Source organism: Phyllobates terribilis, unplaced genomic scaffold, assembly GCF_046119375.1.
Source record: "Phyllobates terribilis strain yellow unplaced genomic scaffold, ASM4611937v1 Scaffold_1__5_contigs__length_1240528914, whole genome shotgun sequence".
NCBI classification, from domain to species: Eukaryota; Metazoa; Chordata; class Amphibia; order Anura; family Dendrobatidae; genus Phyllobates; species Phyllobates terribilis.
In genome coordinates, this window is record NW_027362761.1 from 234,274,430 (window position 1) to 234,346,518 (window position 72,089).

The 72,089-nt window shown below is 44.0% G+C and overlaps 1 protein-coding gene across 3 annotated transcripts; it reads right to left on the bottom strand.

Annotated features, from left to right (window-relative positions):
• Positions 1 to 9,848: 9,848 nt before the first annotated feature.
• On the bottom strand, positions 9,849 to 38,168 carry HOMEZ (homeobox and leucine zipper encoding). 3 transcript variants are annotated; one of them, XM_073671052.1, is made up of 4 exons: positions 37,914 to 38,168; positions 26,913 to 27,100; positions 16,646 to 16,724; positions 9,849 to 12,995 (listed from the first exon to the last, which is right to left on the bottom strand). In XM_073671052.1, the coding sequence occupies exon 4, from the start codon at positions 12,906 to 12,908 to the stop codon at positions 11,289 to 11,291; it is 1,620 nt and encodes a 539-aa protein (XP_073527153.1). In that variant the 5' UTR covers positions 12,909 to 12,995; positions 16,646 to 16,724; positions 26,913 to 27,100; positions 37,914 to 38,168; the 3' UTR covers positions 9,849 to 11,288. The 3 variants fall into 3 exon arrangements, with proteins under 3 accessions (XP_073527153.1, XP_073527152.1, XP_073527154.1); XM_073671051.1 differs by lacking the exon at positions 26,913 to 27,100; XM_073671053.1 differs by lacking the exons at positions 16,646 to 16,724; positions 26,913 to 27,100.
• Positions 38,169 to 72,089: the final 33,921 nt, after the last annotated feature.

Below are 72,089 nucleotides of genomic sequence, written 5' to 3' on the forward strand. Positions count from 1 at the left end.
AAATACTTTTTTTCCCCACTGTGTATATATAGCACAAATTAGAGAACCAGCCAAGGAGGCCCATGGTAGCTTAGGAGGAGCTTCACACATACTCACCTACCTAAAACCTTTACACAGTAGTGTGTATATAATATTATATACATATATATATATATATATATATATATATATATATATATATATATATATATATACATATACATATATATATATATACACACACACACATATACATATATATATATATATATATATATATATATATATATATATACATACAGTACAGACCAAAAGTTTGGACACACATTCTCATTTAAAGATTTTTCTGTATTTTCATGACTTGGAAAATTGTACATTCACACTGAAGGCATCAAAACTATGAATTAATACATGTGGAATTATATACTTAACAAAAAACTGTGAAACAGCTGAAAATATGTCTTATATTCTAGGTTCTTCAAAGTAGCCACCTTTTGCTTTGATGACTGCTTTGCACACTCTTGGCATTCTCTTGATGAGCTTCAAGAGGTAGTCACCGGAAATGGTCTTCACTTCACAGGTGTGCCCTGTCAGGTTTAATAAGTGGGATTTCTTGCCTTATAAATGGGGTTGGGACCATCAGTTGTGTTGTGCAGAAGTCTGGTGGATACACAGCTGATAGTCCTACTGAATAGACTGTTAGAATTTGTATTATGGCAAGAAAAAAGCAGCTAAGTAAAGAAAAATGAGTGGCCATCATTATTTTAAGAAATGCAGGTCAGTCAGTCCAAAAATTGGGCAAACTTTGTAAGTGTCCCCAAGTGCAGTTGCAAAAACCATCAAGCGCTACAAAGAAACTGGCTCACATGAGGACCGATCCAGAAAAGGAAGACCAAGAGTCACCTCTGCTTCTGAGGATAAGTTTATCCGAGTCACCAGCCTCAGAAATCGCAGGTTAACAGCAGCTCAGATTAGAGACCAGGTCAATGCCACACAGAGTTCTAGCAGCAGACACATCTCTTCAGCAACTGTTAAGAGGAGACTTTGGCAGCAGGCCTTCATGGTAAAATAGCTGCTAGGAAACCACTGCTAAGGACAGGCAACAAGCAGAAGAGACTTGTTTGGGCTAAAGAACACAAGGAATGGACATTAGACCAGTGGAAATCTGTGCTTTGGTCTGACGAGTCCAAATTTGAGATCTTTGGTTCCAACCACCGTGTCTTTGTACGATGCAGAAAAGGTGAACGGATGGACTCTACATGCCTGGTTCCCATCGTGAAGCATAGAGGAGGAGGTGTGATGGTGTGGGGGTGCTTTGCTGGTGACACTGTTGAGGATTCATTCAAAATTGAAGGCATACTGAACCAGCATGGCTTCCACAGCATCTTGCAGCGGCATGCTATTCCATCTGGTTTGCGTTTAGTTGGACCATCATTTATTTTTCAACAGGACAATGACCCCAAACACACCTCCAGGCTGTGTAAGGTCTATTTGACCAAGAAGGAGAGTGATGGGGTGCTACGCCAGATGACCTGGCCTCCACAGTCACCAGACCTGAACCCAATCGAGATGGTTTGGGGTGAGCTGGACAGCAAAGTGAAGGCAAAAGGGCCAACAAGTGCTAAGCATCACTGGGAACTCCTTCAAGATTGTTGGAAGACCATTTCCGGTGACTACCTCTTGAAGCTCATCAAGACAATGCCAAGAGTGTGCAAAGCAGTCATCAAAGCACAAGGTGGCTACTTTGAAGAACCTAGAATATAAGACATATTTTCAGTCGTTTCACACTTTTTTGTTAAGTATATAATTCCACATGTGGTAATTCATAGTTTTGATGCCTTCAGTGTGAATGTACAATTTTCATAGTCATGAAAATACAGAAAAATCTTTAAATGAGAAGGTGTGTCCAAACTTTTGGTCTGTACTGTATATATATATATACATACATACACATATACACATACACATACACACACACATTTTATATACAGATAATTTATGGACATCTATAGTTTGATTTTCTTGCCTGTGTGGATTGGGTGGTTGTCATCGACATCTGGTGAGAATTTCCTGTCAATAGCAGTGTTATTTACTTAAAAAACTGGTGACGACTTTAAGGCTGAGTTCACACGATGCGTATTTCATGCGTTTCCGCTGCGTTTTTGCAATTGCGTAAACGCTGCGGAAACGCATGAAAAACGCATGGTAGAAGGGCAGCAATGTTCCCCAATGGAAATCCGCATGTGCTGTGCCCATGATGCGGATTTTTCCGCAGCGTGAACGCTGCGGTCAAAAATCCGCAGCATGTCAATTAATTTTGCGGAAACGCGGCGATTTCGCCGCCATTGACTTGCATTAGAACGCGCCAATTCCGCAAGACAGCATCTGTACTTGTGCTATTGGCGCGTTCTAATGTGCGGATGGTACCTGAGTGTGGAGGAGAGGAGAGTCTCATCCACACCCAGGTACCATTAAAAAAGCTGTAAAAACAAGAATAAAATAAAAAATAAATGTATTCTTACCTTCTGTCGGCCCGCGCAGCGCTCCCGCTTGGTTCCCGGCACTTGCAGTGAGTTGTAGGACCTACGCTGACGTCAGAGTCATGTGACGGGTCACGTGACGCTGACGTCGGCAGGTCTTTCAATTCAAAGTTGCTGGCAGCCGGGAACTTTGTAAAGCAGGACAGCGCGGGCCATCGGAGGTAAGTATATACACACTCTCGGGTCACACTATATAAATCCATGCTGTTTGCATGGATTTATATAGTGTGACCTAGTTGTCAAGCACTTTTCAGGTGATGCTAAAATCGCCTGGAAAGCGCTTGTCAATCTGCATGCGGAAACGCATGTGAATCCGCATGTATTCTGCAGGAAAAACGCATGCACAATCTGCATGCGTTTTTTCTGCCAGGGAGATGCAGAAATGATGCAGAAATTTTCTGCTTCATTTCTGCATCGTGTGCACATACCCTAATACTTATTTCACCCGCTGTATATACAAACACACAAAACATAGCAGTATCCTTTTTCTTGTTACCAGGTGCATTACTTTATGTACATGTTATAAACGGTTTAATAATATAGCCATGACACCAAGTAACAAACTCTTTAGTGTTGGATGTTGGACTGTGGGTATTAACATGAATGTGTACTTATATTGACAATGTTAGCAGCTTATTAAGAAAAAAAATCAGTTAGAAATTTACATGAAATTTTACTAAGTTTTTCTTTACAACAGTGAGCAGGACATTGTAAAACCAGCCTAATTTCTTCTAGATTATATTTTCACTTTTTCATTTAATGTGAGTATACATATTTAATAAAAATCTAAAAATTGTAATCAGTTAAAATGCAAATTCTAAGGTTTTTTTTTTTTTTATAGCAAGTGTCAAAGCTGCCATATAATTAGAACAAAGGAAACCATCATTTAAAGAAAAATTAAAGTAATTTGCGATTAGAAATGTTACAGTACAGAAAACTGGTCAACTTCTGCTGCAAATCTCTGAATAAAGTCTACTATAAACTGTCTAATGTCTATGCAATGTCTAATCAGAGAAGGCAGACATGAGAATTTGTAATCCCTGTAGCTGCCAGCTCTTTGCTATCGGATAGCAGTGTTACTATCTGGTCAACTACATGCATTATGGTAACAAATTTCAGTACAATGCATATTCTAAAACGTAGTGAAATGTATAGTTTCATGATAGACTCAATAGTTAAGAAATGTCATTTTACTGATACGAGCTAGAAAGTATAAAGGCGTTGTCCACGAATATTATGATTGAAAGGGTCTACAGAAAATGTTATAAAGTAAACTAAATTGCTCAAGTATCAACTAAAGCAATAGCCTTGCTGTCCACACCATTCTGTGTATAGTTGCTCTGGCCTTGCATCATTCCATGCTAGTGTCACCATTCAGCTCAGTAATTAGCTGCATTGGTGAATTTATGGCATGTTCAGGAAAAGAAAACCAATCTGACCACTGATGCACAGCTCGATTTCATACAACCAGTAATGGCTGGATTATTTTATTTATTCTGCAGGTACTTTCATTTATTACTCTTGGACAACCAACTCTGGTTATCCTGAATCTTTTTTTTTATTTTTTATTTTTTAAAGAAACCGAATTAAAGAAGTGATCCTTTGTATACACCAAGCTGTCTCTCAAAATAACCCTCTGCATTGTAGTACTAGAGTTTATTATCCTTTGGTTTACCATTACTGAATACTATAATACATCGTAAAGCGGTACCCCGTGGAGACCATTTTTTTTTGTACTGTTCCTGAACTCATACACTATAAAGATGTGATGGTCAGTGCAGTTTAATTATCTTTATAACCCTTGCAATTCCATGTCTCCCTTCTGTTTCATTACATCATACACAAGTGTTCATCTCCCGAACAGCCAACCTGAGGATAGCAGGAGGCATGGCTGCTCCAGGCTGTTCAGAAGCTCCAGCCCCCTGATACCTGTCTATTTAGTCCAAGAACAGATAGGTAGATAGATGTAGCTATGAGATAGAGAATATAGATGATATGTGATAGATATTTTATAAGCCCATATGTGGTGCACAGTATAAGGAACAGAGCAGTGGGACCTGGGGGGGGGGTTTATACCATGTCTGACAGAAGCCGCAGCAGAAGGCTGGATTCTTTCCTCAGGCTGAGAAGACACCTGACAATCCAGAGTGATAAAGTTGCAGGGGTCAGGGCTCTACCAAAAGTTGATATGGGGGAGGGGGATTGACCATGGCAGAACTTGAATAAACCACTGCAGTGCTCAGCCTCTGCATGAGACATAGCAGGACACATTATGCACTGTTATGGGTCATTCAGCAGAGGATCGCAGCGTGTTTTGGCATCTTGTTGACATGGCTGCTGCTAGAATAGATATCTGGGGGGCTGGAGCTTCTGAACAGCCATGCCCCATGCTATCCTCAGGCTGGCTCTTCCTTATAGGTGGGCGATGAACACTTGTGTATGATGTAATGACACACCCCGGAGGGGTGAGGAGCAGATTCTGTCACATGGAATTGTAAGGGTTATAAAGATAATTAAACTGCACCAACCATCACATCTTTATAGCCTATGAGTGCAGGAACAGCACACTATTTTTTTTCTTTTTAATCTCCCCCTAGCACCCATTTAAGGCTACATTCCCATGATCAGCTCTTGATGTTGCAGATTTTCTGCATATATTAAGTAAATTAGGTTACTTGCATTTTTTAGTACATATCTTACATGCGTTTTTATTGTGATGTTGATGCTCCGATTTTTAGCTCTTGTTGGTATTTCATGTTTTAAACAAAACTGCTTCATTTTTGATACTTCCTCGTATTTGGCTTTGACAAAATGTTGATACAGTCATGTGTGGCTAGATTTTAGTGCGTTTCTGCGGCGAAAACGCATGTAAACGTGCGTTTTTACCTATGGATTTTCCATATCTAATGCAATCCTATAGAAAAAATCTGCACATAATCTCTCTTCCGGGTATGCTGAGTATTGACATGTTGCAGATTTGAAACACGCAGTGCAGCTCCGTTTACACAGAGTTAAAAAAAAGAAGCACAATGGACATAAGATTTGTATAAATCCCATCCACTGTGCTGGAACTGTAAGACGCTGCGTTTTTGAAACAGCGAAAATACACATTGTTAAAAACTCACCGTGAGCATACAACTTAAATGGATATTTAAATCATATACATTTATAGCAATATCCCCAGGATCACTAATACATTGAGCAGAAGGAATCTGTTAAGGCCTCTGTGATTTTGATATCATAAATAATGCTTTATGAGGAGCTGTTCTTGTAATCAAGAGACTCCCCAATGAGACTGCCAAAAGTATGAATGGCATTTCCACCCTACACATTTATAGAATATTCTCAGGACAAATGACTGATAGCTGAAAACAGCATTCTTTCTGTAAACCTTACAGATTTCAATGAAGAGTTGCAAACATAACCACCTCTGTTAAATTCAATGGGGAAAGCTGATGGACTCCTCCGCGCTAGATGGGAAAGGTCCCTTAGGCATTGGAAATACCTCTTCGCCATGAGAACTGGTCAAATAATGGTCAACTGCTCTGACTAGCCTGTCGCCCGATATCACTTCTCCCCTATGCCTCAAAACTCCTGGAACAAGATGTCCATTTTGAACTGTCCTCCCACCTCTCCTCCTGCTCCCTCTTTGACTGCTTACAATCTGTCTTCCGACCGCATCACTCCATTGAAACAGCACTGACTAAAGTCACGAACGACCTACTAACTGCCAAATCCAAGCGACACTACTCTGTCCCCTCCTCCTTCTGGACCTGTCATCTGCCTTTGACACAGTGGACCATTCCCTCTTACTACAGACTCTCTCTTTTCTTGGCATCAAAGACTTGGCCCTATCCTGGATCTCCTCATACCTAACAGACCGGGCATTCAGTGTCTCCCACTCACACACAACCTCCTCATCTCGCCCCATGTCTGTGTCCCCTAAGGTTCAGTTCTAGAACCCCTGCTTTTCTCCATCTACATCTTGGGCCTGGGACAGATCAGAGTCCCACGGCTTTCAGTATCACCTCTATGCTGATGACACACAGATCTAGCTCTCTGGATCTTAGATCACCTCCTTACTAACCAGAATCCCACAATGTCTGTCCACTATTTCATCCTTCTATCTTTCCACCATCTCACTGAACCACCCCCCCCCCATCTGACCTATCCATCATAGTCAATGGCTGCCCACTCTCCCCAGTCCCGCAAGCTCGCTGCCTCGGGATAACCCTGGACTCTAATCTCTCATTCAAACCACATTTCCAAGCCCTTTCCACTTTCTGCTGACTCCAACTCAAAAATCTCTCATGGATCCGCACATTCCTCAACCATGAATCTGCAAAAACACTAGTGCACGCCTTCATCTCCCGCCTCGACTACTGCAACCTCCTGCTTTGTGGCCTCCCCTCTAACACACCTCCAATCTATCCTAAACTGCTGCCCGACTAATCCACCTATCCCACTGCTATTCCCCGGCCTCTCCTCTCTGTCAATCCCTTCACTGGCTCCCCATTACCCAGAGACTCCAGTTCAAAACCATAACCATGGCATACAAAGCCATTCACAAACTGTCTCCTCCATACATCTGTGACCAATTCTCCTGGTACTTACCTGCATGCAACCTGAAGACCTACCTCTTCCGACAAGCCTACAACCTGCAGTAACCACCGCTCCACCATACCGCTGCACGACCAACTCTACCTTCACCTACTGTATCCTCACCCATCCCTTGTAGACTGTGAGCCCTCACAGGCAGGGTCCTCTCTCCTCCTGTACCAGTCACTGACTTGTATTGTTCAAGATTATTGTAATTGTAATTATTTTTGCTATGTATACCCCTTTCACATGTAAAGCACCATGGAATAAATGGCGCTATAATAAATTATAAAAATAATAAATACAATATTTAAAGTTGTACCTTCTAAGTAGCATAGAAAAGCTATGTTTAGTGTACAAAAGAACTAACAAGTAGTGAGGGAGTATACATTGTTGTAGCACATTTTGTTCGGTCATATTACGTTGAACCTCACTAGCTACATTTCCATTTGCAAATTATTAAATCACATTACAAACTTTGCTGTGCAGCTATCCATTAAGTGTTTGCAGCAAGTTTTAAAGTTATAACCTATGCACAAGTTAGGCGATTACTTGCCGATTGCTGGTGGTCCCATTGCTGTCCTCAGCCATCTTCGGCAATCCAATAGACAATGAACATAGTGGTCATGTACAGTACAGACCAAAAGTTTGGACACGCCTTCTCATTTAAAGATTTTTCTGTATTTTCATGACTTTGAAAGTTGTACATTCACACTGAAGGCATCAAAACTATGAATTAACACATGTGGAATTATATACTTAACAAAGAAGTGTGAAACAACTGAAAAGGTCTTATATTCTAGGTTCTTCAAAGTAGCCACCTTTTGCTTTGATGACTGCTTTGCACACTCTTGGCATTCTCTTGATGAGCTTCAAGAGGTAGTCACCGGAAATGGTTTTCACTTCACAGGTGTGCCCTGTCAGGTTTAATAAGTGGGATTTCTTGCCTTATAAATGGGGTTGGGACCATCAGTTGTGTTGTGCAGAAGTCTGCTGGATACACAGCTTATAGTCCTACTGAATAGACTGCTAGAATTTGTATTATGGCAAGAAAAAAGCAGCTAAGTAAAGAAAAACGAGTGGCCATCATTACTTTAAGAAATGAAGGTCAGTCAGTCCGAAAAATTGGGCAAACTTTGGAAGTGTCCCCAAGTGCAGTTGAAAAAACCATCAAGCGCTACAAAGAAACTGGCTCACATGAGGACTGGCCCAGGAAAGGAAGACCAAGAGTCACCTCTACTTCTGACGATTAGTTTATCCAAGTCACAAGACTCAGAAATCGCAGGTTAACAGCATCTCAGATTAGAGACCAGGTCAATGCCACACAGAATTATAGCAGCAGACACATCTCTACAACAACTGTTAAGAGGAGACTTTGTGCAGCAGGCCTTCATGGTAAAATAGCTGCTAGGAAAACACTGCTAAGGACAGGCAACAAGCAGCAGAGACTTGTTTGGGCTAAAGAACACAAGGAATGGACATTAGACCAGTGGAAATCTGTGCTTTGGTCTGATGAGTCCAAATTTGAGATCTTTGGTTCCAACCACCGTGTCTTTGTGCGATGCAGAAAAGGTGAACGGATGGACTCTACATGCCTGGTTCCCACCGTGAAGCATGGAGGAGGAGGTGTGATGGTGTGGGGGTGCTTTGCTGGTGACACTGTTGGGGATTTATTCAAAATTGAAGGCATACTGAACCAGCATGGCTACCACAGCATCTTGCAGCGGCATGCTATTCCATCCGGTTTGCGTTTAGTTGGACCATCATTTATTTTTCAACATGACAATGACCCCAAACACACCTCCAGGCTGTGTAAGGGCTATTTGACCAAGAAGGAGAGTGATGGGGTGCTACGCCAGATGACCTGGCCTCCAGTGTCAGCAAACCTGAACCCAAATAGAGATGTTTTGGGGTGAGCTGGACCGCAGAGTGAAGGCAAAAGAGCCAACAAGTGCTAAGCATCTCTGGGAACTCCTTCAAGATTGTTGGAAGACCAGTTCCGGTGACTACCTCTTGAAGCTCATCAAGAGAATGCCAAGCAGTCATCAAAGCAAAAGATGGCTACTTTGAAGAACCTAGAATATAAGACATATTTTCAGTTGTTTCACACTTTTTTGTTAAGGATATAATTCCACATGTGTTAATTCATAGTTTTGATGCCTTCAGTGTGAATGTACAATTTTCATAGTCATGAAAATACTGAAAAATCTTTAAATGAGAAGGTGTGTCCAAACTTTTGGTCTGTACTGTATAAGCTTGATCAGTGCTCCACTCAGGGTTTTGCAGAAATCTTGTTCTTAGTTTCGGTGGAGGTTCCAGAAATGGACAACCAGCAAGCCAGTGGGTAGATGAAAACTTAAGCTGGCTAAAAACTAGCATTATACATCATAGATTTTATTGCCAAAATACTTTCTACATATGCCTAGGCCTAATACATACTAATGTTACAGATGTGTTGTTTTCCCCCCTCGTCTACCTGGCTCTTTACCATTTTACAATATCTACTATTTTTAAACATTACAATAAGTGTCTATTCACATATGGCAAACTTGATGCAGAAATTTCTGCGACTGAACCATTCATCTAAAAAAAAGAATATGCAGAAATTATGCAGAAAACAACCCCATTAAGATTCATAGAACGGATTTTCAATCTAGCATGTGTATACACTTCGCTTGCCTTCACATGAATTTTTTCAGCCAAACACATTAGTAGATACAAAGTAAAGTATAAGAGGCAGGACATATATTCTTTTTTTTTTTTTCCACATTTTTTTTTTTTTTTTTTAAAATGCACTAGAATTGAAAGGTGTTGTCATCAATTTGTGTTAGTATCTATATCGGCCAACTACTCACCTCGATGCTATTAAAAACAAATAACAGAAATAATTAAAGAGGCTGTCCAATACTTTAGCATTCATGACCTATCCTTAGAATAGGTCATCAGTGTCTGATCAGTCAGAGTCCAATACCCAGCACCCCCGCCGGTCAGCTGTTATCAGTGGACACCGGCCGTTAGTCCTCACTTGCGGAGCTGGCAGTCTTCTGATAGTGGCCACCACAGGACACTGCACATCCGCCTCTAATTGATTTGAAAAGGAGGAAGAATGTGTGGTACCCTGCCTCGGCCGACTAGCTCCGCAAGCAAGCATGTCTGGCTGGCAGCTGCCGCCAACACCGATAACAGCTGAACGGTGGGGGTGTCGGACACCGACCTTTCAGACATTGAGGACCTATCCTAAGGTTGGTCATTAATGCTAAAGTAGTGGACAACCTGTTTAAGACTCATGCACTTTGACATGTTGACATCTGCTGTGACCATTTTCTATCCTTTACCAAAAACATACTACGATTGATGGATTTTCTAACTTACTAACTCTTGCTGATGAGCCCAAGGTGCCACAAACAAACATAGCGGCTCGATTTTACAGGAGGTTGTACACAGTATTGCTGCTCCTTCCATTCAACTGAATAATACCGAGCTGTGTTACCAGGCATAGCCACACTTGTAAGTACGGTACTGTTGTTGTGTAAATAATAAAAGAGACAATTTGCAAAAGTACCGCTGCCCTTTATTTGCTGGTTTTCTACACACCACTAATCAAACATTGATAGCTTATTAATGTTTATGTCCAAAAGGAACACTTTGGCCCCGATTCATCAAGACTGGCGATTTTCTCATCAATCTTGATGAGGGGACATGGTGGCGTCAGATGCTCCCGATTCATGAAGAGATGCAGAACTTTTCATGAATCTGAAATGTTTGATAAGTGGCGTGCTCCACGCCAGAAATCTTATTCCAGTCATGGGCTGGAATGAGATTTCTGGCTTAGGGAGCGCCACATTTCGTCATGAATTGGACAAGCTGTGGTGTTTTGGCAGAACTGGGAGAAACTAGCATGAAAAACGCTAACGTTGCAACATTATCAAAGCAATTAAAGCGAGAGTTCTGGTGAAATTACTTTGATGAATCGGGGCCTGTAACTTTTGGGGAGAGTAAAGACAATTTATGTGCAATAGTCCTAAGTAAGCAGAAAAAAAAACTAAAATTACATGTAAATAATAAATACAAAAAGGTGTACCAAAGTACATTATAGGTAGAACATCATTTTCTGTTTTTTTTATTCAAATAGACCATTCCTCAGAAAAATATATGTTTGTAATCATTGCACTAGTCCTGAATTATAACAACTTCATCCTCATCCTCCTCCGGATCATCTTCCTCTTCATCCAGACATACTTCCACTTCAAAAGGTTCTTTAGATTTGTAACAAAACCAATCCATTATTTCCTTTCGACTTAAACCAGATTTTCTTATAAGTGAATTTAAGTCTTCCTCTTGTACACAATGATGAGTATCCCAGTATCTCTCTAGTATTTCATAGTTATTTTGGGGAGCAGACACAGTATGGTCCTGATAAAATTGCTCTGAATGTGGAGAAGCTAGCGTTGTAGAATTTGATTTTAATTTGCTATGTGTAGATTTTGGTGTCCCTGAAGGAGTTGCATATATATTAGCATGTATTTCTGGAACTTTTTGCATAGTTTTTCCTGAGCATGGGTCTGTTAATTGTATTACTGGCCTACCAGCCATAGAGTGTTCTGGTGATTTTAATAACACTTTAATTGCAGGCTGATTTTCTGATTCCAGGGCCCCCAATGCAGGAGCCAACGTTACAACTCCAGCATGTTCTCCAGAGTTATGTTCACTCAATCTTCCATTCTGATTTACACAATACTGTGGTTCATCCAACCATTTGGGGCGTTCTTGGGTACTATCACGGAACCACCTCAGCTGTCCATGTTTAAGTGCATAACGTGTATCTCCAAACCACTGGATGATGTCTGCCCTTGGCAATCCAGTTATTTCCTCCAGTTGTTTGTAGTCTTCACGACGAGCCCACTGACACTGTAAAAAAAAGGATTTTAGTATTGTCAATTGTTCTTTGGTTTTTCGCTGTCGTCGTATAACTCGCGTGTAATAGTCTTCTCTGAGACACCCGCCACTGTTCTCATTAGACCCATGAGCTTGCACTCCATGGCCATCATAAATATTCCAAGATGAAGACAACATTTTACGGCCGTCTTCATCAGTGAGAGGAGAAGACAAAGATGAGTTCATTTCAGGCTCATGCTTGACTTGGTTTTTAAGTAAAAGTTTTGGTTTAGGAGACATGTCAGTAGCTGTTTTACAATGTTTATAAGTGCCTGGTGACTCATAACTTGAGCTTTCCTTTATTTGTTCATTGGTGAGCTCTGGGGTCTTTTGTTCATGTCTCTCAGGTGTCTTATCATTTAATCTCGGTTTCTTAGTTTCTGGAGCCACATCACCTGAGGATGAACAAGGAGAGTGTGGAAATATCGCTTTCATTGCATCACGCTTTGGTGAAGGAACTGAAGATTTTTCTAAATTCCTGAACACAGATTTCTTGGCTACTGCAATCAGAGGCTTGAAATGTAGCTGATCCTGGTTGTAGACCAAACGTGAACGTGTCTCTTCAATTTCCTCTGAGGACCAGCTGATACCACAACGAATACGTTGTACCATAAACCAGGCTTTCACTTTTTCCATTTGTAGTCCATATCGTAAGCAAAGCAATGCAATTTCTGGCATTGTAGGATAAGGAAAGTAACTAAAAGTATGGATAAGCTGTGGATGATCATCCAACTCATTGGTGAGCTCTGCCTGTGTCCAAATCAACTGAAGTTCATCAGAAATAGGAGGCAAGCACACAAGTCCTGGAGTGTCTTCTGGGTACACACCAGAGGCATTGGTGGCTGTGGGAGACATGGTCCAATTAGATGGGTGGAATCATAAGGCAGGTTGTGATTTTCATTAGAACTGAATCTTGACCAATTTGCTTGTTCTTTGGATTTTCTACATAAGAAGAAAAAAGTATGTTAGATTGTAAAAAAGCAAAATTACCAACAGACTATTTTATATTTTCCAACCAATACATTATATTCATCTATTTGATAAGTTGTAGTTAATTCTTAGGATTTCATTACTGAAATCCAATAAAATAGTGACAAATATGAATCTAAGTACTGTTAATGTGGCTGAGGTCTGGAAATTTAAAGAGAACCTGTCATGTCAGATAATGCTATTAATCTGAAGGTTAATAGCATTAGAAAGGTGCCCGGGAGAAAACAAACTTTATTTCTTACAGGAGCTGCTGGCTTTCAGTCATTCAGGTGTGCCGCCTCGGCTGTACGACTGCAAGCCGTTAGCTCCCAAAAGGAATATAGTTTGTTTTCTCCCGAGTGCTGCACTTTCAGTACGGTGGCAGAGCACCTTCCTATACTTGGGTGTTGATTACATGCATTTTTTGATGCATTTCCACTGTGGAAACCCACTAAAAACGTATGTGCGTGTTTTACCTGCGCCTTTTCTGCATCTAATGCAAGTCTATGAGGAAAATCTGCACAGAAAACTCAGCGTACCTGCAAGAGGAATTGACATGATGTGGATTTGAAACACGCACCACAGGTCTATTTAAGCAGAGTAAAAAAAAAAGCAGTGGGCATAAGATTTCTCTATAAATTCCATCCACTCTGCTTGAACATTAATACGCAGCATCAAAAACGCAACAAAAGCTCACCGTGGGAACATAGCCTTAGAGGCAGATCCTGGTTATGAATCACAGCCATTAACTGCCAGAATAGGACAGGCTGAATGTACTGCAAATGTTGGAAGATGTTAAAAAATGTAATTTTCACACTGGCCACTGGGGCTTGTTTAGACTCATACTTCCTGTCTCTTCAGGAAGAGTTTTCAACAAGGCTCCATATTACTAGAGGCAGGATTAGAATGACTGATAGTGCCGCTATACATATCTAATAGCACAGGAACCACCAATCACAATTAGGTAATGTCCCTTGCTTCCCCTTCCTTGACAAAGACCTTGCACGCTACAAAAGATTGGGTAGGTATCAGACCGTTATGACTATATGCATATGCCATTTCCTGAAACAAGAAGTTTGGCCCCTACTGTTTAAGATGGTGTCTCGTACGCCAGTCGTAATGAGGCCATGCAGGAATAAGATGCAGTGAAATCCGCAAAAAGCACATAACACTTAATGAGTTCAGCGCAACTTATTAGTGGTGTGTGCCTATGGAGTAACAATTCTGGTGTACAAAACACTAACACTTTTGTTGAATTTAACAGGTGGGCATATCCAAGCCCTGTCCCCTAGTCCATAGCCAAGCCCTAGGTCCAACCATTTTGCTAGAGGTGCTTCAAACAGGCAAAATGCCAAAAGTTGCACTGCTACAAACTGGTGAATGGAAAAAGTTACAACAATTTTGTACAACTCAGCATTATGCAAAGCTTGCAACTTTTCAATGTTTCATGTCAATTTTCCGGCGAAAACACCTTAATGGCCTTAGGCCATGTGCACACACTGAGTGTTTGGTGAGTTTTTACCGCAGTATTTGTAAGCCAAAATCAGGAGGGAAAAAGTATACTAGAAACACGTCACCACTTCTGTATTTATCCTGGTTTTGGCTTACAAATACTGAGGTAAAAGAAAAAAACTCACCATGTACACGTGGCTTTAGAGCCTAAAAAAGCATCAGTGGTTAGTGTGAAAATTGCAAGAGTTCCGGTTTTGTTTTGTTTTTAAATACATATTGTGATATTTAAAATACAAATTCCCAAAAATGTAAAAAAAATAATAATAAAGAAATACATTTTACACTAAACCTGATTTTAACAATAGCTCATCTTTTGGTGATTGCTTCCCTTTAAATTATGTTGTCCTCAGTGTAAAATAAAACCTTACACTCACCTCCTGCACTGCACTGTTCCAGAGATGCCAATGTCAGGTCTCTCGGAGCTTGCTTAATAATGTTAAGGTATGTGTGCGCTGCAGCCTATCGGCGGCCACTGATGGGCTGCAGGGTTCACTTATCATGTAATGTAACCCGAGCATTGGCAGTCCTGGTGCCAAAATGCCTGGAGCAGTGCCTACGGTAATTATAAAGCTTGTTATTTTAACAAAGGGGACTACAGCATTTAAGGTGGGGTTATCAAAGTAGTGAGCAACCCCAATTTATACACTAAGAATTCTAATTCCGTTGTAGCTTTGTATCCAGTTGGATGAACACGTAAGTGAGCTGCACTGCTGGTGTAAATCAATTCTTCAGAGATGATGATGATGATGAAAAGGCTTTTTATTAACAACGTGTTTCAACGCCGTACCGACATCTTTTTCAAGTAAAAAAAAAAAAAAAAAAAAGAAATGTTGTAGCTTTGTACACATTTAAGTAAATTGGTTTTTGCTATATAATCTGAGAGCAGCATGATGTAGATGTTGAGCGCCTGATTTCAGTGATGTGATACTTACTAGGCTGTGTGTTTACTGTTTCAATAAAATTAGTGTTTTATAAGCAAGAGACTATCATTAGAGGCCTTCATGTCTTGTGCCATGTAGTCTTCCTGCTGTGTAACCCCACCCCTGGCCAGTGATTGGCAGCTTTCTATCAATTTTTACAGTGTACTCAGAAATCTGCCAATCAGTGGTGTGGGCAGGGTTATATGGCGCTCCGCATTCAGACAATTGCTAGATTTGCAGCAACATTGATTTATCATAATGACAGTACACAGACCAGCAAGTGACACCTCCCTGGAACCAGGGTATCTTCTCCTAGATCATGCTGCTCTCAGATTACATAACAAAATCCTGCCAAGATATTCCCTTTGAAGGGAATCTGTCAGGGGGACTTTCCCTCTAAAATGCAGTAGGATTGTTTTATCAGGCTCCTGATATATGAGGTTAGTGTGGTTGAACCAGAATGAGCAGAAAGCAGGAAAAAAGTGACTTCCCTGCACAGACTGATTTGTTAATCACTCTGCTATTGGCAGGAAACAAGGGAAAAGCAAGGATAAGTGACTGCATTCCTGGGAATAAACATTATATTTCCCCTGGCGATAACTAGAAGTGACACATTAATTCAAATAAAAAAAAATGTATTTTATTAAATATCTTAAAATTATTAAAAAACAGACAAGGTGCAGGAAAAAAGATACAGGAACTGTAATATCCAAAATGAAAGCAATCTTGTAAAAATTCAACACTAATTGTAGTTCCAAATCAAGTAAAAATATATATGCATGATTAGATTTTGCATTTAACCCAGTTCATTCAAATGCTATATTCTTACACCCAATGTTTCAATGTAAGGTGAAAATATGCAAAAAGCTATAAGTAGAAGAATGCTACTTGTACTTGTAAATGCAAAGCCATTTAATATCTCCTATTGCACACTGCCCATTGGCCTAAATGCTTAAAACACATGCCCCAAGGTATATAGTGTTTTTATCAAAGCAAGACCTTCATATATAGAAACAAATTTCTGAAATTCACAGGTGCACCTAATGGTATATTAATCAAGCTAAATGCCACAGGGACTCAGCTATGTGAATATATCCACAGTGGCCATGTTTTTTTTAGCCTGATATCACTCAGCGTAAAGGAATATCAAACACATATTAAAAGACTAATGGAACTTAAGGTTGTTTTTACCTGTTAAGAGACGCTAAGATGTCTAAATGGAAGCTCCTGTACTCAGCCCCGACTGAGGTAAATCTCCATGAAATATTATCTGAAATACAATTAAAATGCTAAATAGATTGAAGATGATGTACAAAAACTAGTGCACAGGAAAAGTAGGTTGCCCATAGAAATCAAACTGCTCCAGGTTATTTTACTACCTTATCCCAATGAGTCCATCAGCTAGTTACATCTGAAGGCTAGCTGCTGAGGTAGGTTTACGATTTAATTTGTAGAAATATGGTGCCTTTAGCTAAACCTAGGTAAGCAAACCTTGGCCGCACCGTCTAGTTGTACTTTAAAGTTTTAATAACTGTGATTTGATAATGGTGTTGATCTGTAACCTTCTCTGGGTCAAACTACACCCAACAACAGCCGAAATACTCCCAACAATGGTGAATCAACTTTTCCACTGATAATTGGCCTCAGGCACCAATAGTTGACAAAAATAGTCATTTGGTCCTGTCAACAATACAAAATCTTTAGTGGATAACCAGCTTAAATCTTCTTTGTGATCATATATTTTTAGGAACTTTAGGAGCCTAGTTAAAAAAATATATAGACATTTTTTTTTAAATATTAGTATAAGGTAACAACTTGTCATCGTCTACATTAACCACATCAGCAAAAGACTGAGACTCTAGAAATACACCCGCGGATTACAAAGACAGGAGACTTGAATATCTCAGATCTGGCAACTCAAAACACCAACTGTTTATCTTATTACCTTCAAAAGAACGTCACATTTTCATCTCAATGGCAAAAGTCTTTCATGCAGATGGTGAACACAAAAGGTTTACAATTCAGAGATTTGTAAGGTTCAACTTACCATAGATAAAGCAGGGATGCCATGTGCTCACTTAGTATCAAACAGTGCAAGCACTTTCGGTAGGTTTCATTTTTGCGTGCATCTTTAGACGATCTACCAGTACTGCGATATTGAAAGCAAACATTCATCAAGTATGTATCTATTAGATACCCCTTAGTTGTCTATTACTCTTGAGAGTCAGGAGGAAGATCCCCATGAGTCCGATGTATAAAAGTATATTAGATGAGTGTATCACGTCCTCTCTTAGGTCAATGATGAGAGAACAAAGGGTTAACTCCACCTCTGGTGTCCACCCCCTTATTCTTCAAAAATCCTTTGTTTCCTGACCTCTTCTTTCAATTGAATGGGATTAACCATTGTGATCTTTCAAGAAAGCCCAACACCCCACTGTCCATCCTAAAAAGGGATAATGAGCACTGAGACGCGTTTAAGAAAAAAAAAAAAAAAAGTACAATTACATGGAAAACCACATGTGGATTTTTTTTGTTTATGAAAGACTGCCTTTTAAGGAGCTTATTTAAATGTAGGGTATGTTCACACATTGCATATTTCCAGGCTTTTTCCTGCAAATTGTTGCAGTGAAAAAACACAGCATTTTACTGTACTGTCACTAGCACAGTGAATGATATTTCTAAAAGCTCAAGCACATGCTACTTATTTTTTCTTTGCAGATTTGAAGCAGATTCAAATCTGCAGCATGTCAATTCTTTCAGCGTTTTTCGCCCATTCAAATGAAGGGGAAAAAACGCATTAAAAAAGAGGCAAAAAGCACATATTTTACACAGCATTTTCCTTCCAACACTTCAGTATTTGCAGCCGAATTTCCAGCTGCTAATACTGAGCATGTGCACATACCCTTATAGGGTATGTGTAATCAGTAAATGATATACTGCTTAAAATCAGGTTATTATATGAAATGTTTTTTTTTTTTAAACATTAAAGTTAAAAATTCAACCTCCCAACAAAAAGAACAATAGTAACAAAAAGAAACCCTGAAGCACTTCCTTGTAAGTGCCGATGTCTTTTCAGAAGTCTCATTATCATCACAGCAAAGATTACAATGGAAGGTAAGCCCTCATACATATAGCACTTAAAGCACCACTCTAGCGTTTTGTTTTTTTTGTCAGTGCTTGAGTGGTGCTTCTAATTTAAGTTCCCTGACTGTAGTCTCATACACCCACCGCAATTTTCACCTTTTATTGGCGTCGTTCTGGTCCCGCGGTGCCATCTTGTGACCACAACTTCTGACTGGCTGGAAGTCAGAAGTAACAGTCAGAAGCTCTCAATGCAAGTCTATGAGAGACAGAACGATTATCCCATAGATTTGTATTGAAAAGTGACTTCCGGCTAGCTCCAACTAACCCTGGAGTGATTCGGCAGGTCACATACTGCTGGAGATCAATGTGAGTGGCACAGATAAAAGGTGAAGATAGTGGCTGTAAGTATAAGACTAACGGTAGGGAATTTCGATTAGAAACATCACTTCAGCGGTAAATTAGAAAAAAAACAAAAATGCTGTAGTGGTGCTTTAACACAGGATCAACCAGTCACAATAAGTGATGGTCAGAGCTTCCTTACACACCCTTCCTTCACTATGAACTTTGCCTAGATTAGACATGCTCAGATAATACTTCTGTACAAAATATAGGGCCTGAGCCAGTCTATTGCTGCTAATGTTAATATGCCAAACAGGAAGGAGTCTGAAAAAAATCTAGTGGCCATTGTGAGAAGTTGCAACATTTTTTTTTTTGTTATATATAGATTGTGAAGTCTATACATAGCCTACTTAGCGGATGAGCTAATAAATATGGAAACCTCCAAACTGTACCTGTTAGCAGATTTAAGATGGGAAAGATCTGCCATGGGATAAGTCAATGTCAGAAACAAATGTCTTTGGTACATCTTCCTCTCCATACAACCACGAGAGTGTATGATTAGCTTTCTACATTGGAAGATAAAATTAGGCATGTTGAAGCCAGGGCTGTGGAGTCAGTAAGCCAAACCTCCAACTCCGACTCCTCAATTTCCATGACTCCGACTCCCTCATACATGGCTCATGTTTGTGCTACAGTAAATTTATCACTTAGATTCATCTCAGCTAAAAGTCTAGACCAGAGGTCTCAAACACGCGGCCCGTGGACCGCATGCAGCCCCTGAGGCTGCTTTATACAGCCCGCAGGCACAGACCCCTTGACGATCCCGACCTGGTCCAGGAGGAGCCGCCGACAGCAGCGCTGCATTGTCGCGCAGAGACAGTCTCCCAGCACAGCATTTCCAATGCCAGCCAATCAGAAGCCAGCAGCTGATATCTGCGTCCCAGCGCAGCGGCGTATGACGTCACTGCCATGCGTCACTGCCATTCTACAAGATGGGGACCACCAGGATGGGGCATTACTACCGGATGGGGGACATTACTCCAAGAAGAGGACCAGGATGGGGCACATTACTGCAAGATAGGGACCACCAGAAATGGGGCACATTACTACAAGATGGGGACCACCAGAAATGGGGCACATTACTACAAGATGGGGACCACCAGAAATGGGGCACATTACTACAAGATGGGGAACACCAGGATGGGGCATATTACTAGATGTTTGCCAGAATTACTATAAGGTGCCAATTGTAAAACAATATTACTGTATGTGGCCAATTGGAGGAAACAAAATTGTAAAAATTAAAAATAAAGCATGAAAAAATATTTTGGCACTAAAAATGCTGTTTTTTATATAAACTAAAAGTAAACACAAAAAAGTGCATGTTTATTATCGCCACATCCCTAACGACCCAAGCTATAAAAAAATAAAATAAACACAGCAAAAATGTTCAGACGGTGTATCCCAAAAAAATGGTATCACTAAAAATGTCACTTTGACCTGCAAAGAAAGCGGCCCCCCAAATTAAAATTTTTTCATGTGCGGCCCATATACTTAGGCGAGTTTGAGACCCCTGGTCTAGACCCTTAGATCAGCAATAGGACATTTCATAACTTTCCCAAATTCTTATGAAAAAAATATTCCCCACAAACTGCATTGAACTACTGTACCCAATTTATTATATATTTTAGGAGTTGGAGTCAGTCCATTTTATACAGACTCCAATTCAGAGTAAGACTCCACCAAAATGTACACCAACTCCAACTCCACAGCCCTGGTTGAAGCACATGTCAGATTCTTCTTTCTCCCAACAGCTGTCATTGGGGTAAAGTCTGGTGACCTTATATACATTAAATGATTGTCTGGTCCTTCCACAACTGGACAGTTCAGACAACGTTTCTGCAATATATAGGTCTACCGACAATGGTCAATGATCAGCAATACATGTAGAGCATAGTAAACATTATTTTTTTTCCCACCAATATAAATTTCCCCCATTGCCCATCCAGTTTTTTGTTTTACTATTAAATAAAGGGAAAAATGGGAAGTTTGTTGCATTTTTGTCAAATCTTTTTATGATGTTATCAATATTCATGCTATACAGTTTTGGCCAGGTGATGCAAGTTGATAAAAATTAAGTAATGAAGTACTCCATAGGGCAACACACCAACACATATCAATGCAGGTACTCCAATAGCAGGATGAGATATAGTGAGTGAAATTCTCTTTTTTTACAAGTCAGTACAATTACGCAGATACCAAACATGTATAGGTTTTTGTGCTGGAGGGGAGATATGTTTCTCTGAGGCTATTAGCTTCAGTGATGTGAAACCTGGAAGTCTTCTCCTGCATGTTATGTGCTGAGAGGTCTAAAACAGCCATTTTTAATGGGCCAGTTTTTTTGCGAATCACTATAGAGCGGGTGGGAGGTCGTTCACCATATCTCCACCCCAGGGTGTACTATAGGGGTTTAAATACTCGGCCTGTTGAGGCATCAAGTGTTCACAAAGTCTGGGAGCCAAACTCCAGACATGTTTGTGTTGAGCTGATTTGAACCACATGGGAGTTGCTAAACTCTGAGCAGGTACATCCCTGCTAACACAAGGACTGTGTTTTGCATGACCACTTTGTTTTGCCCAAAGGGCCGTGATTACTTTGATGGACTCCATGTTGGTTTATGCCTAATAATAAACCAACCAGGAATTTAAAGAGACAGTTTTCCCGTGTCTACCTCCATGTACCACAGTGAGCTGCTCTACCACAGGGCAGATTACCTGTTATTACATTCTTTTCTGTTGCAGTTGATGAAAAACTGCAAATCTGTCTTTTTGATACACACACACATACAGTACAGACCAAAAGTTTGGACACACCTCATTTAAAGATTTTTCTGTACTATGAAAATTGTACATTCACACTGAAGGCATCAAAACTATGAATTGACACATGTGGAATTATATACTTAACAAAAAAGTGTGAAGCAACTGAATATATGTCTTATATTCTAGGTTCTTCAAAGTAGCCACCTTTTGCTTTGATGACTGCTTTGCACACTCTTGGCATTCTCTTGATGAGCTTCAAGAGGTAGTCACTGGAAATGGTTTTCACTTCCCAGGTGTGCCCTGTCAGGTTTAATAAGTGGGATTTCTTGCCTTATAAATGGGGTTGGGACGATCAGTTGTGTTGTGCAGAAGTCAGGTGGATACACAGCTGATAGTCCTGCTGAATAGACTGTTAGAATTTGTATTATGGCAAGAAAAAAGCAGCTAAGTAAAGAAAAGCGAGTGGCCATCATTACTTTAAGAAATGAAGGTCAGTCAGTGCGAAAAATTGGGCAAACTTTGAAAGTGTCCACAAGTGCAGTTGCAAAAACTATCAAGCGCTACAAAGAAACTGGCTCACATGAGGACCGCCCCAGGAAAGGAAGACCAAGAGTCACCTCTGCTTCTGAGGATAAGTTTATCCGAGTCACCAGCCTCAGAAATCGCAGGTTAACAGCAGCTCAGATTAGAGACCAGGTCAATGCCACACAGAGTTCTAGCAGCAGACACATCTCTGCAACAACTGTTAAGAGGAGACTTTGTGCAGCAGGCCTTCATGGTAAAATAGCTGCTAGGAAACCACTGCTAAGGACAGGCAACAAGCAGAAGAGACTAGTTTGGGCTAAAGAACACAAGGAATGGACATTAGACCAGTGGAAATCTGTGCTTTGGTCTGATGAGTCCAAATTTGAGATCTTTGGTTCCAACCACCGTGTCTTTGTGCGAAGCAGAAAAGGTGAACGGATGGACTCTACATGCCTGGTTCCCACCGTGAAGCATGGAGGAGGAAGTGTGATGGTGTGGGGGTGCTTTGCTGGTGACACTGTTGTGGATTTATTCAAAATTGAAGGCATACTGAACCAGCATGGCTACCACAGCATCTTGCAGCGGCATGCTATTCCATCCGGTTTGCGTTTAGTTGGACCATCATTTATTTTTCAACAGGACAATGACCCCAAACACCTCCAGGCTGTGTAAGGGCTATTTGACCAAGAAGGAGAGTGATGGGGTGCTACGCCAGATGACCTGGCCTCCACAGTCACCAGACCTGAACCCAATCGAGATGGTTTGGGGTGAGCTGGACCGCAGAGTGAAGGCAAAAGGGCCAACAAGTGCTAAGCATCTCTGGGAACTCCTTCAAGATTGTTGGATGACCATTTCCGGTGACTACCTCTTGAAGCTCATCAAGAGAATGCTAAGAGTGTGCAAAGCAGTCATCAAAGCAAAAGGTGGCTACTTTGAAGAACCTAGAATATAAGACATATTTTCAGTTGTTTCACACTTTTTTGTTAAGTATATAATTCCACATGTGTTAATTCATAGTTTTGATGCCTTCAGTGTGAATGTACAATTTTCATAGTCCTGAAAATACAGAAAAATTTTCAAATGAGCAGGTGTGTCCAAACTTTTGGTCTGTGCTGTATAAATATATATATATATATATATATATATATATATATATATATATATATATATATACACACACACATACACACACATATATATATATGTACACTGCTCAAAAAAATAAAGGGAACACTCAAATAACACATCCTAGATCTGAATGAATGAAATATTCTCATTGAATACTTTGTTCTGTACAAAGTTGAATGTGCTGACAAAAAAAGTCACACAAAAATCATCAATGGAAATCAAATTTATTAAACAATGGAGGACTGGATTTGGAGTCACCCCCAAAATTAAAGTGGAAAAACATACTGCAGGCTGATCCAACTTTGATGTAATGTACTTAAAACAAGTCAAAATGAGGCTCCGTATTGTGTGTGGCCTCCACATGCCTGTATGACCTCACTACAATGCTTGGGAATGCTCCTGATGAGGTTGCGGATGGTCTCCTGTGGGATCTCCTCCCAAACCTGGACTAAAGCATCCGCCAACTCCTGGACAGTCTGTGGATGGAGCGAGACATGATGTCCCAGATGTGCTCAATCGGATTCAGGTCTGGGGAACGGGTGGGCCAGTCCATGGCTTCAATGCCTTCATTGGCAAAGTCGCCACTGGCGCCCTGTGCTCTTCACAGATGAAAGCAGGTTCACACTGAGCACATGTGACAGACGTGACAGTCTGGAGAAGCCGTGGAGAGCGATCTGCTGCCTGCAACATCCTTCAGCATTACCGGTTTGGCAGTGGGTCAGTAATGGTGTGGGGTGGCATTTATTTGGAGGGCTGCACAGCCCTCCATGTGCTCGCCAGAGGTAACCTGACTGCCATTTGGTACCGAGATAAGATCCTCAGACCCCTTGTGAGACCATATGCTGGTGCGGTTGGCCCTGGGTTCCTCCTAATGCAGGACAATGCCAGACCTCATGTGGCTGGAGTGTGTCAGCAGTTCCTGCAAGATGAAGGCAACGAAGGAGTGGCTTCGTAAGAAGCATTTCAAGGTCCTGGAGTGGTCTAGCCAGTCTCCAGTTCTAAACCCTATAGAAAACCTTTGGAGGGAGTTGAAAGTCTTTGTTGCCCAGCGACAGCCCCAAAACATCACTGATCTAGAGGAGATCTGCATGGAGGAATGGGCCAACATATCAGCAACAGTGTGTGCCAACCTTGTGAAGACTTACAGAAAACGTTTGACCTCTGTCATTGCCAACAAAGGATATATAACAAAGTATTGAGATGAACTTTTGTAATTGACCAAATACTTATTTTCCACCAAAATTTGAAAAAAATTTCTTTCCAAATCAGACAATGTGATTTTCAGGATTTGTTTTCTCATTTTGTCTCTCATAGTTGAGGTCTACCTATGATGTCAATTACAGGCCTCTCATCTTTTTAAGTGGGAGAACTTGCACAATTGGTGACTGACCATCCTTTTTTTTTTCCTCTCTCTCTTTAGATAGATAGATATATATATACTGATTTGGCTAGATGAGAGGCTCTGGACTGAGGTCTAAGGGGTAACGTTTTTCCTTGTGGAGAGTGACACACCGGCTCTGGGATGCCAAGGTAAGGAGGCTTATTCATCATGCAATGCTCTTCTGGGAAATTTAATATGCATATTGCCTCTTCAGAGAAAAAGAGGGCTTGAACTCTATAGCAAGTTCACACAACTGTTGTATTTTGGCCCAAGTGCTATCCATGAAAAAATTACCATCACATGGACAGCATAGGGACACATTTTATTCAATAAGGGTGTGTTCAGATGGGTGTTTATCTTTTTTTTTTTTTTTTTTGTCACAGACCTAACCTGAAAAAAAGTGTAAAAATCATAGCATGCACTAGTTTCTACCATATGTCAGATGAGGTTCACCTATTCAAGTCTAGGTGCTCAAAAAAAAAAAGTTTGGATCCCATACGTGTCAACCAAATAGCATATGATTTTTACAGCTACATTTCAATTCTTTAAAGGGGTTGTCTGTGTGACTGCAGACATGAATCCCCCCAGCGAACATACTGTGCGCTGCGGGGATTTGCCAGTTTCTGACCAGAGGGTATGTATGAGTTATGCATACTCCCGGCCAGGGTCAGTCTAGTGGGCGCAGCCTTGCTCCATACACTTCTATTGAGCGAAGCCGCACCCAGTCTAGTGATGCGGCCGTCTAGTGGACATAGCCAACTAGAGGGTGTGGCCTTGCGCCATACAAGTGTATGAAAAGCGAGGTCGCGCCCACTGGCCGGGAGTATGTATAACTCGTAGATACCCTCCGATCCCGGGTCAGAAACCGATGAATCCCCACAGTGCGTGTGCTGAGGGGCTTCATAAGTCTGCAGTCATACACTGTGACTGCAGACTTATTGATTTGGATGGGACAACTTTAACATAGAAAACTATATTTGGTCTCGTAAATTTCCATAATTACTGATGTACAAAAATGAATATCATACAAATTGCATATGGATGAAAATAGTCTGTTTTTTTTCCTAGATGAAAATCTGATGTTTTTTTTATTTTTTTACATACTTTTTGTGAATTAGACCTTGTATGATCTTCAGTTAGATGATACTAATCAATGTAATCCTGTGTGTATTAAGATTACAGAAAAGTGGCCTCCAGAGAACAGGATCTGTCAGCCTATCAGGCTCAGTGGCAGATGAAAATAGCAAGATTTCAGAATTTTTTTTGTAATCCTTTCCAGACGCGTAATGTATATGTACGTCACATGCGGATGTATTGAGCAGGCTTATAAAATGGCAGATAACAGCTGTGTCATACAGCCAAGCATCATCCTCTAACTAAACTACCTTCAATCACTGCTGTTTAAGCCGACAGTAGGGACATTTAAGTAGTAAACAGGAGGGGGCCTTTTTCAATACTAATTGACCCCACTCCCTTCCCCAGCTCATGCTGTGGGATGGCGGTGGTGATGTAATGGCCCCCTAGTTCACCATATTGGTGCTCCTGAGAAGCCCACAGTGGAAAATTGTCTATGCTAGGAAAGAGCTAACTTACAAGTAACTCCAGTAATGCATTTTTTTCTTCATTCCGTCATCCAATACTGCTGCTATCTTTCTTTTCTCTTTCTATGAGTAAACTGTTAGGAATCGTGATTCTGTGCTCCCACCTGGAAATGGAGCAAGTCCAGTGCTATGCTATTCGCAGGTGCCACCATTGTCCTAACCTTGGAGGCAGAGTTACTGCGCGTGCACAGAGACTGTCCCAATCTTATGGCGCATTGCGTTCTGATGTTGTAGGATGTGTGAGGACAAGGGACTCCGTATCTCTCACCGATTTACCCGGTTGCCATAAAATGAAGGATGCTGCTTTGTCTGACACTAAGCAGTGGTGTAATTACGCTCATTCTGCTCTGCAAGCCAGCAGGGAGTGGCTGTCTGGGGATGATTGGGAGGTATCGGACACCTGATCATTAGGCTGGCTATTTAATCCTGCTCCCTGCTCTGTGCTCAGTGCTTTTCTGTTTATTGCAGTTCCTATGTGCTGTGGAGAGTGGTGTTAGAATTAGTGTTGCTATCTTTTCAGGTGTTTTCGCATTTTCTCTTCTGAGTTGACTTCCCGGGGTTCTTCCAGAGGTACTCACCTGGTTCTTGACTAGGCACCAGCCGCGTCACCACATGCAAGCTGTCCGGGGATAGTGGGCCTGGGATAGGGCTCTACCAAAGTCCCCCTTCCATTTACTGCGTGAAGCGTATTCCCGGCCCTCAAGGACTCGCCGAGCTGGGCAGCTTGTACCAAGTGGGTCTGTGTCTGCGCCTTTGCTGGGTTCCTCTGCAAAGCACATAACATAAACTTCATGATTTCTTAAGATCCTTTGGGTCCACATTCACCGCCCTATCCCCCCTCCATCACCACTCATCCATATCTGCCCCTCACTCCTTCCCTCTCCCATGTACAGCTCCCATGCTCTTTTGAACTTCCTGACAAATCTCACTGTCTCATCCAAAAGGTATTGCACAAGAAACCATGTCACAAATCCAAAAACTATCTGCTCTCTTTTTACTGCTACTACTCATTTCAGGGGATATCTCTCCTAACCCCGGACCACCCTCTGCCAACCTGAACCCTTCCCCCACCTCACATCGAAACCCTGCTAACCTTATTAACATCAGCTGTACTCCTTCATCTCCCTCCTTCAATTGCGCACTGTGGAATCCACGGTCTGTATGCAACAAGCTTCCTTTCCTGCACAATTACTTTCTGACCAACGCTCTCAATCTGCTGGCCCTCACTGAAACATGAATCCAGGATTCGGACACTGTCTTCCCTGCCGCTATTTCTCATGGCGGCTTGCATTTTTCCCATTCCCCGAGACCTGCAAACAGACTTGGTGGTGGGGTCGGCATACTCCTGTCCTCACATTGCACCTTCCAGGTCATCCCACCAGTACCATCACTCTCATTCCCTTCTTTTGAGGTCCACACTATCAGGCTCTTCCATCCCCTCTCCCTCAGAGTAGCGGTCATATACCGTCCCCCAGGCTCAGCCACCCAGTTCCTTGACCATTTTTCTGCCTGGCTGCCACACTTCATGTCCTCAGATTTACCAACCCTTATCCTGGGAGACTTCAACATCCCCATAAACAGCCCCACCTTCTCATCTGCATCCCAGCTTCTATCTTTAACCACTTCTCTTGGCCTCTCACAGCTTTCAACCTTTGAGACACACAAAGATGGAAACACCCTTGATCTGGTCTTTGTCCGGCTTAGTTCAATCCCCCACCTAAATAACTCCCCTCTCTGATCATAACATTCTCTCCTTCATGCTCACAAATCCTCGCCCGCCCCAGCACACTCCTACCTATCACACATTCAGAAATCTACAAGCCATTAACCCTCATACACTTACAGACTCCCTTCACTCATCACTGTCCCCAATCTCCTCTTTTTCCTGTCCTGATCTGGCTGTAAACCACTACAATGACACTCTCAGAAGCACGCTGGACCAAGTAGCGCCCCTCACCCTCAGAACCTCCAAACACAGAGTAAAACAGCCCTGGCTTACACCGCAAACCCGATTTCTCCAGCGTTGCTCTAGAAGTGCCAAACGCCTATGGAGGAAAACTCGGACACCAGAAAACTTTATCCACTACAAATTTATGTTAAAAACATATAACTCTGCCCTTCACCTCGCCAAACATACCTACTTCACCACCTTGATATCCTCACTATCCAACAACCCCAAAAAAACTCTTCGATACCTTTCACTCCCTCCTCAGTCCTAAAGCGCAGGCCCCCATCGCAGACATTTGTGCCAAGGACTAGGCCTCCTACTTCACAGAGAAAATAGACACCATCCGTCAGGAAATCAGCTCCCAGCCACCAAGTGCCGTGACTCCCACCCCCCACATCCCCTCTGGATCACTCTCCACATTTGACCCAGTCACAGAAGGTGAAGTCTCCAGGCTCCTCTCTTCTTCTCATCCCACTACATGAACCACTGACCCCATCCCCTCACATCTACTCCAGTCTCTTTCTTCAGTCGTCACTACTCACCTAACTAAAATCTTCAACCTCTCCCTCTCCCTTCTGGTATTTTCCCCTCCTCCTTCAAACACTCCATCATCACTCCATTATTAAAAAAGCCCTCTCTTGACCCTTCCTGCACAAACAACTACAGACCAGTCTCCAATCTTCCCTTCATCTCTAAACTCTTGGAGCGCCTGGTCCACTCCCGCCTTACCAGTTACCTCTCCACTCACTCTCTTCTAGACCCATCACAGTCCGGCTTCCGCCCCCTACATTCTACAGAAACTGCACTCATCAAAGTAACCAATGACCTTCTGACAGCAAAACATAATGGCGATCATTCTCTGCTCATTCTTCTTGACCTCTCTGCAGCCTGCGACACCGTTGACCACCACCTCCTACTCTCTATGCTCCACTCAATCGGCATAAAAGACACTGCTCTCTCCTGGTTCTCCTCCTACCTATCTGACCGCTCTTTCAGTGTATCATTCGCTGGCTCCACTTCTTCCCCTCTACCTCTCACTATTGGGGTTCCTCAGGGTTCAGTCCTTGGCCCTCTTCTCTTCTCTCTCTACACAGCCCCAATTGGACAGACCATCAGCAAATTTGGCTTTCAGTACCATCGTTATGCTGATGACACACAACTATACACCTCATCCCCTGACCTTACCCCCGCTGTACTACAGAACACCAGTGACTGTCTGGCCGCAGTTTCTAACATCATATCCGCTCTCTACCTGAAACTCAACCTTTCCAAAACTGAACTTCTTCTACTCCCGCCATCTACTCACCTCTCTAAATCTGACAGCTCTCTCTCCATGTGTGGCACCACAATAATGCCGAGCCAGCAGGCGCGTTGTCTGGGCGTTGTGTTTGACACCAATCTCTCCTTCACCTTCCACATACAATCTCTTGCTCGCTCTTGTCGCTTGCACCTGAAGAACATCTCTAGAATCCGCCCCTTTCTCACCTTGGAAACAACAAAAGCCTTCACTGTTGCCCTGATCCACTCCCTCCTTGACTACTGTAACTCTCTATTAATTGGCCTCCCCCTCACTCGACTTTCCCCTCTCCAGTCCATCCTTAATGCTGCAGCCAGGGTCATCTATTTGGCTAACCGTTACTCAGACTCCACCGCTCTGTGCCAGTCATTGTACTGGCTGCCCATGAATTATAGGATCCAATTTAAATTGCTTGTTCTCACCCACAAAGCCCTCCACAGTGTGGCACCCCCCTACATCTCTTCCCTCATTTCTGTTTATTGGCCTACCCGTTCTCTACGCTCCGCAAGCGACTTTCGACTAACATCCGCACTAATCCGTACCTCCCACTCCCGGCTTCAAGACTTCTCCCGAGCTGCACCTATTCTTTGGAATGCTCTACCCCAAGAAATTAGGATGAACCACAACTTACACAGTTTTAGGCGCTCCCTAAAAACACACCTGTTTAAAGCAGCCTATCACCTTCCCTAATCGAAGTCCTTTTATATTCTTATAGCCCATCCCTTATTTCTCCAAACATAAGTCTCCACCGAACCCAAAAGCACTACAGATACTGGCTGGTGATGAGCTCATGCAGCCTTTATCTATCCCTCATCCCCTCAAGATGGCTGGACCATCCTTGTAAATAAGCCATTGTACTTTGTGTCACCCCCACCTCATTGTAGATTGTAAGCTCTTACGAGCAGGGTTGTCATTATTTTTGCTGTAATTATTGTATTATCTTTAGCTATGTTACTTATGACTGTTGTATATGAACCTGTGAATTGTTAAGCGCTGCGGAATATGTTGGCTCTATATAAATAAAGACTATTATTATTATATATTATTGGGTCACATGATCCAAGAGTGACCCCTTGTGAGCTCCTGCTATCTGTGTTGTAGGATGAGGGTCACCATATTCTGGTGTGACCCATGTCCCACAAGTGTGCATCAACTACAGCAGTGTTTTGTTTTTGTAGACAGAATGTCTGAGCCTTACCATCCATAGTGAAAATAGACGCCAAAATGTAGAATCTCTCTTCATTTTACTTTTTTGTCTCCAATATCCACTACAATATTCGAATAAGTACAGAAGGAGTCAATTATGTACCTAAAGTATAGATTCATAAAGCCATAGAAACAAAAAAAAAAAACAGCGCAAAAATATGATCACTTCTATGATTCAACAACATTGGGGCACCTCACAGTTTGAAAAGAAATCAAATACTACACACCAGCTTCTCCTTTCTAAATGGCTCCATGCTACACTAGTGCTAAAGTTTGTGAACCCTTCAGAATTTTTGATATTTCTGAATAAATTTGACCTAAACTTACATCAGATTTCCACACAAGTCCTATGAATAAATAAAGAGAACCAAATCAAACAAAACAGTCAAAAATGTTAGACATGATCATTTTTAAAATTAGAAATATAATCCAATATTACATGTCTAAGTGGCAAAAGTATGTGAACATTTGCTTTTAGTATGTAGCCTGACCCCTTGTGAAACAATAACTGCATCTAGAAAAATAAGCAGGTGGGAAGGTATATTTAAATCATGGCACCGCCCCGAGTGCAATCTTTGGTAAACTGCAAATGGGCAGCAATGTTCTTTTTGGAGAGCAGTTGCTTTCTCATTGAGCAATCCTGACATGCACACCATTGGTATTTATTGTTGTTCTGATGATGGACTTATGAACATTAACATTAGCTAATGTAAGAGAAGATTTAAGTGCTTAGAGGCTACCTTGAGATCATGTGTGGCCTCACAGACTTTTATAGACTTTGCTCTTGGAGTGATCTTTGTTGGCAGACCACTCCTAGGGAGGGTAGTAATGGTTTTCAATTTCCTCCATTTGAAAACAATCTGACTGTGGATTGGTGGAGTCCAAACACTTGAGATAGATTTGTAAGCTTTTATAGCCTGATGATCTTCAGAAGAACTGCTGATTTTTCTCAGAAATCTCCTTTATTCGCTCTAGGACACACTGCCACAAAAGTCTGCTGTGAAGATCAGACTTTTATAGATCCCAGTTCTTTAAATAAAACAGGCAGCCCGATTGTCATCCCATTGATTGAAAGCAGTAGACACTAATTTCCCCTTCAAATAATCAGCTAATCCTAAAAGGTTCACATACTTTTGTCACTCAGACATGCGATATTAGATCAACAAAGCAACAAAGCCAACACCGCACATTACCAAAAGAATACCATACCCACAGTGAAGCATGGTGGAGGCAGTTTTATGTTTTGGGGGATGTTTGACAGCTGGAACTGGGGCCCTCAAGGTGGAGGGAATTATGAACAGTTCCAAATATCAGTCAATTTTGCAAACAAACCCTTCAGGCCTCTGCTAAGAAGCTGAATATGAAGAGGAATTTCACCTTTCAGCAAGACAACAACCCTAACAAAAGAATGCGAGAAGATCAAAGTTTTGGAATGGTCCATCCAAAGCCCAGACCTGGAACCAATTGAAAATGTGTGGGTTGACCTGAAGAGGGCTGTACACAGCAGATACCCTCAATATCTGACAGATTCTTACCCAAAAAGACTGAATGCTGTCATAAATTAAAAGGGTATTTCAACAAAGTATTACTGTATTTTTCAGACTATAAGTCGCACTTTTTTCCTCCAAAACTTTGGAGGAAAGTGGGGGGGTGCGTATTATAGTCCGAACCTTCTAATTTAATGTCTTGTGGCTGTGGGTGGTGAGGGGAGCGGGGCATAGGAGGCAGAAGCGGCTGCTGCACCCTACACTGTCCCCGCTGCTAAAGAAAATGAATACCAGGAAGAGGGGTGCAATGCATACCAGGATGAGGGATATTAGTACAGAATTGGGGGATATTACCCATATAACTGTTAGCAGCAGTCCCCCTCCCCCATAACAGTGCATCATGACCACATTTTTTGCTTAATTTTTTTTTCTACATTCCTCCTCTAAAACCTAGGTGCGTCTTATGCTCCGGTGCGTCTCATAGTCCGAAAAATATAGTAGTTTAAGGCCACGACCCCACTATCAGTATTTGGTCAGTATTTTTTTCTCAGGAGTGGGAGCCAAAACCAGGAGTGGGTGATAAATGCAGAATTGGTGACTTGCTTCTATTAGACCTTTTCTCTGATTGTTCCTCACCTGGTTTTGGCTCCCACTCCTGAGAAAAAATACTGACCGAATACTGACCAAATACTGATAGTGGGGCCGTGGCCTAAGTGTGTGCATATTTATACAAACATTTTAGTTATTTTTTGCAGTGTGTTTTTTTCACCTTCTCATTGCACTTTCTCGTGTGCATGAGAAGGAAACGCTGAAAAAAAGAAATGCTGCAAACACGCAACATGTGAAAGTATCTTTAGCTAACCACATTGGCCAGCGCTTGGTTATAATAAAAAAAAAGCTGTTACCCACCCTCCTCAAGTACAGCTCTGCCATTGCAGGACCGCGAGTGCCAATATGGGCCGTGAGTATAAGCTTTTTTATTTTATCGGGCCAAACATTTAGATCAAGAAGGGGTTGTCCTAGTCGTGGTAGTAGTAGTTTCTGTGTGCATCTACAGTGTTTCCCCGAAAATAAGACAGGGTCTTCTATTATTTCTTGCTCCGAAAGATGGGTTAGGGTTTATTTTCAGGGGATGTCTTAGTTTTTTTCCCCATGAACAACAATCCACAATTCTTCCTGAACAAGGTATCAACATTTATTCAAATCTAATGTCATCACACACACTGCAAATACACATGCATTGCACGTAGGGTACATACCACCCTGTCTCCTCTTCAGTGCCTCTAGACACCCGCATTTAAAGGACCTTTAGCTCCGCTCCGGTCCCTGTGATGTCACCAAAGGTCCTAGGCAATCTTAACCTCGGAAGGGAAACGCTTGGTGCCCCCTAAGACTCTGCTGGTGACCCTGGACAATTGTCTAGTGTTACCCCCTCCTAAACACTGGCCCTGACTGTAACTAGGGCTTATTTTTGAAGTAGGGCATATACTTCAATCATACTCCAAAAATCATGCTAGGGCTTATTTTTGGGGAAATACGGTATCTAACATTTTTAAACCCAGGTTTTTAGACAACCTAAAAAATAAAAAATTTGGATTAGCCGAGCATTAGAGATGGTGCAAATAGATTCCAAAACCAGATATAGCGGCCATATCGGTAATAAGTTGCTGCCGACAGGGCTGTGGAGTCGGTATAAAATGGACAGACTACGACTCCTAAAATATATAATAAATTGGGTACAGTAGTTCAATGCAGTTTGTGGGGAATATTTTTTCATAAGAATTTGGGAAAGTTATGAAATGTCCTATAAATATCTGTCCTATTCCTGATCTAAGGGTCTAGACTTTTAGCTGAGATAAATCTGTGCTACAGTAAATTTATCACTTAAACATGAGGCATGTATGAGGGAGTCGGAGTCGTGGAAATTGAGAAGTCGGAGGTTTGGCTTACAGACTTTACAGCCCTGGCTGCCGAGATGAAGCCCTACAAACTGCCTCTTACATGACGGCATACTCGACTCCTCTTGATTAGCCATCCTGGTGCAATGGTATCCTTGCGGTGTTCTGCACATGCGACGTTGCACCAGGCCGCCTAAAAGAGTCGCAGATGCTGGCAGGTCAGAGGCGGATCGTAGGGCTCCCATCTGACGGACAGATTACTGATGTGGCTGCTGGACCAGATCCTGCAAATCGATTTGCATTCTCTCTGTCAATTAGATTTATTTTACAAGGGAGAGCAAAATAAACTCCAGTACAGATCTATGTAGAAACATGACAACAGGCATCGGGCTACCTTAGGCCTCATTCAGACGTTCGTGTTGTATCTTTTTTTTTCATGGATAGTACATGTACCCATTATAATCAAAAGGTGCTATTCACATGTATGTTTTTTTTTCAGGCAGCATGGATGACACGGGCAATACAAGTCTATGGGTCCGTGAAAAACATGTACAGCCCACAGATGGCATCAGTGTGTCGTCCATGTGCTGTCTGTTTAAAGCACCATTCCAGTTTTTTGTTTTGTTTAGTGCTGGAGTGACGCTTTAAATGTAAGCCGCCTGCCCCCTTTCTTATACTCACCTTCTACTGACACTGCTCCAGTCCCTCGGCACCATATGGTGCCCGTAAATTTTGACTGGCTGGAAGTCAGAAGTTACATCACAAGAGCTCAATGCAAGACTATAAGAGCCAGAACGAAGCTCTCATAGAGATGTATTGAAAAGTGACCTCCGGCTCCTCCAGCAAAAACTTGAACTGTCGGCAGGTCACTTTTCGCCAGAGACCGAAAGGAGCGACGCTTGAAAAGGATGAAGGCAGCAGGTGAGTATGAGACAGGGGAATTACATTTATGGCACCACTCCAGCAGTGCATTAAAAAAAATGCTGGAGTGGTGCTTTAAATATGGAAAAGGATAGAAGCTTTGTAATTTATTTATATATCCATCCATCCGTGAAAAACAGACAGCCACACTGATGTTAAATACGGACCATTGACACAAAACACTGACACTAGTAACAATTATTTCACGTACATGTTTAAACACGGATGTGTGAATGAGGCCTTACACATATTAAGCCACCCATAAACCTTTAATAGCATTGAAGAGGTTGTCCACTACTTTTACACTGATGCCCTATCCAGGGCTGTGGAGTCAGAGCACATTTTGGTGGAGTCAGTATAAAATGGACCAACTCTGACTCCTGAAATATATAATAAATTGGGTACAGTAGTTCAATGCAGAATGTGGGGAATATTTTTTCATAAGAATTTGGGAAAGTTATGAAATGTCCTATAAATGTCTGTCCTATTCCTGATCTAAGGGTCTAGACTTTTAGCTGAGATGAATCTGTGCTACAGTAAATTTATCACTTAAACATGAGCCATGTATGAGGGAGTCGGAGTCATGGAAATTGAGGAGTCGGAGGTTTGGCTTACCGACTCCACAGCTCTGTCCTATCCACTACATGTAGACGGCCAGCTCCGCAAGACAGTGCTGCCACCGATGCCAGCTGATCAGCGGGGGTGCCAGCGGATAGGGCATCAATGTAAAAGTAGTGGACAACCTCTTTAAGTCTAACTCATTTTGTCAACAGGTATTTCTTCTGCCCCCTCCCCCCCCAATACCCTTGAGCTAGACTGAGTGTGTATGTGTTTTTATTTGCCAGTGGGGGGGTAAGACACTGTCAGGCTCTTCTGGTAGCAGCTTATCTCCCAAGGGAACAAAAGGATCACACTGAAATTCAACATTCCTCTTCCCCTGACATCATCTATCGGGGGAGGGTCCGAAGTCCCTTATAATCAACAGTCAATTTTATCTAATGTGTATGGGGAGCTTTAAATTATCATTACACTCAGAGACAATGACTTTTTGATTTTAAGTGCTGAGAATTTAGGTGGCTATACACATTATGTAGACGTCAGCTGATCCAGGCAACTATGTAATGTTTCCTGACTTTCCTTTCATGACAGATGTCTAGAAAAAAGTATCAAGAATGTTGGACTACCACTCCTTTGTTCTCACAGGAGATGTAACACTTACCATGGTGTCTGCCAGTGGCTCATCCCCCTCTCCCCACTGAGAACACACATGCATGCACCGTCTTTCATATTACTGAGCGTACATGCACGTCTGCTTGCTGGATAAACTTGTACATTTGGGCACATTTCCATGACCAAGTTAAAGAGAACCTTTCAGCTCTCCTGACAAATATTACTGCTTTTAAGAGAACTCTGAATCATTGAATAGAACATAGATTGTATCTTTCCTCTGTTACTCCTCCTGGAAATTAACTGTATTATATCATAAGGGTATGTTCACAATATGTTTGATGTGGATTTTATTTTTTTCTATGGGGTGCTTTTTCGATTTCAACTGGTTGAGAAGTTTAGAGCATTTTTTAAGCAGAAAATGCCTCAAGAATTGGCATGCTGTTATTTTTCCACATGGAATAATAATACAGCAACAAAAGCACTATGGGTGAGTTTTCTCAGTGCAAGGAATGGGAAGGGTATTCAAAGAGTACCCTCTGTTCTAAAATCACATGAAAACCTGCTTCAGTGTGAACATTGTCTAATTGAAGCACAGACTTATGCCCCTTGTCAAAAGAGTGTGCCCCTACATAAACTAATAGCATCAGTGCTGGTTGGACATGGTCAGTACGTGTGTGGGGACACTACTTTGACTAGAGGAAATACACAACTTCAATGAAGAGTTGCTCCGCACATTTATAGGAGACCCTACCCCACGCTCCCAGCATGCAGTCACATCTATGGCATTACAATATATCTGGCTAGTGGGGTGGAACTACTGGGACCCCGCCAATCCCGAAAATGTCCATTCAGTATCTTTACTGCCCAGAGATGTCCCTGCCACCTGCTGAGCAGAGATTTGCAAACCAGTGAATGGGGCCCGAGTAGCTCCATGCACAGCGGGTGTTCAGGAGATAGACAATCACTGGCCTAGTGGCCCCTTTATTCTTGGGATTAGTGGGGTCCCAGCAGTAACTGATAAGGGACTGGGAGCACAGACTAGAGATAAAACTTCTATACTACCAGTTGGATGTGGTCGGCCTCTGCACAAGGGGGCACCCTGTTCTCAGGGTCGGCTGGGTCACCATGGTTGGCCCCTTGCTGGTAAGACATTTCTAAAATGTTATCAGTACAGTAAAGGGATTTTATCAATATACACTGGGCACGAGAGGGATTTCTGCTGCTGTCCTGGGCTTCCATCGCCCTATTTATCATCACCCCAAATATAATGGCAATTTCTGAAAGGAGGAAAGTGGCATTCTCCAAAATCATCTGGCAAAAGGAGTGGAGAGATTTACTGACACTTTAACAACCCTCCAAAAACAACGCGTCCAGGCAGAGGGGTATTGGTGCTGTGTGATAATGGGCACTTCCACCTCAGGCCTATGATAACACAGGGAGGCAGCACACCCGTATACACACGGGGACAGTGCATAGTGCTGCCACCCAGGGGTCAAGAGCGGCGGCTCCCGGGTCAGCTGAATGTAAACAAGGTGACGGCGCGCGGGCCACAGACCGGGAGACAGGAGCGGGGCAACACGTGGAGGAAGACAACACACACGTAGCACACGGCAGGCGGCCGCTCACGTGACTGATATATAGGACGCACTCACCGTGTGCCGGGCTGCTCCTCAGCTCAGCTCACCAGGCAACCAGCGACTGTACCGGCCGCCCCCCGTAACATCGCCACCGTCTGGAGACAAACACTCCGTCCACCGTGAGGTTATTGGTTGGAAGCCGCGTTGTTGTGCTTGTCCGGGATCACACTGGGATGGGAGGGGGTCGTTGCCAGGATCTCCACACAGGGACACAGATTGGTGCAACAACAGGAAGGGAGGGACGGACGGGCTGAGAATGCTGGGAGCTGGCAGCGGTGGGACTGGGAGGAGGCGGGGGTGACAACATCATCTGTGCTGTGCAGTAATGGCCGCTCTGTGATGTGGACTCAGCACTACAAATAAACGAGTGCACTGCTTGTGGGGGTCCTGGCGCTCCCAGGGGGGATTCCTGCTGTGAGCTCCTGTGTCCTGAGGAGTTGTGTCTCAGGAGAGACTGCCCAGAATCCTAGAAGCAGTCCGTGTGCGCGCCACGAGACGGCGGTCCGGAGCCCTTGTGCGCCTCGAGTCGCACACTTAGGCCACGGTCACATGTTCCGTATTTTACATCAGTATTTGTGAGCCGAAACCAGGAGTGGGTGATAAATACAGAAGTGGTGACGTGTTTCTATTATACTTTTCCTCTGATTGTTCCACTCCTGGTTTTGTCTTACAAATACTGACCAAATACTCAACATGTGCACGTGGCCTAAAAGCTGGACTTTGGACCATGCCCCGGCTGCTGCTCCTGTGAATGTCCTGTGCCAGCCTCTATTGTTCTGTGAATTACACACTCGGTTAGGTCCATGCTTCATTGCTTATAATACAAATGGCCGCTTACAATACACCGCCACACACTTGTGTTTATCCCCCTTCTATAAAGGTCCATTTACACTGCAGGATTATAGCGACCATGGATTCCTAGGGACTGCCAGTCATTCAACAGACGAACAAAATGCTCATTCCTCCTATGAAATGATCTTTAGGTTTGCCCATAAGATCATCGTTCTCAGCAGCATATACACTGTGTGCCGAATTATTAGGCAAATGAGTATTTTGGTCACATGATACTTTTTATACATGTTGTCCTACTCCAAGCTGCATAGGCTTGAGAGCCAACTACCAATTAAGTAAATCTGGTGATGTGCATCTCTAATGAGGAGGGGTGTTGACTAATGACATCAACACCCTATATAAGGTGTGCTAAATTATTAGGCAACTTCCTTTCCTTTGGCAAAATGGGTCAGAAGAGAGATTTGACGGGCTCTGAAAAGTCCAAAATTGTGAGATGTCTTGCAAAGGGATGCAGCAGTCTTGAAATTTCCAAACTTTTGAAGCGTGATCACCGAACAATCAAGCGTTTCATGGCAAATAGCCAACAGGGTCGCAAGAAGCGTGTTGGCCAAAAAAGGCGCAAAATAACTGCCCATGAATTGAGGAAAATCAAGCGTGAAGCTGCCAAGATGCCATTCGCCACCAGTTTTGCCATATGTCAGAGCTGCAACGTTACTGGAGTATCAAAAAGCACAAGGTGTGCGATACTCAGGGACATGGCCAAGGTAAGGAAGGCTGAAAAAACGACCACCTTTGAACAAGAAACATAAGATAAAACTTCAAGAATGGGCCAAGAAATATCTTAAGACTGATTTTTCAAAGGTTTTATAGACTGATAAAATGAGAGTGACTCTTGATGGGCCAGAGGCTGGATCAGTAAAGGGCAGAGAGCTCCACTCCGACTCAGACGCCAGCAAGGTGGAGTTGGGGTACTGGTATGGGCTGGTATCATCAAAGTTGAACTTGTGGGACCTTTTCAGGTTGAGGATGGAGTGAAGCTCAACTCCCAGACCTACTGCCAGTTTCTGGAAGACAACTTCTTCAAGCAGTGGTACAGGAAGAAGTCGGTATCGTTCAAGAAAAACATGATTTTCATGCAGGACAATGCTCCATCACATGCATCCAACTACTCCACAGCGTGGCTGGCCAGTAAACGTCTAAAAGAAGAAAAAATAATGACATGGCCCCCTTGTTCACCTGATCTGAACCTTATAGAGAACCTGTGGTCCATCATAAAATGTGAGATCTACAGGGAGGGAAAACAGTACACCTCTCAGAACAGTGTCTGGGAGGCTGTGGTGGCTGCTGCACGCAATGTTGATCGAAAACACATCAAGCAACTGAGAGAATCTATGGATGGAAGGCTGTTGAGTGTCATCATAAAGAAAGGTGGCTATATTGGTCACTAATTTATTTATTTATTTTTTTTACATGTCAGAAATGTTTATTTATAAATTTTGTGCACTGATATTGGTTTACCTGGTGAAAATAAACAAGTGAGATGGGATTATATTTGGTTTTATTAAGTTGCCTAATACTTCGGCACAGTAATAGTTACCTGCATAAACAGATATCCTCCTAAGATAGCCAAATCTAAAAAAAAAAAAACCACTCCAACTTCCAAAAATATTAAGCTTGGATATTTATGAGTCTTTTGGGTTGATTGAGAACATAGTTGTTGATCAATAATAAAAATAATCCTCTAAAATACAACTTGCCTAATAATTCTGCACACACTGTAAATTGTGTAAGGTCTTGCTCTGCCGAGAGCAGTGGCAGCCTATGGGCACTGAGTGATTTATTCCTGATTGTTCTGTGTGCAGTAGGTCTGTGCAATCGGTACTAAAATGCCTCCAAGTTGTTGATCAGCAGGGATATAGTGCCGCCAGATATTAGGTGTAAACGCACCTTATCTCCTATGCAACGGACCCTTGGTATGGCTTCCAAGTGAAGTGATTTCACAGGTCGACACATTTTACCCTGATTTCTTAGGACTGCTGTTTTGTACACTGCTTTTAATTAGGGGTGTGCAGGAATAAGATACTTTGAATTCATTAAGTAGCGTATGTCTTGTCTTAACAGTGGTGTGCGCCTCTGGGTTCTTAGACAGAAAAGTCAGTTCAGTTAAAGAATGGAGCCGCCCAAAAACTGGGGTAAAATGCCAAAAGTTATAAAATGTTTGCACAACTTTGCATTGTGCAAAAAATGTACGACTCTTCAAAGTGTAGAACACCAGTTTTCTGACTAAATATTTTGATGTATCAGCCCCGTTGTTCTGTAGACGCACACCTGCCACATAATTTTCATGACAAATTCTCACAATTCCCTTGGCAACAACGATCAGGGTCTGAACACATGGTTGTCAATTTTCTTTTTTTGCCATTGATTAAGCCATTTCCAATACAAAGACTGTTTTACTGTACTACAGTTTTGATAAATGAAGCCCATTAATCATTATCTTGTAACAGAGAAACAGGGCTGTACACGTGTACACACACACACACACGTACCAAAGCATCTAATGTAGGCAGTGTACATTTAGTCTTAAAGGGAACCTGACAGGTTCGCCATGCCCTCCAAACCACCGGCATTTCTCTATTCTTTTATAAACACCCTGCCTAACAAGCCTTTTATAGTGTTTGACATATTAACCGATCTTTAAAAAAGTATTTTTACAGTCCCTTATTAATATGCAAATTAACCTTTTGACTAGTTGATGGGACCTTGGTTTCTCCAGACTAGTCGTCCCACTCAGCATATTATCACACCCCTGTGGGTGTGGTGACATGATTTGCAAGAGGGGCACTGTGCATGTCCTGAAGCAGAGAAGAAGCTTGATCTTTAGCTCCTTTGTTAAAGTCAAGCTTCTTCTCTGCTTCAGGACATGCACAGTGCCCCTCTTGCAAATCATGTCACCACACCCACAGGGGTGTGATAATATGCTGAGTGGGAAGACTAGTCTGGAGAAACCAAGGTCCCATCAACTAGTCAAAAGGTTAATTTGCATATTAATAAGGGACTGTAAAAATACTTTTTTAAAGATCGGTTAATATGTCAAACACTATAAAAGGCTTGTTAGGCAGGGTGTAGAGAAATGCTGGTGGTTTAGAGGGCATGGCGGACCTGTCAGGTTCCCTTTAAATTGAACCAAATATATAATGGGCCTATGGTGTCTGGTAAGTCCTGAGTATGCAGTGTTTTCAATGGGGAGAACAGAGTAAGCATCTATTTACACAGGCTGATCAGCAAGTGAGTATTCATAAGTATGTAAACATGCCGACAAGTGAAGAAAATGCTCATTCGTCATCTGATTGGATCATTCAGGCAGATCCTTAAATCATAATAACATTTGTTCTGCCCCATTTGTGTCGGACCATGTGAAGGAACCATGAAATGAGCGTTGATCGATGTGTCGTGTCGATGTAATCGATGCTCGATTTTGAGAAAAACTTGGCCTGTGTAAACGAGCCGTAAAAAGTACCCATCACCAATCTGTGGCTACCATTTTATTTACCAAAACAATGGGCTGGCACAGATTAGTGATTTTAGTTATTAACATGTATTTTAAAAATTGTTGACCAATGTACGTAATGGCCCTCTAAAGGACTTAACTTTATAGCAAAAGTCAGGGTTTAAACTTCCTGGTTGTAGGATGCCAGCATGCATAGTGGAAGTGCGATATCTTGTATGTTGTCAGGAGATCTCATGCTGTGAACTAAACCAAAAGAGGCCACAGAGGGTTGTGGAATTCTGCTCTGCATGCGGGGATCTCACAACTTGCAAATTCAGACCTAACTTTTGCTAGAAAGTTGCGTTTTTTAGGGGGCCATTAGGAATATTTACAAAAAAAATGTTATGTTAGGGTTTATTTACACAAACCGAGCGGTGGCATGACCTGAATACCTGTTTACACAGGCAGACCCAGGTAAACCATGCGCATTAAGCAACGTATACTAGTGGCTATGGGCTGCCATTGTCCTCGGCACCGCCGATAACGATGATCTTTTATGCTGCGCAAAAGTTAACTTCACCCTATGAACAACGAGCGTTTTGCTCGGCAGTCTGTTTACACTGCAAGGTAATTGTAAAACGTGCGTTTTTAACAATGCTCGTTATTGCAGTGTAAATGCCTTTTGAATTACTAAAATCACCAATCTGCGGCTGCCCATTGAAGTAAAAAGTGCACGCACCAATTGGTTATAGGTACTGTCAGACACGTTTGGCTGCAGCTTATCTCTTTTGGAAATAAAACAATCAGTCATTAACATTCAACATACCTGATTCCTCTCTCTCCCAAAATCATTTGTTTTGGGAGAGTCAGGAGCCCCTCATACACATTAGATATTCAACTGGTCAAGCCAATATTAATCTAATTTGTATGAGGGAATCAAACACCCTGCATACATGAAGCAATGTGGGTAGGTCCCATCCACACAGACATTTGACTACTGAAAAGGACAGATACAAAAGGTATTGAAGGGGGTGCCTCCTGCTGGAAGACCCCATATTTTATTGTTCTTGGGGAAATACAATGTTAGTTTCAAAGTATGACCGTACATCCATTGATCTCATTGAGCACCCTGCGGCATGCAAAATGCCTTGCTATCTGTATTATTATTTTTAGGGTTCTTTCACACAAAGGCTCCAATTCATAACACAGTTTTCACCAGTTTTCTGGTGTAAAATTGCTTGAAATGTTGCAGCATTTTGCATTTGTGCCAAAATTGTGCGATTTTCTAGGATTTTTCTCCAGGTCTGCCACCTTACTGAAAAGTAAGGCAGCTTAACGAAAAGGAGATGGCTGCGCACTGCCCATCAGATTCATCAAAATGTATGCAACAAAAGTGGTGTAAATATCGACAGAAATATACTTCAGACCCTACCTGAAGTACAATTCACACAAATAATGAAGTTGGCACATCTTACTCCAGCTGACCCTTCATCAAGACTGGCATGTAAAATGCTAGTCTTGATTACATGGAGCCATTGGGCCCGATTCCTAATTACATTTGTGCATTTTGTGGGGTTTTTTTACTAGCGTTTTGGTGTTTTTCTGCCTTCTTTTAATTTGCGCCTTTTTAAAAGTCTGTTTTATTTGTGTTCACCTTTTTTTTACAATGTATGCCATCATGGGCCGGGATTGAGGTTTTGAGAGGTCTTTCAATCCATCACTTGCAACTTTTTAAAAAGGTGCAATGTTTTGGCACAAATGTACTCAAGTCCACTCCTGCAATGATCTTATGTATGCCAGATATTTTGGCTCAAATTTTGTGAAATTTTCCGAAAACATGCGACTGTTTGTATTTAATATTTCTTAAACAGGTTAAAGACAAATATAAAGCATTTTTTAAAATTTGTCAAAAATTAATGAACCACGCAAATGATGAATCGGGCCCATTGTGTTTTTAGGATAAATGCCACATTTTTAAGCTCTGTATGACATCTGTTAACCGTATAGAATAGCTTTTTCTGGCATATTTATTTCAGCGAAGCCATTATAGCTTATGGGTGATAGGTGCCTGTGATCGATGTGGTATCCATCACCCATAGGCTATATTGGCATCTGTAAATATATAACAACACCGTGGTATTCCACACTTTAAAGAAATTACCATCACTGTCTCCATTAGGTCTCACAATATATATTCCTTATCAGTATGTTTTTAGCGTGACGGAGATGTTGCCCTTGGTAGGATTTCACCCCAAAGCTGTAAAGAAACAATGCTAACCACTGAGCCACAAGGTGCTGTCATGAAACGCTCATGCAGGGGCAGACATATCATTGTTAAAACCTGTTTAACCGCACTGAGCCAGAGGTGAGGGGGCCCATTTCTATCTCCAAAGCAGGTGGAATTGCACATTACGATGAGCTATTGGACTGTATAGGGCCCATATATTGTTCTTACACAGGGGCCCTCTTCTGTCTGTGTCCCCCAGTGCGCTCAAGAACAGCTCAATACATGCCATTATATTCAGTCTCCAGTTAACGCATACGTTTCTGAAGCTGCGGTGTCTGAAGGTCTGCAAAGGATGGATGGTTGCAGTTTGCATTTGTTTTAGTCTTTTCTCTATGCTATTTATGAACTGTGGAAAAAAAGGCTGGAGGAGGTGCAATAAAACTTGTGCCAGGGAAAACTAGAACAACCCATTGTAATGCTGCTGGTCTGCATACCCTGAAATGTTGGTCAGTGACAAAAGGTCTGGCTCCATCCCACCCCCACTCCTTTGCACACAGCTGTTGCAGTTCCATTGAATTTTGTCAATGAAGAAAAGGGTTGTGGGGGGATAAAAAAGGAAAAACAAACCCTGCTGCAGCCAGTACATATGACTTGTGGTGGTTTCCTTTTCCACAGTGACCCCACACAGTCAGACAACAAAGTCAAGAAGCATCATGGAAAACTGAGTCACTAGATGCTTGCCGAGTATATTCCTACATGATAGTCTTGAGCAAGTCATTTCATATTCCTCTAATATCTAAATCCAGAAAATCTTACAACCATATCCAACTTAAAATAGAGTAGAGGTCATCTGTGACAGACCAATCCTGCATTAGAACTGACCTTGTATGCCATATGGCATAAGAGAAACAATGACAAATTAGCTAATAATTGGCCAAAATCACATTCGACTAAATAGGGTCAGCCGACATTAGACATTAATTCAATGTCTATGGAAGTCTTCAAAGTGAACTGGCTAGAGTAGAACTATGTAGAACTAACTATAGAGTAGAAGTTCCTTTCTTTGGCTGTCCGTGTGCCAGAAATTGAACTCTATTCCTGTGATGATTAGATGTAAAGTTTTGCTTTAATTTGTGCCCAAGTCTAAATTTGTCAGACCTTGGTTATCCATGGTCTCCTCCCAACAAGCAAACAATACATTTATCATCACTTTTGAAAATTGTCAAGAGAAGCAAAAGTTGCACATTTTAGCGCAGAACTTATGTGCAGCAAAAATTTGCAATTTTTTTTAACAAAATACCAATGAAAAGCCTTAATAAAATTAAGAAAAGCCTTAAGTTCCTGTACCTGTTCCTGCATGTGTCCTTTGTGCCACGTGTAAGAAACACAGATCCTAATTCATCATTTGTGGGGGGCTTTACTAGTTTTGTGGTGTTCGTTGCTGTTTTTTATGGCATAAAAATGGTTCTTATAGTTAATTATGTTTGTGTCTTATTCTCTTCTAGCCTCATTCTAAGTCTCAAACACATACATAAACTGACCTCCGGTCCACACCGAAGTTGCTGCAGGTTTCAAATGTGGTCACACAGAGGCGTAGCGGGGTGGGGGGTCAAACATTTGAGTGGGCCCCCAACCAGTAACCCTGATTACAACTATGGTGGCACACTGATATTACCACCATATGATGCCATATAGTGGTAGACACCAGTCCTGCAGAACATACAAGTGATAATAATAATAATAATTTTTATTTATATAACGCCAACATATTCCGCAGCACTTTACAATTAAGTGGGGACATGTACAAACAATAAATTCAATACAAGGTAAAACAGTTACATAAGGAGTGAGGTCCCTGCTCGCAAGCTTACATTCTACAAGGAAATGGGGGGACACAGTAGGTGAAAAGTGCTTGTTATTTCAGGTCTGGCAATTATAATAAATAGGGATTTTAATATAAAGCTGCATGATCCAGTCATCAGCCAGTATGTTTAAGTGCAATACTCAAATATCGAGTGCTGGTATCTTGTGCATGGAGGGTGTGGAGACAGATGAATAGTAGGGAACAGATTCTGAATAATATTTAGAAGGAGGGAACAGGGGAAAGTTAGTTTACTGAGTAGTTGAGGTGGTAGGCTTGTTTAAAGAGATAGGTTTTTAAAGCGCACTTGAAGACGTGGGAGCTAGGCACCAGTCAGATCGCCTGGGGTAGTGCATTCCAGAGAACTGGCGCAGCACGAGATAAGTCTTGGAGACGGAGGTGCAAGGTTCGGATTATGGGGATGTTAGTCTTAGGTCATTTAAGATTACAGTACAGTTATATATTATTATAGTGCCATTTATTTCATGGCGCTTTACATGTGAAAAGGGGTATACACAATAAAAAACATGTACAATAATCTTAAACAATACAAGTCACCGACTGGTACAGGAGGAAAGATGACCCTGCCCGCAAGGGCTCACAGTCTACAAGATAGTAACTTACAGCTGACGTTCTTTCTGATGGAGTCGTTCATGTTTCTCGTCTTTTCCATCTGGCCCAGCCCATCATGACAACTTCTCCAGCCATGACTCGTCTGCAGAAATTACATCAAAGACACATTTGACTTCTCACATTTCCAACACCGTCCCAATCTATTCCCAGTATGCACAAACGCCTCACCCTACTGATACCCTAATACTGAGACACTGCTGCCATATTACTGCGCCTGCTGTTTGGCACAATAACAGCACTCCTCTTACTGGCACACACAGTAATGCCCATCACTGTGCCCCTTATATAATAATAATATCTCCTTTGTGCCCTCTAGATGGTAAAACTGCCCGCTAGAAAATATTAATGCCCTCTGCAAATGCCCTAGAAAACAGTGTCCACATTTTACCCCTTTGACAGCAAAATACTCTGAGTGCCCCTATAATAATAAGACATGAAAAACATAAGTCATATCTCATAAGACCACTATTCACAGGTGTACACCACCAAGAAATTGCATCCACCATCCATCTGCAGCACCTTAGGAAAAACCGGTATACCGGCGAAACGCTCGTCAGGGACTATTTCCCGAGTTATGTCAGTGAAGTTGAAGTGGGAATCAGTACATACCCCATTAGATTAGCCCTTGGCAACATAGGGAGTTATATTCTAGTCACCACTAAATAGCACAGCCGCTGCGTGCTTGCGACTGCACGTGCAGTGATCAGCCGTGCTGCTGCCTTTATGCGGCTGGGCACGCCGACCGCACTGTATAGTAGTGGTGCTGCAGATGGATGGTGTGGCTAGGGGTGCTATGGACCATTTCTTATCGTGAGACACCTCCTAACATTGCTTAGCCACATCTAGACTATTTCCACACTCATCGGCAGATTGCATCTGTGCCGTCCGTCCATGCGGCTAGATACACTGACCGCACATTGCGGGTTAGAGCAGGATGCACAATCTGATGCGCTACCATAGAGGCTATACTTCTTGAGGCTACCATTATCTCTATTTATTCATAGCTGTATTTATTGATACACATTGTACTGACTGTATACACTACTATATGGTCCATGCGATAAAAATTAGTACGGGTAGACCATATAGTGATGTTGTCAGACTGTATATAAAGTCTTTCACCTACGAGGGTATTTAACTCAGGACAGACAATTGAAATTTAATTCATGTCTGTTACCAATTACAGTCAGATGTGGTAGCAGCTTGAGTCAGATAAAGATTAAAGTCAAAACGCACTAGCATCTTCTGATATGCTTTGGATAGAGATAGCTATCCTCTATTTCTAATTGAGGAATATTGATGTGTATAATACACAGCCATAACCTATTATTATAAGGGACTGGGTTAGGCATTCCCAATGATATCATCTTTACTTCACTACGCAACCGGGAACTTGTGGGTCATTGTCAAATTTCATCTAGACGGTGACCTTATGTGCATTTGTGAATGCATGTGATATAATTTTAACCATTTATCAATTTTAATAGCAATTCCTAATAAAGTTTATATATTTTTAGCTAATTTTCTATATTCACATATTTTCTCCCCCCCCCTTCCTAATTATTTGACCCTATAACAATAATGATACTTAAGTGCCCACTTAACCTGTAATAATGTCCACCAATGTACAACTTCTTTAGACACAGTATGGTGGACCCGCAGCTCCTTTATACAGAGTATGCTGTACCCACGGCCCCCTATACATAGTATGGTGAACCCAAAGCTCCGCTCTATACAGTATGATACCACCACAGCTTCTCAATACATAATATGATGTTCCCACTACTCCCCAAAAACATTGTAATGACCCCCACTGAATCCCTCACATTATATAATGGCCCCAACAGTAGAACCCAAAGTGTATAATGGCCTCCACAATAGTCCCCACACTAGCCCTCAAACAGTATAATGACCCCTGCATTAGCTCCCATTCTTGCCCCACAGTAAGCCTCAAACTGTATAATGACCCCCACAGAAGCCTTCGCACAGTATAATGGCCCCCACAGTAGTCCCACTCTAGCCCTCAAACTGTATAGTGGCCCCTGCTTTAGTTCCTTCACTGTATAATGGCCCCTACATTAGCTTCTATGCTGTATAATGGCCCCCGCATTAGTCTCCAAACTGTATCATGGCCCTCATATTAGTCCCCAAACTGTATAATTGCTCCCACATTAGCTCCCAAACTGTATAATGGTCACTGCATTAAAGAGAACCTGTCATCACGGTTATACATATTAAACTAAAGGCATTGTTATAATGGCGCTGGTATACTGATTTAATACATACTTTCAGTGTAGAAATTCATAGCCTGGTGTTTCTAAAATCATAATTAGAAGTTTTGGTCTCCGTGCATCGGGGCGGGCCTGTGTGTAGGGTCGGGCCTGTGTGTAGGGTCTTCGCCTCTGCCATGGCCCCTTTGCTGTGTATCTTTTTCCTTATTTAAATTCTGTTAGATGCGATTGCGATCTTGGCTCAAAACTTCTAATGATGATTTTATAAAAACCAGGCTACGGATTTCTTCATTGAAAGTATATATTAAATCAGTATACCCGCACCATTATGGCAATGCCTTTAGTTTAATATGTATAACCCTGATGACAGGTTATCTTTAGCCCCCAAACTGTATAACGGACCCCACATTAGCTTTCATGCTGTATAATGGCCCCACTTTAGCTCCTATACTGTATAATGGGTCCGTCGTTGGCCACCAAACTTAACAGGCCCCACGCTTTATAAGGGCCCCACAGTACTCCCTATAATATATGAGGGCCCCCCACTGTTTCAAGGTCCCCCATTGTTTATGATGCCCCCACAAGTTTTAATTAAAATATAAAAACATCATATACTCTCCTAATCCAGGGTTCTGAGGACTCCACCCATGAGGCTCAGGCGGACTAACGCGCTGTCGTAATCCCGACGCTGCGCGATGACGTCACCACACCGGGAATTTGATGTTCTGCGCGTGTGTCGGTGCCTCGGACGTTCTCTAGACCAGTGGTCCCCAACCTTTTTTGCACCAGGGACCGGCTTGAAGCAAGATCATTTTTCCATGGCCCAGCAAGGAGGGGGTGGGGTGGGCGGGGCTTTGGTCATATGGGGGCGGGGTAATGGAGGGATTTGGAGTTTAGTGCATACTTATCATATAGTGTAGACCAGGTCCCCGCCAGGAGCCCCACATAATGTGCTGTGCCAGGAGCCGCATCACTGAGGCCCCATCACGCCCTGCAGCAGGACAGGGCAGCTGTCCTGACAGCTGCTGTTCAGCTGCATTTACTTCATCCCAGGGGCGGACACAGACTGTAGTGGGCCCCTGTGCAAGAAATTTTTGGGGGCCCCCCCCGCCCTTCATAAGGCAACAAACATAACCCCCCCATGTGCATCTCTCACCCCCCCATGTGCAGCTCACCCCCGTGCATCTCTCATCCCCCTCCGTGCATCTCTCATCCACCCCCCATGCATCTCTCATCCCCTCCGTGCATCTCTCATCCCCCCCGTGCATCTCTCATCCACCCCCCGTGCATCTCTCATCCCCTCCGTGCATCTCTCATCCCCCCCCCGTGCATCTCTCATCCCCCCCGTGCATCTCTCATCCCCCCCGTGCATCTCTCATCCCCCCCGTGCATCTCTCACCCCCCCGTGCATCTCTCACCCCCCCGTGCATCTCTCATCCCCCCCGTGCATCTCTCATCCCCCCCGTGCATCTCTCATCCACCCCCCGTGCATCTCTCACCCCCCCGTGCATCTCTCACCCCCCCGTGCATCTCTCATCCCCCCCGTGCATCTCTCATCCCCCCCGTGCATCTCTCATCCCCCCCGTGCATCTCTCATCCCCCCCGTGCATCTCTCATCCACCCCCCGTGCATCTCTCATCCCCCCCGTGCATCTCTCATCCACCCCCCGTGCATCTCTCATCCCCCCCGTGCATCTCTCACCCCCCCGTGCATCTCTCACCCCCCGTGCATCTCTCATCTCTCCCCTCCCTCCCATGTGCATCTCTCATCTCTCCCCTCCCCCCATGTGCATCTCTCATCTCTCCCCTCCCCCCATGTGCATCTCTCATCTCTCCCCTCCCCCCCATGTGGATCTCTCATCTCTCCCCTCCCCCCCATGTGGATCTCTCATCTCTCCCCTCCCCCATGTGCATCTCTCATCTCTCCCCTCCCCCCATGTGCATCTCCCATTCCCCCCACTCCTAGTTAATTGTATTTAAAAAAAAAATAAAACTTGTTATACTTACCCCCATGCGATCCCTGCAGAATCCTGGCGCTCGTCCAAATCGCTGACACCAGGTTCTCCTGACTTCCGGCCATGTGACGGCGCCGTCACATGACCGGAAGTCAGGGGAATCATGAAGGTGCTGCCGCAGCAGCGCAGCGCTAAGATGTCCCGGACCCGGCGCTTAGCATGCGGCCGGGGGCCCCATGAGGAGAGAGACGCACAAGAGGGGGGCTCCGAGGGGGCTCCTACCGGCCGGGCCCCATACTGGAGTCAGGGCAGTCATGCCCTGATGGCGGCCCTGCTGGAGGGGCCCCCTCTCCCCGCGGACCGGCTGAAAAACCCCAACGGCCCGGTCCTGGTCCGCGGACCGGCGGTTGGGGACCTCTGCTCTAGACCACAGGTTTAAAGCGACCTGCGGTCTACAGAATGGAGAGCGGTAGTGCAGGGAGACCATGTCTCCCTGCTCTACTGCGGTGCTTAACTGTATCGGCGCTGAGCACGCTGATAGAGTTAAGGGCAGAGAAGCTCCTGGCGAGCTCTTCTGAGCCCGAGGCGACTGCACCCTCTGCCCCCCCACGGTAGCTACACTACTGTGGGCACATGATACCGGAGCAGCGTTGGAAATAGTAGAAGACGGTGACTGGTAAGTATTTTAATACACTCAATACACATACTGTACCTTATTGATTGCTAACATAGGCGACAATAAAAAAAAAATTAACGCCAGCGTGATCCTTCTAAGAGTTTTTTAGATCGTCGTTTTGAATGGGTTTTTTTGTAGTGGATTTTGGGGTGATTTGCGGGTTTTTTTTAAAGTACATTAAACAATGAGTAAAATGCAAGGTTTTTTTGGGGTTTTTTTTTAGGTGAAAGCACTCACAAATCGCTCAGAAGAATGGTGTATTCCGGGTGATTTTTTTGCCTTTCCATAAACTTCTATAGTAACGCACGGGGTGTCTTCCAAGCAGGAAATGTCTGAAGAAAGGTCAGCACACTTCTTTTCATCCCTTGGCATATTTGAATCCTAAAGCGGTTAAAAGTCTCTCAGAAGCCTGAGAATATGAACAGCAAATTTTGTTTACATACAAATGTAAGTGCTTTTTTCACGCAGTTTTCAGAGCAGAAACACTCCAAACCCACCTGAAAAAATCGTCATGTGAACGAACCCTAAGGGTTCATGCACACAGCATAGCCTTGCATTATGGTACCATAGGCTCAGACGGCCGAATTAGAAATTGGGACTGCAAATTGTTGATGCTCAGTGTGCAGCTCTGTGTACTCGCCCGCATTGCAGACGTGCAGAAGCTGCCGTTACATTGCATGCATTATTCTGGCCCCTAAAATGGACCAAAGTAGTGAATGTTGCGATTTTTTTTTTTTTTTTTTGTGTTCCACACAGATCACCAGTCTGCATTGAAAATTGTTCACTTGCACTGGCACACTGGTTTGTGTGCGGTCCCTTGTGCACATGGACAGCACACCAATTATACTCTCGTCTGAATGAGCCCTTACTTGTGTGTAATTATATGGTGTCTAAGAAATGCTTAAATGTGCCCACGGAGTCTTATAGTAGCATCTTACTTGCCCTGGGAAGATACTTCAGGAAAATACTGGCAGTCTTTTTCCTGAAGTGTCTTCTTTGGTGTCTTTTGCTTCTATTTTTTTCTTATTATTTTGTATATAGGATAGTGGCTTGGGAGCCGCTTGAAAAATCGTCAGGTCACTTCCTTTTGCTGGCTGTCGAAGCCTGGAGCAGTTAAAAGAAGATACAAGATAAAATTGCTGTATGGAAGACCAGTGGCGAGGTTAAGAATAAATGGACAACTCTCATCAGCCTTTGAACTTGGTAGGGCACTAAACAGGGTTGCCCCTTGTCTCCCCTCCTCCTTTACATTGGCCATTGAACCTCTAGCCACAATCATCAGGAGGCACTTGGGCTTAGTAGCCCTGGTGGCCCGTTATGCTGACGATACATTATTGATTTTGGCAAAGGCTTTTAATACCCTACCAGTGGCAATGGAAATCATTGAGAGCTTCGAGAAATATTCATGTTTAAAGATTAATTGGAACAAATCAGTTCTACTCCCATTAGATAATAGTGATAATCTACCATTCTATGCTAGCTCTGGTCTACAAGTGGTTTCTGAATTCAAATATTTAGGTATCAACATAACGCAACAATAAAAGACTATGATAGACTAAACCTCACTCCAATACTCATGAAAGTTAAACATTAAAGGGAAACTTGGGCCAAATTGCCACTGTCAGTGGTGGGACGCACAAACCTCATTAAATTGAATGCCCCAGCTACTACATGCACTTCATAATGCCCCTATATGGATATCCCAAAGATATTTTTTTCAAATGAACTGTCTGTTCAGGGAATTAATTTGGGGTAGGCAAACTTCAAGAATTCAGTTGTAAACACTGCAAAGAGAAAAAAGTAATGGAGGTCTGACAGTCCCTAATCCTTGGGTTTATTTTATAGCAGCATATACGAGGCTGGGATGATCCTGGGGTGGGGGAGCTTCATGCCCCATACTATAATACCATTTTACCTCCCCAAGATTATGTGATATTCCCTACGGTATTGCTAATTCACCTGCTTTGGTGGAAAGTGAGAGAGTTGCAGAATATACAAGGGACAACTCAGTTTACCCCCCTTTGGGACACATCATGGTTACCTGATCACTGCAAATTGCAGGGATTTAGAAATTGGAAATCTAGAATGATACTCAGGCTAGCTCCTATTGTAATAGACGATTTATTCAAGAAATTTTTTCAAATACAAATAGAGTTTGGGTTACTTCATTCTGAATTTTATAAATACCTTCAACTAAGACATGCGTATCAAGCAGAAGAGTCTAAGACACATCCCTATCTAAATACATGATTATACACAGAATAGCCATTTCACATTGTTCTGGTGGTTTGATATCAGTATTGTACAGTGCCCTTCTGGACCTAGTACTAGTGAAATATCCTATACGTTCACATAAATTCCTATTTGACATGGGACTTAGACCACATTCACTATTTGTTTATCTTTTTTATATAGTGCCATTAATTCCACAGCGCTTTACAGACATTATGGGCACTGTGCCCAATGGGGCTCACAATCTAAATTCCCTATCAGTATGTCTTTGGAGTGTGGGAGGAAACCCACACAAATGCGGGAGGTACATACAAACTCCTTGCAGATGTTGTCCTTGGTGGGATTTGAACCCAGGACCCCAGCGCTGCAAGGCTGCAGTGCTAACCACTGAGCCAACATGCACTATGTGCTAGATGTAAGAAAAACTCAGCATCCTTTGGTGTTAAGTCAGGATCCTTATGGAAAGGTGTACTGGACATTATACATAGGGTCTATTTAGTGCAAATAGACCTCACACCTTTGATATGCATATTGGGGTACATTGAAGACCAGACTGTTGATGGATACGGTAAAACCACTGTTTCTCGAATGTTGTTTATGGCTAGGAAATTAATAGCTCAATACTGGATAGCTGAGCAGACCCCCACAATCGCAGAATTCTTAAATAAGATTAACTGTTTGCTGAATCTGGAAAGAGGTATTTATCTAAAGAGAAATGCAATCACTACTGTACTGTTTCTAAACCAATATTTGTTAAAATAAAAATTAAAAAATAAAATTAAAAAAAGAAGATACAAGAATCAGATCATATGACTAGCAGTTTGTTTTCAGATTGCTGTGCATAATTTCATGGTTTTTTTGTGTTTTTTTTAGCGCTTATTCAGGTGGGTTCCAGACGTTGTGTGCACATACCCTAATTTCTTCATGAATTGGATCATGTCAGCATTTTTTTCTTGCTGATTCTTATGAAATGTGGTAAAAAAGCTCCATGTAGGGGGGCGTGTCTAGCTGCTGAAGGAGAAGGACATCAAGCTGGGAGCTCCCTGAGTCTAGCTGTCAATTTCAGCAATTAAAACAAGTTTCTCGGGTCCATCCACCGTTCTAACATCTCAGGTGACAACCCAGGATCGGAAGGCATCCCGTGGAAAGCCTCCAAGAGCAGCGGTACTGATTTCTGAAGTCGGGCCTACCTGGATCCCTGAAGCCGCGGTCTTTCCTGCTGGGCAGTCCCGGAGCGCGCCCAGGAGGGTGCCGGCGGTCCTGACTGGGGTGGTCACGTGGAGGCTCTGAGGATCGCTTGGGGCTCTGCTCCCTCCTGCCGCAAAGGACAAGAGACGGTGACCGGAGTGAAGCGCTGCGACTGCTGAGTTGCTGTCCGGTAAGATCCGAAGCGGAGGTAGGGGAAGACCCTGAGCCGCATCTGCCGTCTGAGGGGGTTTCTCGCCACAGAAGCGCCCGCCATCTTGGGGAGAGTGAGACCCGAGGAGAAGCTGGTTATTAACAGCACAGACTCTGACAGAGGCCACAATAAATCCACACTGGGCAATCCAATAGAACCGGGTCCTATATGTGGCATCACCCTTCCACTTTAAAACCTCTGTAGACACATAGATACTGCTCTATAGGTGGAAAAAAAAAAAAAAAGCCTGTGCACATGAAAATCCTGCAGTGGGCTCCTTTTCTCCATTTCCTAATATACTGAAGCTCTCTAATATCACCATCGCAGAGTCTTTGGCGGCATCTTGTGGATATATGCAAAATAACACCATAACCAGTCTTCTTAACCCGGTACTGCATCCAAGATTTATTTCTGCTACCTTCTAATACCCAGCCACGTTGTGGCATAAAATCTATAAATGGACAATAGGCAGTGTGCTCTGATGACCATGAAATAAGAACAACCTGCAAAATATGAATCTGTAAGTCTTCCGGTTCAGGCGCCGACCATGTGAATTCTAATTAACCGCTTATGTTCTCCCCTATGGTTTCCCAATTAACCGTCTGATCCCCACATTCAGAACCCTCAAGGTCTTTGTTATCATCACCTAGCTGAAGGCTATCTTTAAATACCAACTTTTGTGTTTATGCTATGTTATTGCTACCGGAAATTAAATCTATCATTCAATCTACACTTAATTCTGCCCTGATGGACTTCCAGGTTAGACAAGATGAACAAGCCGAACAGCTGACTGATTTAGAATCGCGGGTATCGACCATTGAGGATGACTCAAAGGAGGACCAAGCAAAAGTGACAGCTATTGCTCGTGAAAACATGATCCCGAGAGACCATATTGATGACCTGGAGAATCGCTCCCGGTTGAGAAACTTGCGTCTGGTGGGACTACCGGAATGATATCCCCAAAGTGTACTGAAACCACTATGTGAAAACGATATCCCAAAGGCTCTAAAAATACCTGAGGGCAGAAAGGTGGAAAGAGTACACAGGATTGGCCCCCCACCCTCAACATCCACAAACCGGGACACATCCAGACCTAGACAGGTCATCATGAAATTCCTGGATTTTAATGATAAAGCAGACATTATACAAGCTTATAAACCACTCAATCACCCGTTGGTCATTCAGGGTCATAAAATTTTGCTCTTTGAGGATTATTCCATTGAGGTGACCAGAAAACGCAAAGCATTTAGCGCCATCTGCACTAGACTCCATAAAGAAAAGGTCCACTTTCAACTCCGCTACCCAGCTACTCTACGATTTAAAGACTCAAATGGCTCTTTTCGTGAATTCATGTAGCGCCGGCGTCCCTGCCCTCTGCTAGGCAGGGACGCTGTTCCCCTCACCTCCCTGCTCTGTGCCCGGCGTCCTCCTCCCGCTCTGCTGGCAGCGCGCGCTCCTTCCCGGCCACTGTGCTTAGGGCGCGCACGCGCGCTCTCCCTCCCTCTTAAAGGGGCCGCGCGCGCCGTCCTAAGGAGTCCCCGGCCAATGGCCGGAGGACTTCACCATATATAAGGCACCTCCTCCAAAATGGAGGTGCCCGAGCAATGTTGTTGCACTGTTCACTACTCTGCTTCAGCCCTCAGGTCCCGTTGCCAGTTACCTGCCAGATACCTGCCAGATTCCTGCCAGCTTGCTGTCCTATTCCTGCCTGATATTCCGCTACCTGCCTGCTAGCCTGAGGTCCGACGGTCTGCCTTACAACTCCTGTCAGTCTGTCTAAGGACCAGCTTGCCCGCTCACCTGGGAGCAAACTTCAGCTACCTGCCTGCTTGCCTGAGGTCCGACGGTCTGCCTTCCAACTCCTGTCAGTCTGTCTATGGACCAGCTTGCCCGCTCACCTGGGAGCGCACATCTGCTACCTGTCTGCTAGCCTACCTGGAGGCTCCGCCGTCACGTGCTGTGACCACCTGCCAGTCCAGTGACTCCTGTCCGCTCACCTGGGAGCGCTCATCTGCTGCCTGTCCGCTAGCCTACCTGGAGGCTCTGCCGTCACGTGCTGTGACCACCCGCTTATCCAGAGACTCTCGCCCGCTCACCTGGGAGCGCTCATCTGCTGCCTGTCTGTTGGTCTTCCTGGAGGCTCCGCCGTCACATGCTGTGACCACCTGCCAGTCCAGTGACTCCTGTCCGCTCACCTGGGAGCGCTCATCTGCTGCCTGTCCGCTAGCCTACCTGGAGGCTCTGCCGTCACGTGCTGTGACCACCCGCTTATCCAGAGACTCTCGCCCGCTCACCTGGGAGCGTTCATCTGCCGCCTGTCTGTTGGTCTTCCTGGAGGCTCCGCCGTCACATGCTGTGACCACCCGTTTATCCAGAGACTCTCGCCTGCTCACCTGGGAGCTCAAGTCTACCATCAGCCGCCACAGGTCGTACCAACCCTTTACCCAGAGACTGCCCCGGTCACTTGCCGTGACCATCTGCCCGTTCTTCCAGAGACTGTCCCGGTCACTTGCCGTGACCATCTGCCCGTTCACCCAGAGACTGCCCCAGTCACTTGCCGTGATCTCCTGCCCGTTCTTCCAGAGACTGTCCCGGTCACCTGCTGTGACTGCCTGCCTGGTCGCCACCCGCTCCCTTACAAGGACCGCCCCCTTGTATAGGAGCTCAGAGGTTCCGCCTCCCAGACCCGTTACAGTTTGCTCGGGCCATGGAACCCGGTGGCACCCAAGCTCCCTCGCTCTCGGACCTCTGTCATGAACTGTCCCGTCAGAGGTCCCAACAGGAGTCCATCCTGGGTCACCTGCGGAATGTCAATTCTCGCCTGGACACTCTGACTGCTCCACCAGCAACCACCGCCAGTGCCATGACTCGCAACCCGGCAGCTCCGCTGCCCACCAATACCATGGTATCCTACCCCGGACCCCGGCTTTCTGCACCTCCTCGCTTCGGAGGCGACTCCGCCCAGGCTCGGGGCTTCATAAATCAGTGCACCCTGCACTTTGAACTATTGTCCCACCAGTTTAACTCCGACTGGGCCAAAATTGCCTTCATCATGTCCCATCTCACCGGGGAGGCCCTGGCCTGGCTAAATCCTCTATGGGAGAGAGGAGACCCCCTGGTGTCCGACTTGCCTGCCTTCCTCACGGCTTTCCGGAAAGTCTTCGACGAACCCGGACGGAAGACCTCATCTGCATCATCTCTGCTACGCCTCTGTCAGGGAGGTCTCACCGTGGGCCAATATGCCATACGGTTCCGTACCCTTGCCTCGGAGCTGGCCTGGGATAACGACGCTCTGGTATCCGTCTTCTGGGAGGGTCTGTCCGGCCGTATTAAAGATGAACTTGCCGGTCGGGACATTCCTACCACTCTCGATGACCTAATAACTCTTGCCACCCGGATTGACCTACGGTTCCAGGAGCGTGCCAAAGAGGTCACCCGTGAGAGGAGGTTTCCACGTCTAGCTCCTACTTTTCAGAAACCCGTCACTCCCTCCGTCTCTCCCCAGGTACACTCTCCTGAGCCTATGCAGGTCGACCAGACCAAGATGGTCAAAACCCGTCAGGACTTACGCCGTGCCGAGGGGAGCTGCTTCTACTGTGGCAGTAAGGAGCACCGGATCCGTGCCTGCCCAGAGAGGTCGGGAAACGCCTGTGTCTAGGTTCGCTCAGAGAGGTCGACCTAGACAAGAATAAATCCTCTCCATCTCTGCTGCTGTCAGTTTCAATCGTCTGCGGGGAGAACCGTTATTTCGAACTAGCCCAACTGGACTCTGGAGCAGCCGGGAATCTTATTTCACAGTCCCTGGTAGAGAAATACCGCATCCCCACCAAACCTCTGGCTGTACCCTTGTCTGTTGCTGCCGTGGATGGGGGTCTCTTACCACGCCCCATCCAACTCATCACCGAATCCATTACTCTGCAGGTGGGAATGCTGCATTCTGAGAGTATCCCCTTTCATGTTCTGCCTGGACTCTCTCACGCCCTCTTGTTAGGTCTACCTTGGCTCCAGAGACATGCACCCGTGCTTGACTGGCAGACCGGAGAGGTCCTTCGCTGGGGACAGGACTGCCATAAGACCTGTCTGGTTCCCGTCCATCCCGTCCGTCCTTCTCCTACCCCAGCTAATCTACCTGGACTTCCGATTCCTTATTGGTCTTATGCTGATGTCTTTAATAAAAAGGAAGCAGAGACACTACCCCCTCATAGACCATACGACTGCACTATCGACTTGTTACCCGGTACTACTCCTCCCCGTGGGCGTATTTATCCATTATCCGCTGCTGAGACCCGGTCGATGTCCGAATATATTGAGGAGAATCTGGCCAGGGGATTCATCCGGAAATCTACCTCCCCGGCGGGAGCAGGCTTCTTCTTCGTAAAAAAGAAGGACGGCTCTCTCCGTCCCTGTATAGACTATAGAGGCCTTAACCAGATCACGGTGAAGAATAAGTACCCCCTTCCGCTCATTCCGGAGTTATTTGATCGTCTGAGAGGGGCTAGAATCTTCACCAAACTGGACCTCCGTGGGGCGTACAACCTGGTTCGTATCCGTCAGGGGGATGAATGGAAGACGGCATTCAACACCCGGGACGGCCACTATGAATATCTGGTAATGCCCTTTGGTCTCTGTAACGCTCCTGCCGTCTTTCAAGAGTTGGTCAATGACATCTTCCGGGACCTTCTCTACTCCTGCGTAGTGGTGTACCTAGACGACATCTTGGTCTTCTCTCCGGATCTCCAGACTCACCGGAGGGACGTTCGTCAGGTCCTGCTCAGGCTCAGGCAGAATCACCTCTTCGCTAAATACGAGAAGTGCCTCTTTGAGCAGACCTCGCTTCCGTTTTTGGGCTACATTATTTCTCAGACCGGCCTACGAATGGATCCAGAGAAATTGTCTGCCATCGAGAAATGGCCTCGACCGGAGGGGTTGAAGGCCATTCAACGGTTCCTGGGCTTCGCCAACTACTACCGCCTCTTCATACCACACTTCTCTTCCCGGACTGCCCCAATTTCCGCGCTCACCCGTAAGGGTACTAATCCCAAAGAGTGGCCGCCCGAAGCTGAGGAGGCCTTTCTTTCCTTAAAACAGGCCTTCTCTTCCGCCCCGGTGCTGCATCGCCCGGACGGCAACAAGCAGTTCTTCCTGGAAGTTGACGCCTCCTCCTCTGGAGCCGGAGCGGTACTTACTCAAAAATCATCTTCCGGGAGGATGGTAACTTGCGGCTTCTTCTCTAAACTCTTCTCCTCCTCAGAGCGCAATTATTCCATAGGAGACCGAGAGTTATTGGCCATCAAACTGGCATTGGAGGAGTGGCGTTACCTGCTCGAGGGGGCTCTTCACCCGGTAATAATTTACACTGACCACAAGAACTTGGCTTACCTCCAGCATGCCCAGAGACTTAACCCGCGCCAAGCCCGGTGGTCCTTGTTTTTTGCTCGCTTTGATTTTGTTCTTCATTTTCGCCCGGCTGACAAAAACGTCAAGGCGGACGCCTTGTCTCGATCCTTTCTGGTGTCTGATCTCGAGGAAGATCCGAAACACATCATCGATCCCGCCAGAGTAATGCAGGTGGCTCCCGTGAGTCTAAATCGTCTCCCTCCCGGAAAGACGTTCGTATCAGTACCTGATCGGGAGAAGATCCTTCACTGGGGTCACTCGTCTAAACTGGCTGGCCATGCCGGTCAGAAAAAGACCCTCCAGCTTATTACCCGGCACTACTGGTGGCCTACCCTGCACAAGGACGTAATAGACTTTGTTTCTGCCTGTGTGTCCTGCGCCCGCAACAAGGTTCCGAGACATCTGCCAGCCGGTCGCCTCCTTCCGCTCCCAGTACCTGCTGCCCCCTGGCAGCATATAGCAATGGACTTTATAACAGACCTCCTAGTCTCTGCCGGTTGTACGGTCATTTGGGTGGTCGCTGACCGCTTCTCCAAGATGGCTCATTTCGTTCCCCTGCCAGGCCTCCCGTCTGCACCCGAGCTAGCTAAAGACTTTATTCGTCACATCTTCCGTCTTCATGGCCTGCCCCTCCACATCGTGTCGGATCGTGGGGTACAGTTCACCTCACGCTTCTGGAGAGCCACTTGTAAACTGCTAGACGTCACCCTGGACTTCTCTTCCGCTTACCACCCACAGTCCAATGGTCAAGTGGAGCGGATCAATCAGAACCTGACCAGTTACCTCCGGCACTTCGTTAATGCCCATCATTCAGACTGGGTGGATCTCCTACCATGGGCCGAGTTCTCTTATAACAATCACGAGAGCGAATCCTCCTCCAAATCCCCGTTTTTTGTAGTCTTCGGTCAGCATCCTCGGATTCCTTTTCCTGTCTCCACCTCTGTGGACAACCCGGCTGCGGAATCTCTCGTTAGCAAATTTTCCTCCATTTGGGAGAGTACCCGATCCGTACTCCTTCAGTCGTCCGAACGGTGAAAAGACACGCTGACAAAAAACGCCTGGATCCTCCACAATTTCGTCCCGGAGATAAAGTCTGGCTCTCATCTAAATATGTCCGACTCAAGATACCTTCTTACAAGTTAGGGCCTCGGTTCATCGGCCCCCTGGAGGTCATCAGTCAGATCAACCCGGTGGACTATAAATTGAAACTCCCGGCCAACTTACGGATCCCTAACTCCTTCCATGTATCTCTCCTCAAACCTGTGGTACTTAACTCTTTTTCCAAGTCTACAGGTACGCCTCCTGCTCCGGTTTCTGCTGAGGACGAGTTTGAGGTAGAGAACATTCTTGCCACCAAAAGGGTAAGAGGAAAAACCTTTTTTCTAGTAGATTGGAAGGGGTTTGGTCCTGAGGAGAGAACGTGGGAGCCCCGGGAGAACATCCATGCCCCTCTTATCCTTGCTAAATTTCTGTCTGGCCTAAAAAAGGGGGGGCCTAAAGGGGGGGGGGTACTGTAGCGCCGGCGTCCCTGCCCTCTGCTAGGCAGGGACGCTGTTCCCCTCACCTCCCTGCTCCGTGCCCGGCGTCCTCCTCCCGCTCTGCTGGCATTGCGCGCTCCTTCCCGGCCACTGTGCTTAGGGCGCGCGCGCTCTCCCTCCCTCTTAAAGGGGCCGCGCGCGCCGTCCTAAGGAGTCCTCGGCCAATGGCCGGAGGACTTCACCATATATAAGGCACCTCCTCCAAAATGGAGGTGCCCGAGCAATGTTGTTGCACTGTTCACTACTCTGCTTCAGCCCTCAGGTCCCGTTGCCAGTTACCTGCCAGATACCTGCCAGATTCCTGCCAGCTTGCTGTCCTATTCCTGCCTGATATTCCGCTACCTGCCTGCTAGCCTGAGGTCCGATGGTCTGCCTTACAACTCCTGTCAGTCTGTCTAAGGACCAGCTTGCCCGCTCACCTGGGAGCGCACTTCAGCTACCTGCCTGCTTGCCTGAGGTCCGACGGTCTGCCTTCCAACTCCTGTCAGTCTGTCTATGGACCAGCTTGCCCGCTCACCTGGGAGCGCACATCTGCTACCTGTCTGCTAGCCTACCTGGAGGCTCCGCCGTCACGTGCTGTGACCACCTGCCAGTCCAGTGACTCCTGTCCGCTCACCTGGGAGCGCTCATCTGCTGCCTGTCCGCTAGCCTACCTGGAGGCTCTGCCGTCACGTGCTGTGACCACCCGCTTATCCAGAGACTCTCGCCCGCTCACCTGGGAGCGCTCATCTGCTGCCTGTCTGTTGGTCTTCCTGGAGGCTCCGCCGTCACATGCTGTGACCACCCGTTTATCCAGAGACTCTCGCCTGCTCACCTGGGAGCTCAAGTCTACCATCAGCCGCCACAGGTCGTACCAACCCTTTACCCAGAGACTGCCCCGGTCACTTGCCGTGACCATCTGCCCGTTCTTCCAGAGACTGTCCCGGTCACTTGCCGTGACCATCTGCCCGTTCACCCAGAGACTGCCCCAGTCACTTGCCGTGATCTCCTGCCCGTTCTTCCAGAGACTGTCCCGGTCACCTGCTGTGACTGCCTGCCTGGTCGCCACCCGCTCCCTTACAAGAACCGCCCCCTTGTATAATAGCTCAGAGGTTCCGCCTCCCAGACCCGTTACAATTCATATCTCCTGACAAAGCGGAAACTTTTGGCAGTAATCTGCTGTGCCCAGGGGTCAGCCCGGATCGGACCCCTCAAGATGACAACGAGGCTTCATGTCCAAGAACCTCAGAGAGATTCGGAAACCGAACAGGTAAAAGAGAACAGAGACCTAACAAAAACGTGACAAAAAAAAGTTAATTATTCAGGAAATTATCCTCTCTACACATGGGACGCCTCGATCTGAGTGGCCAATTGGAAATTGCTGCTCCCGTCCTTCCCTCTCTCTCTTTGGACTCCTAATACAGTAAATGACAAGTTTTACTAATTGGGGGAGAAGGGATAGAACTGGGAGCAATTAAGGGGAAAAAGCAAAAAAAATTAAAATAACAAAACGGGAGATTTTATTTGAAAATCTTATACACATGGTTGGGCAGAAGTGCAGCCCAGGGGAAAGGTTCTCCTAGCAAGTTGGGACGAAATGCCTCATCTCATGCTAGGACTAATGTGTTCTACTGTTTTAAATGTTTGTTGTTCAATTTTGGTATATAATGTTGAGAATGATTTCCCTTTCTTTATTCCAGTTGAATGCCATCACTGCCATCATTATTTTACAAATACCCCACCAATTCGATTTAACCATATTACTTCTATTTATGTATATTGTGTCATGGAACGTTAAGGGTTTGAGATCTCCCCAAAAACGTATGAAAATCCTCAGACATCTAAAACCCGACATAGCCCTCCTTCAGGAAACACATCTTCCAGAGACAGATTTCCCTAGGATGAAGAAGTTATGGGTGGGTGCCGTTTATGGTTCCTCTTCAGTGAATAGAAAGGCTGGGGTCCTAATTCTTATCAACAAACACTTCTCACACCAGATTATCAGCCAACAAATAGATAGTGAGGGTAGATTGGTTCACTTAATATCTACTCCCTGCGGGGTTTTATCCATTTCTAATGTATATGCACCTAATGTAGGAAATAAATCCTTTTTCAAACAGTTGGGAACTAGACTTTTTCTAGACCCCAACTCCAATAAAATAGTAGGGGGTGACTTCAGTTCAGTAGTGTCGGTACATGAAGTGAGGAAAAATACTACAGGCATCATACAGTCAACAACTACACATGACACGATGCTCTCATGTCCACATGTCACTTAGTCGACTCGTGGAGGTTCCTTAATCCTAGCAATAGAGAATTTACGCATTTCTCACACACCAATGATTCATGGTTTCGAATCGATTATATGTTTGTCTCCCCTTCCCTGTTGGCCAAATTGATCTCTGTACACATAGACAATATTGCTATTTCGGACCATTCTCCAGTAATTCTGGAACTATCACAGTCTTTTCCCAGAGGCACAGATTTTCTATGGAGATTTCCCAATTACTTCTGTAAAGATGACTCTTTTACCTTCTCCCTCAAATTATGGTGGCAAGAATTTATTTCAGACAACGCGGAACACCAAAACGACCCAATATTACTGTGGGAGTCGACCAAGGCGGTGCTCAGGGGGCGTATACATTTTCCCACAAAAAAAAGTTCTAAAGAGATATGGGGAACTCTCTACTGACTTAAAACAAGCCTACATCAAATTCTTGCTTGACCCATCCATCATAAAAAAAACACTGGTCGCAAAACCAAGTGGCGTTCAATCAATATGCAGACTTGAGGGAAAAATTTCACTTATCCAAATCTGAAGCTTATTGTTATAGATTCGGAAATAAATCGGGGCGGATGTTGGCTAATTTAGCTAAGGGGATGAGAAGACCACAGGGAATTTTTCAATTAAAAAGTACCAACGGGGAAATCCACACCAACCCTAAAACAATAAATGAGATATTAAGTTCTTTTTATAAAGACCTCTACAAAAATTCAAATCAAACCCCTTCCTCCTCAATTACACTTTTAGATAAAGTTAAGCTGCCCATGTTCTCAGAGGAACAAAAAGCGATTTTAAACAAACCTATTTCTTTGGAAGAGGTCACGAATACAATTAAGAACCTAAAACCGAACAAAGCACCCGGCCCAGACGATTACACAAATGAATTTTTCAAATCTCTGAGAGAGGAAATTTCCCCATTATTGGAATCAATTTTTAATAAACTATCGCAAGGCGACCCCATTTTTCCTTCTGCAAACACAGCGTACATTAAATTACTACTAAAACCAGATAAAGACCCACTATCCCCTAGCTCATACAGACCAATCTCTCTCATTAATACTGATATTAAGATCATATCTAAAATAATGGCTGACAGACTGGCCTCCATCTTACCCCATCTCATTTCTCCTGCCCAGGTGGGCTTTGTAAAAGGTCGCTCGGCCACACTAAATATCAGCAAAAGTACTACTGGTACTAGATAAAATTCACTCCTTACCAGATTTAAAGGGCTACCCAGCGATTGTTTCCTTGGATGCGGAAAAAGCTTTTGATAACATAAACTGGGAGTGGTTATATATGGTCTTAACAAAAAATGTCACTAGCAGGCCCCTTCTTTAACTACATTTGTAATCTATATTCATCTCCAAGGGCTCAGCTTTACACCCCAGGGTTCTTGTCCACTCCATTACCCCTTGAGAAAGGAACGAGACAGGGTTGTCCATTGTCCCCCCTCCTCTTCAACTTAGCTCTGGAGCCCTTAGTCCGCATCTTGTCTGATCCAAGCACTTTCACAGGCATTCAGTTTACTAGGAAATCAATTCAGGTGGCTTTTTTTGCCGATGATGTCATTTTATTTATGTCTGATCCCACCCAACATCTACCTATAGTATTAGACTTACTTAAAAATTTTGGCTCTTACTCAGGGTTTAAAATCAATGTTAAAAAATGTGAAATACTCCCATTAACCGAGAAGGGAACAAAACTCTCCCCAGATGGGTCTTTAAATGGTATATCCCTAGCACCCTCACATATCATCTACCTGGGAATTAAAATAGGCTGTTTGCCTTCATCTATATACACCTTAAACTACCCTCCTCTTATGAAAAAAATCGTCAATCAATTAAAGTCATGGCAAGATTTGCCTCTATCTTTTATGGGTAAGGAACATTTGGTAAAAATGATCAGTACAGCCAGAATTATGTATCAACTACAAACCTTACCATTACTCCTAAAACACACGGACATAACTATACTCAGTAGAGCCTTCAGTCACTTTATTTAGAAAGGAAAACGTCCCAGGATTAGTCTGAGCAAACTTATGGCTTCCAAAGACGACGGAGGCATTAAATTTCCCAAGCATCAGAAATTACAATCTTGCTTGCCTTTTCCAGTATATAATAGACTGGTTCCATAAGAGACGTACATATTCTGACTACACGTTGGAAGCCGATTATGCATACCCCCTTGACCTGGTTGCCCTCCTTCATTCTCGATTCACCTCCCTCCCCTTGGCAGTTAAAAAGTCAACAATCCTTAGGGACACAATTTCCACATGGAAGGCAGTCAGGAAAAAATACGGTCTTTCTTTCAGGATTTCAAAGCACCTCCCGATATGGCAAAACCCAGAATTCCCCCAGGGTAATGAAAATAAACTTTTTCTAACATGGCGGCAGGCAGGTGTAGACAATGCATCCCATGTTCTCCACTCAAGTGAGCTAAGATGGATGGCATGTACTGAGTGTTTAGACAGCTACAATCTACCTCCCTAACATTATTTCCAATATGAACAAATCAAACTATCGATTATGGACAATTTAAAAGATGTGACCTTTGAGGTCTCCCAAAATGTCTTGCATGTCATTCTGTTGTCTCCAATGGGTACCCCTTCAATTTCTGTCCTTTATTCTGTAATGAGATCCAATCTACTAGGAGTTCACCCAGATACTTTCTTCAAATATTGGAGACAACAGTTGGAGGATGTGGAAATCTCTGATAAGATCAGGTCAGGCTGGAATTTAATAAGAAAACACATTATAAATGAAGCATGGAGAGAAACGCAATATAAAATCATGCATGGCGCCATTTATGCATTTAACATACTGTAAGGCGGCGGTGTTCACACCGTGCAGTAACTGAGGCAGTGACCCAAGCAAGTCCAACATAAACAGCTTTATTCAGCAACTCACGGGCAAACAGAAGTGTCCTCCGGTTCGCAGCCGGGTTAACACGAGTCCGTAAACAACGGTTACCGTGGGCAATGGCCGCGCCGGGCCACTCAGAGCCTGACAGGTGCAGAGTCTTCCCAGGTGTGGGTTCAGCCACACTGAATCCTGCTGAGCTTTCCTGCTAAGCTCCTAGCAGGTTCCAACATAGAACAACACTAATCCTTAGTGCAGGGTTTTTAAAGGACCTGTGGCAAGAGCCACTGGAAAACCCGGGTTGGAGGGAGGAGGCCGCCCCACTGCCTTCCTGTAGCTTCCTCCAAGAAATGAAGGCCCTGCTGGGTTTTACTTAATCTGCCTTAGCCAGATAGCCTGACCAGGTCAATGCTCACCTTCATTCCTGCATTGCAGCCGCAGGTGAGTTTGTGACTGCAATGCACTCCAATGGATTTAATAGGTCTCTGTACACATTCTGGGGGATATATAACGTCCTTCGTATACGATCCCGGTCACTACCTCACAATACCTAAAAAAGACCTGCTTTCAAACAGGCTAACAGCTTGCCCTAAATGTCACCTTCCACTATCCGACCTCATGCATGGCCTATGGTCATGCCCGGCTTCAGTTTCATATAGGGGACAAGTATCAGCTATGATCCACACCATATGGGGTCCGGGTTATACTCTTTCCCCTTATCTAGCCTTGTTACATTTTTGGAACAACACAGAAAACCCTGAGGGGAAGAGGGGAAACCCTCCGAAATTGCTCCACACGCTACTTATCCTGGCAAAAAAACAACTACTTAAATATTGGCTAGAACCCAACACCCCCCCATTGAAGAGTTAACAGCTCAAATGAAGTATTTTCTGGGAATAGAGCAACAAGACGCCCTTAGCAATAAGGAAACGCAAATTTCTTCCGAAATGGAAACAGTTTATTGTAAATTGCTGCTCATTAAATGAAAAAAAGAAAAGAAAACGGTGGAACCCTTCACTTCCACAACGTGGTACATTCTGGAAGATCTTGGGGATAGCCTAGGTCCATTACGCCTGGATTGAGGGGGAGGAGTGGGAGAGAGTGGAATGGAGGGATCATTTGGTGAAGGTCTATAATACTAACATAGGTGGTCTAATCTAACAAGATGGCTTCATAAATCAGAGTGTCAACTGGATTGCATGTTAATTAAACTGATGTAAGTTACATTGTTATTAAGTTCTTATATTATATTGTTTTGCTTTACCAATCAAATATGTAAGAACTATCTCTTTATACCCTGTCTGCGAACAGGTATCTGATTATCACCTTAATCTGGTATGTTTTGTTTCTTTTTGAAAAAGTTAATAAAAGTTATATATTAAAGATAAAAAAAACCTCCATGTAAAATCAGAGACACAGAAATGTACAGTATGGGACCATAGCAGGTTGTGGGCACTGTATTATGGATCCTTACAATAGAATCAATGTGCCTTGTGAAAGCCATAGTTAAATACTGCAGGAAATCTATCCAGATGACATGATCTCGGGCTCTGCACGTGCATCTGTCCATGTAGTGACGTCTCAATCATGGCAAAGGCACTGTGCATATGGGGAAAATTAAAAAAGAAAGTGTAGGATTAAACAGCAAAAACTTAATTTTTGAAACATTTTTCTAAAACTAATAAAAGAAAAATGCAAATGATTGAAAATTCAAAAGATTTCCTTGCTGTTCGAACACTAGAATATAAAGGTCAACCGAAAATAAATGTACAAACAATGGGAATGTGGAGGATGGAAAAACCATGGTGGGGGAGGGGTCCTCACTGTCTGGATCTATAGCAGCAGATGGTTGATGGCTGTAAATGGGGTTGATGAAGTGAAGAAAGGACAGAGGTTCAGAAATTGCATATTTTTCTGGTCATAATTTGTTTCATTGATAAAAACAAGCTTAATAATAATGAGCATGATACACAGAAATAGGGCACACTAGGTAAATAGCATGCAACGTAATATAGACAAATATTACACCATCAGTATCAAACCTGTCTATACAAAGTTATAGCTATCCGAACACCTTGACGGAGAAATCAAGGGTTCAGCATACAAGTCTCACATAAATGGAGCAATCCGAAAACATTGTGTCATGAGAAAAAAACACACATTTGAAAGCAAGTTAAAGAGGTGGTGAGGACACTCTGTGAAAAATGCTTTCATTTATAGTGATTCATATTTTCATATACCAAAAAAACATGCCATTTCCATAATATATAACCTACCAGAAATGTCAAAGCCAGTACTGGTAATGCTTTATGTAGTCATGTGAGAAAGTAAGGACACCTCATGAGGGTGTTTAATTGACAGATGGGCTTATGAATAGGCATAGCACGTGATCAAATGAAATCTAGACTGGATAAAAGAGTGGTCATCACAATGATTTGGAGAAGTTTCACTAGTTATGTCATTTTACTCTATGAAAAAAAAGTATGCAGATGTAATCTTTTCACTACTAGAGGTTTCTGGACAGTTTTCACATTTCTAACATAAATGAACCAGAATTGTAGAAATTTATATTATAGCATCAAGCACAATTAATTTTTTAAAGAGAATATGTCATGTAAAAAGAACGCTATTAATCTGCATATTTGGGGTTAATCTGCAGGTTAATAGCGTTCTGAAGCTGCCCAGCGCCCGCACTGAGAGTCCCGCTGCTGGGAGGAAATGCTCAACATTAGAGCTGGCTGTCAGTCAGTGCCAGGGGCGAGGTTACAGTCACCGCTCACTATGCACTGAGCAGTAACTGAAGCCACGCCGGCCCACCCATATGACTGAAAGCCTGAGGCTGCCGGGAGGGATAAAGGTAATTTCCTCCCGGCAGCGTGGCTCTCAGTGCAGGCGCCGGGCAGCTTCAGAACTCTATTAACTTGCAGATTAACCCCATAGGTGCCTACATATAACTTCATGTCAAAGCAGAGGAGCATTTTTTACAGCATCACCCACCTTCTGAAAAAAAACAGGGATTACAACACTTTAAAATCCACATTTTATATATTTCCTAAAAGGAGACAACGTAAAGAAGGCATCATTTCTACCCAGCAATTTACGGTCTTGAATAACTTGATGCAACTTTGAGACAAACAAGAATTTTAATGGAAAAAAACTATTGTGAAATTACTAAAACTGGAATACATTTAGAGACTTAAGCCAGTCATGCACATTAGTTGGGCGTCTCTCCCATACACAGGAACACTCATTTGGCTGAGTGCTCCTGTATTCTCTATGAGAAGGCTGCCGACATGTCTGCTGGCAGCTTATTTCCAAGAGAATCAAGCGGTTGGCAGTCCAAAATCAGCCATGCCCAATTGACATCTTCCCCGATGACTAGTTTCCTGGTGCCTCCATACATATTAGAGTGTCAGCCAAACCCTTCAATATCGGTGGTTTCAGTTGACATTCGTCTAATATGCATTAAGGCTTTTACGCACAAAATATACTAATAATTGTAGATTTAAGGGGTTGTCAATTACTTTTGCATTGGTAATCTACCCTTGAGATAGGTTATATTTTGGATCAGTGGATGTTAGACACCTGGCACCAGGGGCGGACATACCGCCGGTGTGGCCGGTGCAACTGCACCGGGGCCCTTGCAGAGTGGCTAATGCTGAGGGAAATCTGGCCAGTTTCTTGGACCCCCAGGCTCTGGAGTGCCCATGGCCAGATTGCCCTCATTATATACAGCGGGCAGAGAGAGATCCCTGAAGCTCCACTGCCTATAGGAGAAAATGGCAGCGGAGCTGCAGGGATCCGTCCTCTGCTTCCTGCCCAGTGCTCTCTGTCTGACACAGATGCGCGCAGCTTGATGATGTCATCATGCAGCGCGCACCTGTATCAGAGAAAAAGTTGCCGTGAGGACGATGCTGCAGGGGAGCAGGCAAAGAGGTAAGTGTTTTTTTTTATTTTTTTTATCCAATATACTGGGGAGACTGATGACACTGAGGTGTGGTGGGGGAGAGCAATGATGAGCATGATGGGGGAAGAGCAATGATGAGGATGATGGGGGGAGAGCAGTGATGGGGGAAGGACAATGATGGGGGTGATGGGGGAGATCAATGATGTAGATGATGGAGGAGAGCAATGATGAGGGTGATGGGGAGAGCAATGATGAGGGTGATGGGGGGAGAGCAATGATGAGGATGATGGGGGAAGAGCAGTGATGGGGAGGGCAATGATGAGGATGATTGGGAGGGCAATGATGGGGGTGATGGGGGAAAGCAGTGATGGGGGAGAGCAATGATGAGGATAATGGGGGAGAGCAATGATGAGGGTGATGGGGAGAGCAGTGATGGGGGAGAGCAATGATGAGGGTGATGAAGGAGAGCAATGATGGGGTGGTGTGGGACAGCAATGATGAGGGTGGTGTGGGAGAGCAATGATGTAGGTGGTGTGGTAGAACAATGATGAGGGTGAGGGAGAGGACACTGAGGTGTGCTGTGGGAGAACAAAGATGGGAGAAGAGCAATGAGCAATTAGAGTGGCTAATACTGAGGGCAATCTGGCCAGTTTCTTGGACCCCCAGGCTCCGGAGGGCCCATGGCCAGATTGCCCTCATTATACGCAGCGGGCAGAGAGAGATCCCTGCAGCT

Bases quoted from the DNA above. Each gene is read 5' to 3' on its own strand.
- HOMEZ (XM_073671053.1), bottom strand. From the start codon at position 12,908: ATGTCTCCCACAGCCACCAATGCCTCTGGTGTGTACCCAGAAGACACT.